The 58337-nt window shown below is 43.8% G+C and overlaps 3 protein-coding genes across 15 annotated transcripts; 1 reads left to right on the top strand and 2 right to left on the bottom strand.

The window, feature by feature from the left end:
• Positions 1-14764: 14764 nt before the first annotated feature.
• Lzic (leucine zipper and CTNNBIP1 domain containing) lies at positions 14765-30399 on the bottom strand. 5 transcript variants are annotated; one of them, XM_090335874.1, is made up of 8 exons: positions 30345-30399; positions 29691-29844; positions 25132-25240; positions 22424-22559; positions 21952-22050; positions 19976-20071; positions 19134-19215; positions 14765-17166 (listed from the first exon to the last, which is right to left on the bottom strand). In XM_090335874.1, exons 3-8 carry the CDS (start codon positions 25230-25232, stop codon positions 17108-17110), a joined length of 573 nt encoding a protein of 190 aa, XP_090192000.1. In that variant the 5' UTR covers positions 25233-25240; positions 29691-29844; positions 30345-30399; the 3' UTR covers positions 14765-17107. The 5 variants fall into 5 exon arrangements, with proteins under 5 accessions (XP_090192000.1, XP_090191998.1, XP_090192001.1 ...); XM_090335872.1 differs by lacking the exon at positions 30345-30399 and adding an exon at positions 29999-30310 and having other exon boundaries at positions 29691-29890; XM_090335875.1 differs by lacking the exon at positions 29691-29844 and having other exon boundaries at positions 30345-30393.
• Nmnat1 (nicotinamide nucleotide adenylyltransferase 1) lies at positions 30007-58052 on the top strand. Of its 9 annotated transcripts, none has more exons than XM_090335866.1 (7): positions 30525-30608; positions 47194-47412; positions 51585-51692; positions 52365-52535; positions 54464-54647; positions 56868-57010; positions 57495-58052. In XM_090335866.1, exons 4-7 carry the CDS (start codon positions 52421-52423, stop codon positions 57893-57895), a joined length of 843 nt encoding a protein of 280 aa, XP_090191992.1. In that variant the 5' UTR covers positions 30525-30608; positions 47194-47412; positions 51585-51692; positions 52365-52420; the 3' UTR covers positions 57896-58052. The 9 variants fall into 9 exon arrangements, with proteins under 9 accessions (XP_090191996.1, XP_090191995.1, XP_090191993.1 ...); XM_090335865.1 differs by having other exon boundaries at positions 51585-51696; XM_090335867.1 differs by lacking the exon at positions 51585-51692 and having other exon boundaries at positions 30521-30608; positions 47341-47412.
• Positions 38503-49896, bottom strand: LOC150062537 (uncharacterized). The gene is made up of 6 exons (XM_090335877.1): positions 49826-49896; positions 47336-47398; positions 45695-45774; positions 42010-42140; positions 38883-38949; positions 38503-38720 (listed from the first exon to the last, which is right to left on the bottom strand). Exons 1-6 carry the CDS (start codon positions 49894-49896, stop codon positions 38650-38652), a joined length of 483 nt encoding a protein of 160 aa, XP_090192003.1. The 3' UTR covers positions 38503-38649.
• Positions 58053-58337: the final 285 nt, after the last annotated feature.

The following is a 58337-nucleotide window of genomic DNA, read 5'->3' as shown; positions in this document are numbered from 1 at the left end:
CCTACAAAACAAGCAAAAATAGATATATTCAAGGATGAACATACTAAAGGAATGCAAAAATTAAGATATGCTAGAGTAAAATAATGGATGTTCTTTCAGATCTTTTTTTTTTTTTTTTTTTTTTTTTTTTTGGTGGGTCATGAGCTTGAACTCTGGGGCCTAGGCGCTGTCCCTGAGCGCTTCAGCTCAAGCTACTGCCCTACACCTTGAGTCACAGCCCCACTTCCTCTTTTCTAGAGAATAATTGAAGATAAGAGTCTCACTGTCTTTAGTGCCCAGGCTGGCTTTGAACCGAGATCCTCAGATCTCAGCCTCCTGAGTAGCTAGAATTATAGGGGGGAGCCACCTCACCTGGCTTTCTTTCAAATTTTTCTTGTAAATTATTTTATAGTTTAAGATTACAGCTTTAAGAGCTGGTGACTCTCATCTGTAATCCTACCTAATCAGGAGGCTGCAATCTGATGATCACAGTTGAAACCAGCCCAGGCAGGAAAGTTCATAAGACTCTTATCTCCAATTAACCATCAAAAAAAAATTTTAAGAGCTGGAAATGGAGGTGTAGTTCATATGGCAGAGTGCTATCTTGAGCACAAAAGCCTAGGCTCTTATGTCAAATCCCAGGAAAAGCACATGTACAAAAAAAAAAAAAAGGAAGGAAGGAGAAAATAAAAGGTGAGTAGGGAGCAAGGGACTGACTCCTGTAAATCTAGCTCTTCAGAGTCAACCTGAGCAGAAAAACCCTATGGCTCAAGTGGTTGAACACCAACCATGAGCAAGCAACCCAAGGCCTTGATTCAAGACCCAGCACAGTACAAAAGAAAGAGCACAGAAGGAAGAATGGAAGGGAGGCAGGAAGGGCTGAGAGTATAGCCAAATAGAATCACACTTGTCTAATGTGTACAAGACACTAACTGGGTTTGATTCCCCAGAACCACAAAAATAAAAAGAAAGAGGAACAAACAAAATTTAATTAAAAAAAAAAAATGAGGGCCGGGAGTTTGGCCTAGTGGTTAAAGTGCTTGCCTAGCATGCATGAAGACCCGGGTTCGATTCCTCGGAACCACATACATAGCTAAAAGCCGGAAATGGTGCTGAGGCTCAAGCGGTAGAGCTCTAGCCTTGAGAAAGTCCAAGGACAGTGCTCAGGCCCTAAAGCTCAAGCCCAGGACTGGCAAAAAAAAAAAAAAAAAAAATGAGGATAGGGTTGGAAGTTGAGCAGGGTATATTGCCCAGACTTGTCTTGAATCATGATCCTCCTGCTTCTACCTCCCAAGTGCTGGATTAAAGGTGAACATCAGGGCTGGGAGTTTGGCCTAGTGGTTAAAGTGCTTGCCTAGCATGCACGAAGACCCAGGTTCAATTCCTTGGTACCACATATATAGAAAAAGCCGGAAGTGGTGCTGAGGCTCAAGTGGTAGGGTTCTAGCTTTGAGAAAGTCCAAGGACAGTGCTCAGGCCCTAAGCTCAAGTCCAGGACTGGCAAAAAATAAAAATAAAAAATAAAGGTGAGCATCACCACAACCAACAAAAACACTAATTTTAACATTACTAATTTTCAATATTAGAAACAATGTAAAACAATGATCTCTTGTCTCAGTCTTTCTTTTTTTTTTGCCAGTACTGGGCCTTGAGCTCAGGGCCTGAGCACTGTCCTTGGGCTTTCTTACTTAAGGCTAGAGCTCTTCCATTTGAGCCACAACACCATTTCCAGCTTTTTTTCTATGTATGTGGTACCAAGGAATTGAACCAGGGTCTTCGTCCATGCTAGGCAAGCACTCTACCACTAGGCCAAACTCCCAGCCAGCCTCTGTCTTTTTGTCTCCAGTTCATATTTGGTATGGCTGTATCTTTCCTGTGGACAATAGTTTGGTGGTCAGAGACACAGCACACCATGCTGCAGGCATCCAACATTCTCAAATTGTGCCTTGGCAATATTCCTCATCTACTTTTCCTTTGGAGATAATAAGGAATTATTAAACACATTGATGAAAGCATTTTGTAGATCAGTGCATATACATACTTGGTGTCATGAATGGGGTCTGTGCAGCTGTGAACATCTGGCTGGCTACCAGCCTGCCCCCAGAGTGTTGGTCTCCACAGCATCTGATGGATAGATACTGCCCTACATCACACAACCCTACATATAAGGGCTTACAAACAGCATAAAGAAATAATCATTCCATGGCTGAGTTTTTTGATAGGCCCCCCAGGCTATGTAAAAGTATATTGGCAGTGTAGGCTCTGACATTCTAATTGTCCAAGCAACCTCAGACTTTGCATACAAATACTCAGTCTTACACCTAACCTTTAAACATAGGAGTCTTTTATACCTTTTATCCTACTGGTTATTGTCCAATTAAAGGCTAAAAAAAGTAACCATCCCTAAAAGTAAATAGCCTATATCCTTTGGGGGTTAAGAGAAAAAACAGCTATGATTCCCAGAATTTATCACTGCCTCTCAAACCTGCAAATGCTTCAATGCTTGCACACTGTTGGTACATTCAGGTGGAATGAGAAGCTCTTTCTTGACAGCAGTTCTTTTCTGACCTTAGCTTAGTGTACACTGACTGCTAAGCTCTGTCCATTGTTGTACAATGGCCACAAAGCCTGTTGCTAGTAATTATCAGTATCTTTGCTACAAGATGGCAGTCATTTTTAAGACTACAACCTCCATTTCACATTTCTGAGTTTTGTAAGGATTTTTCTGCCATCCTCTATTTGTAAGGCTGGCACCTAACAGATTTTCCCTTGCATCCAGCAGAGATTGCTCATTAGAAATGAACTTTGTGGTTTTGTTTCTCCACACTCCCTATCTCATTTCTTCATTATTATTCTTCCAGGAAATTACTTCCCAACAGCAGTTTTTGCCCCCAGCTGGTGAAGCAGAGGGGGCTCTTTTTCATAGTTAATAAACACTGAAGGCTGAGGTGGGCAAATCTACACCCTGGCGCTAGCTAATGAAGGCCTCACATGAAAGCTTATGCAAAGGGGGTGGGCACAGTGCAAATGTCCTGGGATCTGAGATTACTCACTCCTCTCCCATGATGTGGAAGAGATAGCAATTATTATTAATTATTTAAGCAATATAGGCAGTTAGAAAAAGGAAGCTGCACTCTAGGATCCTTTGTTGAAATTATTTTAATTAGCATAAGCAAGGGAGCCAAGAGAAACATACCAAGATACTTACTGGCAAAATAATTTTAACATTTTTTCTATTATTATTTTTTCCTCTAACCCCGCTCCCTGAAAAAACGACTTGAGAGTAGTAATGGAAGGGAGAAAGAGAAGAGAAGAGAAAGGATGGAAGGGGTGACAGTGATTGAGATGTACTGAATTCATAACCTGACTTTTTTTTTTTCCAGTCCTGGGCTTGATCTCAGGGCCTGAGCACTGTCCTTGGACTTTCTCAAGGCTAGAGCTCTACCACTTGAGCCTCAGCACCACTTCCGGCTTTTTTCTATGTATGTGGTACCAAGGAATTGAACCTGGGTCTTTGTGCATGCTAGGCAAGCACTCTACCACTAGGCCAAACTCCCGGCCCCATAACTTGACTTTTGAAATTGAATTCCCTTTGTACAACTACTTAATTCAAAAAATAAACAGCCAGGTGCTGGTGGCTCACCCTTGTAATCCTAGTTACTCAGGAGGCTGAGATCTGAGTAGTGTAGTTCAAAGCCAGCCTGGGCAGAAGTCTGTGAGACTCATCTCTAATGAACTATGCAGAAAAAGCCAGAAGTGGTGCTGTGGCTCAAGTAGTAGAGTTCTATCCTAGAGCACAAGAGACTCAGGGACAGTGCCCAGGCCCTAAGTTCACACCCAAGGACTGGCAAAAAAAAAAAAAAAAAAAAAAAAAAAAAAAAAAAAAAAAAAAAAAAAAAAAAAGGTGGGTACCAGTGGCTCACACCTGTAATCTCAACTACTCAGGAGGCTGATATCTGAGGATTGCTGTTCAATGCCAGCTCAGGCAGGAAAAGTCCAAGCAATAGAGCACCAGCCTTAAGCAAAATAAACCAAACTATAGCATGAGGTCCCGAGTTCAAGCCCCAATACGAGTACCAAAAAAAGAAGAACAGAATTTCAACAGGTGGAAAGAGTGGAACTTCCATGGATTTTGTTGTTTCACTGGTTTTGTTTTTTAGGGCAGGGGTTTTGCTATGTTGTCCAGCCTGGCCTTGAATGCCAAGGCTCAAGCAATCCTCCTGCATCAGCTTCCTGAGTAACTGGGATTCCAGGTGGGTGCCAGCCACAGCGTCCTGTATCAAGAGATTTTTCAACTCAGACTTCACATCTCATGCTAATCTTAGTAGGTCTTACTGCAGATAGATAGATAGATAGACAGACAGACAGACCTGTAAGAGTATCACAGACAATTTTTTTTTTTTTTTTTTTTTTGCCAGTCCTGGGCTTGAGCTCAGGGCCTGAGCACTGTCTTTGGACTTTCTTTCTTTTTTTTTTTTTGCCAGTCCTGGGCTTGAGCTCAGGGCCTGAGCACTGTCCTTGGGCTTTCTCAAGGCTAGAGCTCTACCACTTGAGCCTCAGCACCACTTCTGGCTTTTTTCTATATGTGGTACCGAGGAATCAAACCTGGGTCTTCATGCATGCTAGGCAAGCACTTTAACCACTAGGCCAAACTCCCGGCCCTGTCCTTGGACTTTCTCAAGGCTAGAGCTCTACCACTTGAGCCTCAGCACCATTTCTGGCTTTTTTCTATGTATGTGGTACCGAGGAATTGAACCCAGGTCTTCATGCATGCTAGGCAAGCACTCTACCACTAGGCCAAACTCCCGGCCCCTCACAGACAATTTTTAGAGCGCCCCCCAAAAGGGGCATATTTCCCAATTCTGTGACTGCTGTCATTTATCTGAACATCACTGGCTCTGTCACAGTCCTGTCATTCCATGTTACCAACCTCCCTGCAGCTAATGACATTTCCTTGTATTATCATGGTGTTCATTTCTGATTTGGTCACACTGAAATATACGACTTTACTATAACTACGCTGACACTGTGAGTAAATCACACTGCGTCCTGACCTTGTTCAAGCACTGATGCACTAGATGCCCCATTCTCATAAGACTTTTTTGTTGTTGTTTTATTTTTTTTTTTTTTTTTTTTTTTTTTATCAGTTGTAGGGCTGGAACTCGTGGGCCTGGATGCTGTCCTGAGCTCTTCAGCTCAAGGCTACCACCCTACCCTTGAGCCACAGCCCCACTTCTGGTTTTCTAGTTAATTGGAGATAAGAGTCTCATGGACTTTAGTGCCCAGGCTGGCTTTGAACCTGGATCCTCAGATCTCAGCCTCCTGAGTAGCTAGGATTACAGGCATGAGCCACTGCACCTGGAAAGACCTTTGCCATTATCGTATTTACCCAAACACATCCAATCTCTTTAGTCCCTCACTCACCCAAGCAACAGTCCTTAGTGTTTCTCACTATGGTAGGCAGGAGCTAAGGCAGCACTCATTATGTGTATGATGGGCGCTTATGAGTTGCACAGATAATTCTTTGTGACTATAGTCAAGCGCTAAAAGCAGAAACAGCAAGGATTAGGTGTCCTTATTTCTGGGTTCCCTAGTAAAGTAACATTCAAGCTTGCACTTGATGTATGAGCTGGAGTTAGCTAAGCAAGTAGACAATGAAAGCAGCACATACAAAGGTCCTGAGGGGCAGGCACAGGTGGCTCACTCTGTAATTCTCCTTGCTCAGGAGGCTGAGATCTTAGGATCACAGTTTTTGTTGTCATGGCTGGTTATTGTGGGGCTTGAACTCAAAGCCTGGTCATTGTCCCTGAGTGTCTCTGTGCTCAATGCTAGCACCATACCACTTGAGCCACAGTGCCATTTCCAGTTTGTTTGTTTGTTTTGGCCAGTCATGGGGCTTGAACTCAGGGCCTGGGCACAACCCTTGGGCTAGTGTTCTACCACTTGAGCCACAGTACCACTTCTGGCTTTTTCTGTGTATGTGGAGGAGTGCTTGCCTAGCATGCACAAAGCCCTGGTTTTGGTTCCTTCATACCACATACACAAGGCCCTGGGGTCAATCTTCAGTGTCACATACAACAACAACAATGGCTATAACATGGATAACAAGGATAGTATATTAATCAGTTAATACAGCAATAATACTAGATATTAAAATCAACAACTCAAAATCTGGCAGTTCTGCTTTTTGCTCAAGGGCTGAGAATTCCCTGGCTTTGGGCCACGTGTTCTCCTTTATTGCTGGACGGGCCTGAATTGGAAGAAGGGTGAACCTGTCTCTCTTACCTGGGACCAATGGGTGATCAGTCAATAAATGGCAAGAGCACCAAGCCCTACTACTGTGAAAGCACCTGAAGGACCCTCCTGAAGTCAGATCCACACACATTCCACTGGCCAAACCCCAAGCCATGAGGCAAGGGAACAGAGATCACCCCAAGGAGGGAAGAGTGAAGAAATGTTCTTTGAGTTACAGACCAACGTATCAAAGCAACTATGATCAAAGCATTTTCCATTCTGATGGAAATTATGTATATAGTAGAGTCTATTCATTTTTTCATAGTAAGACACTTCAGTTTAGTTCCCATGCCATCTACTTTTAACTTTCCCAAAGCTTAAAAAAAAAAAACACACATATGCTACCATATCCACGTTATTATCAGCTTAGAATTTAAAAGATAGCTTAGAATCCTTAAGTCTAGGTTGAATTTCGTTCCCTCCCTTCCTTTTAATTTATTTTTCAGATAGTTTTGCAGTGCAGCGCAGGCTACCCTCAAACACAAGCTCCTCCTGCCTCAGCTTACCCAAGTGCTAGAATTGCATCCATATGACCCCATGCTGGGAAGTCCTGAGTGTTTAATAAGAAGCTGGTGTTGGGCCCTGCTGGGAACATCAATATTTTGCTGGGTGTGAGGCTGAAGAGTTCTCGGAGCTTGGGAGCAGCCCTGGACAAGGAAAGTGAGCTATTTTTAGCTGATTTCCAGGGGAGGCAATTCACTTCAAGAATTCAAAGATTTGAGCAATATCTTAAATTACTTTAATGAGCAGTTAGACAGAAATAGCTACAGGCTCCAGGAGGTAGACGAAACCTATTGAGAGCCATTCCTGGGAGCTAAAAAGGGCTTAAGTAGCTTATGCCAGCAAAGTCATGTCAGCTTTTACATGCCCTGGGCTCCATGCTCAGTATGGGAGCAATTCTGCTCATCTGACTAATTGGTGGCAGAGTACAGATAGAACAGAAAGGGTCACTATTTTACTAATAAGCAGAAAAGCTTTCTTAGGAGAGAGACAGCAGGCTCACAGTGAGGAGACTGCAAGGAATCCTTAGGCAAACAAGTGTATGGATTATGCTATGCTCGCCTCCACTTTTTTTTTTTTTTTTTTTTGGTGTTACTAGGATTGAACTCAGGCCTATAGGGTCTCATGCTAACTCTGCTGTGGCTGGATTCAGTGATCTTCCTATCTCTACCTGCCTCTGCCTGTCAGCAGGAAGGACCACAGATGCAACTTACCACTCCTGGCTTTTGGTTGTTATTTATGGTTTTTGTTTTTGTTTTGAGATGGGCTCATTATGTAACCAAGACTAACCTGGAACTCCCTATCTTGCCTCTTGAGTGCTAAGATTACAGAATATGCTATCAGACTGAGCTGACATTTAGGGCTCTCTTTTTGTGCTAAGGCTGGTGCTCTACTACATGAGACATAGCACCACTTCTGGCTTTTTGGTAGTTAACTGGAAATAAGTCTCACAGACTTTTCTGCCCAGGCTGGCTTTGAACTGTGATCCCTGGAGCTCAGTCTCCTGAATAACTAGGATTACAGGCATGACCCACCGATGCCTGGCACATTTAGGACTCTTCAAAATGGAATTGGTCAATTCCCTTTCATTTTAGAGGAGACATATTGAAGTAGATAAAGGGGTTGTGAGGTCTGCAGAAGATAAACACCAGTTTTCATTTGCCTTTCAGTTCTGTTGTCAGTGATACCCTGTAGCGACAAGGTGAATATTAGCACACAAGTTCCCATAAACCCAATTGCATCCTTTCATCATGCAGTCATGGGCTATTGTAAGACTCTTAGGAAATACAACCAAGTAATTTATTTTCAGTAAAGGAAAAGGCAAGACTAACATTTTGTGGGCTTTTCCCCACATTAGGTACTCCCAGTTACGTTTATGCTCTGTCCTTCCAATTCTTTGAAGATCTAGACAATGAATACACAGGCTTCCCTTAGTCAAACCAAATGTAATTGCTGCCATTTTGTTGAGTGTATTTAATAATTTTAAAATTTTTAATAAAATAACTTTGCTTTTATATTTCAAAGCAATTTATAATCTAACAATCATTCTTTATAAATATCTTCATAATGTAGGCAAGTCCATATGACAAAGTGGGACATAAACTATGTATAAAAGAGTAGTTGAGGGGCTGGGAGTTTGGCCTAGTGGTAGAGTGCTTGCCTAGCATGCATAAAGGCCTGGGTTTGATTCCTTGGTACTACATACATAGAAAAAAGGTGGGAGTGGTGCTGTGGCTCAAGTGGTAGAACTCTAGCCTTGAGAAAAGTCCAAGGACAACACTCAGGCCCTGAGTTCAAGCCCCATCCCTGGCAAAAAAAAAAAAAAAAAAAAAAAAAAGAGTGGTAGAGCTGGGCAGGTGGCTCATACCTGTAATCCTAGCTACTCAGGAGGCTGAGATCTGAGGGTCACAGTTCAAAGCACTAAAGACCATGAGACCCTTATTTCCAATTAACCACAAGAAAACAGGAAGTGGCCCTATGGCTCAAGGGGTAGGCAGTAGGCTTGAGCTGAAGAGCTCAGGGACAGCACCCAGGCCCAGAGTTTAAGCCCCACAACCAAAAAAAAAAAAAAAAAGCTGTCAATGGAGGTGAGGTTCAAGTGATAAGGAGCCAGCCTTCAGCAAAATATCTAAGCAAGAGTGTAAGTATAAGTGTAAGTATAAGACTTATTGGTAGAATGCTTGCCTCACATGCATGAAGCCCAGGTTGCTCAGTATCACATATACAGAAAATGCTGGAAGTGGTGCTGTGGCTCAAGTGGTAGAGTGCTGAAGTAGTAGAGTGCCAGCCTTGAGCAAAGGTGCTCAGGAACAGTGCTCAGGCTCAGAGTTCAAGCCCCAGGACTGGCAAAAAAAAAAAAAGAGTTTAAGTAGTCCCTGATATCAAGTCCATACCAACTCACACACACACACACACAGTGGTGGAATTCGGACTAGAAATAAAATAAAATACTCTAAGGCTGGAGGTTCAGCTCAGAGGTAGAGTATTTTTTGGGGGGAGTCATGGGGATTGAACTTGGCCTGGGTGCTGTCCCTGAACTTTTCAGCTCAAGGTTACCACCATATCCCTGGGCGTGGGCACCTACAGGAGGATCAAGAGTTCAAAGCCTGTACTATATAGCAAGACTCTATCTTATAAAAACATCAGGGTATTGGTAGCTCATGTCTGAAATCTAAAGAGGCTGAGATCTGAGAAGCATGGCTTGAAGTTAGCGTAGCAAGAAAGTCTGCAAGACTCATCTCCAATGAACTTCCAAAACACAAGAAATGGATCTGTGGCTCGGTGGTAAAGCATGAGTCTTGAACACAAATGTTCAGGGCAGTGCCCAGCTGTGAGTTCAAGCCTCAGAAATGGCATATACACACACCAAAAAAAGCCAAGCACAAAAGACAACAAAGCCTAGGCTGGGAGTGTGGCCTAGTGGCAGACTTCTTGCCTAGCATGCACCACATGCATAGAAAAAGCTGGAAGTGGTGCTATGACTCAAGTGGTAGGCACTAGCCTTGAGAAAGCCCAAGGACAGTGCCTAGGCCCTGAGTTCAAGCCCCAGAACTGCTCCCTCCCCCCAAAAAAAGTGGCTCATACCTGCAATCCTAGCTGCTTGGGAATCCGAGATCAGGAGGATCATGGGCCGAGGCTAGCACAGACAGAAAACTCCTTAAGAGCCCATCTAGACCCACAGCGTGTATCTGGCATCTCAATGACAGATGAAAGACAGATTGGAGAGGACTACAGTTTCAGGTCAGCCAAGGCAAAAAAGTTAATCAGATTTCATTTCCATGGAAGGAAGCTAGATGTGATGATGCACACCTCCAACTACTCCTGCAGCTACTCCAAGCCTGAAGTCGGAGGACTGTATTCCAGACATATGCCCAGGAAGGAAGCCAGACATATCCTAAAAATAGCTAGCAAATATCAGGGATAGAAAGTTGGGTACCAGCGCCTCACGCTTGTACTCCTAGCTACTCAGGAGGCTGAGATCTGAGGATCAAGGTTCAAAGCCATGGGAAGCCCATAAGACTCTTATCTTCAATTAACCACCAGAAAAATGGAAGTGGTGCTGTAGCTCAAGTGATAGAGTGCGCTAGCCTTGAGCTGAAGAGCTCAGAGATATGCTGGCCCTGGGGTTTGATCTCTGTGTCTGGGCACTGTCCTAGAGCTTTTTTGCTCAAAACCAGTGCTCTACCAATTTAGCCACAGCTCTACTTCTGGCTTTTTGGTAGTTTATTAGAGTTTTATGGGCTTTCTTGTCTGGTCTACATTCAAACTGCAATCCTCAGATATCAGCCTCCTGAGTGACTAGGGTTACAAATGTGAGCCACTGGTACCTGGCATATATAACTGTTGATATGTTCCCAAAGTATGTTTTATTTTTCTTCAATACCTAATTCCTACCTAAGGGGCCTAGGGTACACAATGTGTCCAGTGCTTTGGTTTTAACAAAATTAACTTGAGACAATGTATCTCTGGCTCTGGCACAAGTAACATGATGGGAGGTCAGAAAGGTCATGAAGTAGCAGAGGCCACCACAGTCTGAGTTGGACTCCTTGAAGCATGGCCTGTCCCAGTGAGCACACGCCCACAAGGAAGACGAGCCCACATTTTCAGTCTGTCTGTCTGTCTGTCTATCTATCTATCTATCTATCTATCTATCTATCTATCTATCTATCTATCTATCTATCTATCTATATTCCTTTATATGCAATCTGCCCCAGGCACAAACTACTCCTATTCTTGGAAGACAATGTAAAGACAAATGCTGTAAGGCTGAAGTTGTGATCGAGGGAGCCTGCTGCAAGAACAAATGCTCTGAATAAATATGAAACAACACACAAATAAGTTCTACCTCAGTTTTTTCTTTTTTTTTTTCCCTTTTATCATGGAGCTTGAACTTGGGCACTGTCCCTGAGCTCGTCCTGCTCAAGGCTAAGGGGGAAAAATGCCTCCTGTAATCTGACAACTTCTTGCACATCTTAAATTGGGACTATAATCCAGCTTTTCAGATTTTTTTTTTTTTGGTAGGGCTTGAATTCGGGGCCTGGGTGCTGTCCCTGAGCTCTTCTGCTCAAAGCTAGCACCCAACCATTTTGAGACACAGTGCTACTTCTGGTGGTAAATTAGAGATGAGTCTTACAGACTTTCCTGCTGAGGCTGGCTTTGAACCACGATCCTCAGATCTCAACCTCCCGAGTAGCTAGGATTACAGGCATGCGCCACCTGTTACCCACCAGATTTGTGTGTGTGTGTGTGAACATATCACAAGTTCATGGTTCAAGCGGCTCATGCCTGTAATCCTAGCTACTTGGAAGGTAGATATAGAAGGATCACGAGCATGGTCTGAGGGTTGCCAGAGCAAAAGTGCAAGACCCTATCTGAAAAACTAACAAAAGTAATATGGAAGATACACTGGCTCTTCCCCCTACCCCAGCTCAGAATTCAATCTGACTGGGGTCAGAAACAGTAATCTCTTAGGCAAATCACAAATCATCAGGATGCCTCCAACAACAGGCTCAAACATTCCCTGAATCTGAAACAGCTGGACTTCCCACTGAAAACCGAGAACACTGCTGACCCCTTGTGTCATCAGGAGAGTCTGCACCACAGTCAGTGGGAGCAAAGAGGGAGACTTCAAAAGGAACCCCAATCAGAATGTCAAAAAGCAGGATATATGCCAAGAGGAATACTTTAGACGAGCCATATTTTAACCTGCATTTTTATAACTTGATGAAATACTAAATGTTTCTCCAGTTTCTAAAATCTTGTAGGGTGCAACTTTTTGTGGAAATGCTGACAATTTTAATTTACATATGAGGATTGAAAAGCATTTTTTTGGGGGGGGTGGGAGAAACCTTATTTGATTTCAGTAATGAACAGAATTTTAAAAAGAAATCTTGGAAAGGCTGTAACCAAAAGTCTGTTTACTCTATAGTGAATTTAATTACCCATCATTCACTGCAATATCAGGAGTCTTCTATTTTACTAAAGATGACCTTTCCTTGACTGTGTATCTTCAGTAAAAGTTCTAACACTCAAAGTTAACAAGTCCAACTCTCTCCTGGGAACAACTCATTCAGATCACCCAGTTTCTTGAAAAACCACCCACCTAGAATACCTACTTTCTCACATTCAGAATAAAGACAAAACACTAACCATTGCTATTGTTTTAAATGATTAGATTTCATTTAACAATCCATTTGGAAGCTTGTTTATTTGAGCCTATTGATGCTTCAATCCCAATACTTTGAAAATTTCAGGAATTTTCACCCAAATATTAGCCTGACCAAAGAATGTGGAAAGGTTACTTGTCTCAGTATTATTGCAACCTCGTTTCCAAAGAGATTTTAAAAAGTATCAAATCATGAACAGGAAACAGTTTAAAAGCTATTTAATAACTATAATTGCATACAATTTTCTTACTTTTCGAATGATTTTTCTGAATACCAAATTTATGAAACAAGAATATTTCAAATGGCCCCAGGAAGAGCAGTTAAATGACGGATTAGTGCCAATGCAAAATATTTTTCAGTACTAAGAAAGAGGAATGTTTTATTATCTCCATTAAACAGAAAGGAAAATAAGGCTCTAACTGATGATGATGTTATAACCCACTGAAGGTCACACAGCTACAGTTGTCAGTGTCTTGCTAGGAATAGCAAACCTGGATTCTTTTATCTCTATTTTTCTTTTTTTTTGCCAGTCCTGGGCTTGAGCTCAGGGTCTGAGCACTGTCCTTGGACTTTTTCAAGGCTAGAGCTCTACCACTTGAGCCTCAGTACCGCTTCCAGCTTTTTTCTATGTATGTGGTACCGAGGAATCGAACCCGGGTCTTCGTGCGTGCTAGGCAAGCACTCTACCACTAGGCCAAACTCCCGGCTCCATTTTATCTCTATTTTTCTTATCATATTCTTTCTTTTCTTTGCTGGTCCTGGGGCTTGAACTCAGGGCCTGGGCACTGTCCCTGAGCCTCTCTGCTCAAAGCTAGGGCTCCACCACTTTGCGCCACAGTACCACTTTTGGCTTTTTTTGAGTAGTTTATTAGAGATAAGAGTCTCACAGACATGTCTACTGGAGCTGGCTTTGAACCATAATCTTCAGATCTCAGCCTTCTTAGTCGCTAGGATTACAGGCCTGAGCAACCTGTGTTTGGCTAACCTGGACTTTTTTTTTTTTTAAAGGAAAGTCAACTGAATATGTTAGTATGACTGATGACAAAATATTTCACTGATGCTGGACTTCCGTTGTTGATATTGGGTGGTTTTTGTGCTGGTACACAACTCAGAGCCTGTGAGCTGTCCCTGAGCTTTTTTGTTCAAAGCTAGTGCTCTACCAAAGCTACCGCTCCAATTCTGGCCTTTTTTCTTTTCTGTGTGTATGTGGGGGGGTGTTTAGGTGGAGATAAGAGTCTCATGGACTTTCTTGCCCAGGTGGCGTATGATCCTCAGATCTCAGCATTTTGAGTAGCTATGATTACAGGTGTGAGCCACCAGTGCCTGACCTGATGTCATTAGGTAGCTCAAGGTCCTGAGCTGCTAGCCTCCCCCTCCCAAGTGCTTAGGATAACAGGCATGTACCATCCCACCTGGTCTACTGATGGTGGTCTTAGGAGATTTGAAGGATAACTACCATTAAGGATTCTAAATTCAGGTAAGTCCCTTGCAGATGCAAAACATTCCTAATTTTTCTTTTTCTTTTTTCCTTTTTTTTTGTGGGTCATAAGGCTTGAACTTGGTGGCCAGGGAGCTGTCCCTGAGCTTTTCTGCTCAAGGCTACCAACCTACCCAACTTCCCATTTTCTAGAGGTTGATTGGAGATAAGAGTCTCAGGTCCTTCTGTGCCCAGGCGGGCTTTGAATCTTGATCCTTAGACCTCGGCCTCCTGAGTAGTTAGGATTACAGGCATGAGCCACCTTGCCCAGCACATTCCTAATTTTTCTGAGGAAATTTACTTCATGAGCAGAGAGGCAGGGAAAAATCTTACTATGGCTTAGAACACAAACATAGCAATTCTCCACAAGAACTGAAAAGTGGCAGTCAAACAAATTTATGTACAGAAATGTTCAAAGAAGCCCAAAGTAGAATCAACCCAAATGCTAATCAAATAAATGAATAAACAAAATGTACTATCTATACAATGGGATATTATCCATCCATAAAAAGGAATCGAAGTAGGGTGTTGGTGGTTGAAATTATGGTGGGACAGTAGGAGGCTGAAATAAGCAGAGTGGGATTCAAAGCTATTCTGGACAGAAATGTCTGCAAGATGTCATCTCCCATTAATCAGTAAAATGTTGGAATGGAGGTATAGCTTAAGTGGAAGAGCGCTAGCTGAGCAAGTATAAGGCCATGAGTTCAACATCCCCAGTACCAGTGCAATAAAAATGAAAAACACACAAACTCCCAAAGTAGCAAGAATCAGGTATTGAAACATGCTACAATGTGGATTAACTTTGAAAATATTGTGCTAAGTGGAAGAAGTTAGACACACCAGAAAGGTCCTTTATATGATGTATTATTCCATTTATACCACATAGCTCAAATAGGTAAACCTATAGAAACAGTATATTTATGGTTTCTGGAGGGCTGGGAGAAGGGATGAGGGAATAACTGTTTAATTGAAGGTAAAAGAAATGTTTTGAAACTATAGCAGTGGTGGTACAATGTACCAACTGCCACGGGACTATATACTTAATGTTGAATTTTATATTCATATAATCCCATCTCCAGTTAAAGACCCAGAAAATGAAAGTAGAGTAAATGCCTGCAAAGCCCTAGGGGATGGTAGGCAATCTGCTTTTTCTTTGTTTGTCCCAAATTCCATTTGTTTTTGATTATCACAAGCCAATGCACATAAATAAGCCATCAGCTAGGCACAGTGATGTGCCTGTACTTACAGGCTCTTGGAAAGCTAAAGCAGGAGGATTGTTTGAGCGCAGGAGTTTGAGTCCAGCCTGGGCCACAGAGTGAGACCCTGTCTCAACAAAAATCAAGAACCACTAACTGTTCCAAATAAGGCATCAATATGACTCAGGTTTCCTAATTTGTTCAGTTGGCAAAGCACCTAGTAGAATTTAAGTATATTAGAAGCACTAAAATGTTCTTAATTTGTATAAAGTATAAAGAAAGAGAATACTGAGAAACACATTTTGGAAGATAGAATGACAAAACCCTAGGAAAAATCTAACGTACACGCACAGGAACAGGTCTGACTATAGATTCATGTACAGAGATGTAAACACTTCAGAGAAAAGCTAGTGTTTCCTCAAAAGTTATGTTCCTCTGCAAACTGAAGAATCGATGTAGCTCACAGTTGCTGCCCTCTGAGTTTGGCAGGAGGTTATCCTGGGAGGGCCTGAGCTGCCACTTCCTATTGCTTCCGCAGTGAAACAGCGAAAGGAGTTAAGTTACTTCAGGAGACTCTGGACAGGGTTCCCATTGTTCCAAGTTAGAACTTCAGAGACACAAGGGCCTCATTCATGGCAGGGCTCACAGGCTAGGGAATAGTCTTTAGTGTCCAGTCAATGCAGAGATTTCATAGACACTAACTTGCACAAATACAAGTTCATTATTTTTCAAAAACCATACCGAGAGGAAAGGGGGGGAAAGGAGGAGGGGGAGAGGGGGAGAGAGAGAAAACATTCAGTAGGTATAAAACTGGGAGTAGCGGTCCTAGCTACTCAGGAGGCTGAGCTGAGGATCCTGGTTCAAAGCCAGCCTGGGCAATACAAAGCCCTGAGACGCTTATCTCCAATTAATCACTAGAAAAGGAGAAGTGGGGCTATGGCTCAAGGATAGGGGGTAGCCTTGAGCTGAAGAGCTCAGGGACAGTACCCAGGCCCAGGGGTAGGGTGGTAGCCTTGAGTTGATGAGCTGAGGGACAGTGCCAAAGCCAGAGTTCAAGCCCCATAACAGCCCCTTACCAAACAAAACAAAACAAAACAAAACAAAACAAAAAACTGGGAGTAAGGGCCTATGAGTCTGGTCCTTATCCCCAGTTCTGTTTGATGTGTGTTTAGCAAATCACTTGCTCTTTCTGAATATTTCCTTGTTTGTAGTAAATATTATTTGTAACTTTACTGAGGCTCTAAAACTCTATGAGCACACAGGAGGGCAGGTGAAGTTGTCACACCAGCCCAGTGATGGAAATCTGTTGTGAATGGAAAAGAATTAAAAAGCACCGCCCCCGCCCCCTCCCCCCCAGTCCTGGGGCTTGAACTCAGGGCCTGGGCACTCTCCTTGGACACATTTTGCTCAAGGCTAGCACTCTGCCAGTTCTAGCTTTTTCTGTGTATGTGGTTCCAGGGAATCAAACCCAGTATTTTGTGCATGCTAGGCAAGCACTCCACCACTAGGCCATGCTCCCGGCCCCCAGGCATCTTTTTATTCCCTATCAGCACTTAAAACCAAAGAGACTGGGCATGAGGCCAGTGCTTGGAAGGTTGAGGTTTCACTGCCATAGGTTTAGGCCAGCATGGGCTACACAGTGAGTTGAAGCCAGTTTGGGCTACATAGTGAAACACCTCCCTGTTCCAACCACAAATATCCCCCAAATAAATGAGAAAAAAAACCCTCCAAAACCAAACCTCTATCCCTCTCCCCAAAGCCAAGGAGCTTTACTAGAAACAGAAGAAGTTTCTTTTCTGTTCTCTCTTGAACAAACAAATCATAATGAATCAAGTCCAGTGAGCCCAGGGTCACTCAGCAAGGAACCCTGCACAGAGAGAGGCGAGGAAAAACATAAACAGCGTTGTACATCTCTGTGTTACCAAGTCCTGGATGCAAATGCACTTTTAGAGTGTCTGTTTCTTTGCAGGGGAATGTGTTCAGCTCCCACACTGTCACTTTTGGGTTTTTTCAACCTCAAAACTTGCCAGAGCAAGGACTTTGTCTCCAGAGCCTAAGGAGAAAAAAAATAAGGTTATTACAAATTCATGACAATTCTAGGTAAAGGTAGTAAATTCTAGTTGAAAATAATGAAACAAGTCTTGAGTCTTGAACTCAGGGCCTGAGCACTGTCCTCGAACTTTCTTAAGTGGTAAGTTCTAGCCTTGGGAAAGTCTAAGGACAGTGCTCAGGCCCTGAGCACAAGCCAAAGACTGGTAAAAAACAAAAACAAAGAAAAGAAAACAGAGTCTGTTCAAATATAAAAGGACATAGGTGATGTTCCTGAGCTCTTCAGCTCAAGGCTAGCGTTCTACCACTTTGGGCCACAGCATCATCTCCCTTTCTGGCAAGTTAATTGGATGTAAGTCTCATGGATGATCTTCAGATCTATGCCTCCTTTGTAACTAGGATTACAGACTGGACACTGCCAGGCGCCTACTGCTTGACCTCGGTTTAAATGAGAGACTTCAAGACTAGACAGCATGGCTCTTTTCAGTTTATTGCATGAAGGAGTTACACTAGTCCAAGTTAAAAGCGGACCCCAAATGGTTACATTATTAAAAAAAAAATAATGAAACAGAAAACAGAAATGGTCTCCATCACCAAGGCTTTAAACTACGCCTACTCACTCCTATCTCAATGTCCTTCTCTCTGCACAAACAATTCAGTTACTAGGATGGCTTATAGGTTACAAACCCTAGCTCTACTATGTGTAAAAAAGAGTGTATACAATTTCTATTTATGTGGTACTAAGGAATGGAACCTAGGGCTTCATGCATGCCAGGCAAGCACTCTACCATTAAGCCACCTTCCCAGCCCTCATTACTTTGTTTATTCACCAGACATGTTTTTGAAACCAATTCTATAACAGACACAGGGCAGATACGCTTAAGCCCAGCATTCTCAACTTAGAGCTTGGTAAAAGCAGACATAGAATTCACACACCATGAGAACAGAGGAGGAACACAAAGGAGCAATGCCTCTGTGCCTCTGATTATATAAAATGATATGTATCTGAATGAAAACCAGAAAATGGAAACAAGAGGATTTTGTTTTCCTTTTCTTTTCTATCTTGTTTGTTCCTTTTTTCCACCTTTGGGGGGCACAAAAATGGAGCACATAGGTTAAAAAATGCAGCAGTGGCACTCACTAAGAACTATGTTGAAAATGAACTATACAACTAGTGGGTAGAGATGGGAGGAAGAAACCAGGAGAGAACAGAGTAAGGGGTACCATTGTTCAAGAACTGTACTCATGGGGCCAGGAGTTTGGCCTAGTGGTAGAGTTCTTGCCTAGCATGCATAAAAACCTACGTTCGATTCCTCAGTACCATATATATAAGAAAAAGCTGGAAGTGGTGCTGAGGCTCAAGTGGTAGAGCTCTAGCCTTGAGAAAATCCAAGGACAGTGCTCAGGCCCTGAGTTTAAGCCCCAGGACTGGCAAAAAAACAAAAACAAAAAAAAACTGTACTCATTACCTGACTTATGACTTATGAGATGATAACCTCTCTGTACATCACCTTCATAATGTTAAAAAAAAAAAAGGCATAGAAGTAGGTCATTTCTTTCAGAGCTGTTTTTACTTTTTAAATGTCATGAACATAGATCACTGTCAGGTGTAAGGTATATAACCAAACTGTAGAGTACTGCACAAAGGAATACTATACAGTAATGAAAAGAAATGGGCTGGGAATTTGGCCTAATGGTAGAGTGCTTGCCTAACATGCACAAAGACCCGAGTTCGATTCCTTGGTACCACATACATAGAAAAAAGCCAGAAGTGGTACTGAAGCACAAGTGGTAGAGCTCTAGCCTTGAGAAAGTCCAAGGACAGTGCTCAGGCCCTGAGCTTAAGCCCAGGACTGGCAAAAAAAAAAAAAAAAAAAGAAATGAACTACTGCTTCATGAGTATATTATAGACATATTACATTGAGTGAAATTTACAAAAGAAAGAGAAGAATGAATCATGAAGGCACTCACCAAGGTCGGTTGAGACTTTCTCAAACTGGCTCAGGATAGCACTAGCATTTGTTGACAAGAAGGTCTCATCATCTGCAGTCAGCTAGAAAAGGGTTCAAATGTCACAAGTGGCTTTTTGTATCACACTTAAGAAGGCCACAAGTGTGGCCTAGTGGTGGAATGCTCGCTTAAGATGCACAAAGCCCTGGGTTCGATTTCTCGGTACCACATACAGGAAGAAGCAAGAAGTGGTTTTGTAGCTCAAGTGGCAGAGTGCTAGTGTCCAAGGACAGTGCCCAGGCCCTGAGTTCAAGCCCCAGGAGTGGCAAAAAATAAAAAATAAAGATAGAGGATGAGCCAGGCAAATGCAGTCTCCAGCCTCTTTTCTCAAGGGACAGAATGACCCTTACATGATTTCCATATTCCCTAGCACAGAATATTGGGAAAAGATTAAGACTAGACTCTTTAATGCAATGAAATACATAGGTTTTGGGAATAGATGTTGCTTTTAGCCAGGCACGCGCCTGTAATCTTATCTACTCAGGAGGCTGAGATCTGAGAATTGCGGTTCAAAGCCAGCCTGAGCACTAATGTCCATGAGACTCTTATCTCCAATTAACTACTAGAAAACTGGAAGTGGCGCTGTGGCTCTAGCGGTATTAGCCTTGATCTGAAGAGCTCAGGGACAGTACCCAGGCCCAGAGTTCAAACCCTGCCACCAAAGGGGGAAAAAAAAGGTCACAAGTGGCTTTTTGTGTCATACTTAAGAAGGTTTGAGGATTACAAACTATATCACAGGTCAAGAAGTTCTCTAACAAATATCAGCTGTTTCCTATGCCTAATAATTTAATTAAATATGGTACCTTCTCTCCAAGTTTCCTGAGAGCTGTTAGTATCTCCACTTTCTGTTGAGTGTATAGGTCTCTTTGCAGTTTTCCGACCATCAGATCTCTATCCATCTATAATAGATAAATGAATGCAAGGATATGTAAGGGGAAAATGCTGCATGAAATCCAGTTTTCCACACCTACTTCTTTACAGAATTCACATGTAAGGTAGGCATGGTGGGTCACATCTGTAATCCTAGCCACTCAGGAGGCTGAGATCTTAGGATTGCAGTTCAAAGCCAGCCCCAGTACTAAAGTCTGTGAGATTTTTTTGTCTCCAATTAACCATTAGAAAAGTGAAAGTGGCACTGTGGCTCAAGGGGTATGATGATAGCTTTGAGCTGAAGAGCTCAGAGACAGTGCCCAGGCCCAAAATTCAAGCTCTATGTCCAACACCAACACCAACAAAAAGAGCTGGAGTACCTGTAAATTCTAGCTATTCAGGAGGCTGAGATAGGAGGATCATGGTTCAAAGACAACCCAGGCAGGAGAAAGAGATTCTTATTTCCCATTAATTACCAAAAAAATCAAGAAGTGGAGTTGTGGGTCAAGTGGTAGAATGCTAACCTTGTGCAAAAAAGCTCGGGGACAACACCCAGGCCCAGAGTTCAAGCCCCAGGACTGGCACAAATAAACGCTGGACCTTGTACATACTGGGCAAATGCTCCACTACTGAACTATATGCCCAGCTTATTTTCAAATTACTTATTTAATTAAATATTGAGACAGGATTTTTGATGTTATCTGGTCTCAAATTTCAGGGCTTAAGAGATCTTTCTTCCTCTGCCTCCCAAGTAGTTGTTAGTATAGGCATGCTATTACCTGGCTTCTAAGTGCTTTTACATATATCATTTCACTGAATCCTTGCAAAAACCATAAGAGGTAGGGACTAACGTGATTACCTTTCTACAGACAAACTGAGGAAGAAAGAGGTTGAATATAATAACTTGCAAAGGTCACATATCCCAGTATGCAGAGCAGGGATTCAAACCCATTCAAACCTTTGTTTCTTGTATTGTAGTAATGGGGTTTCAATTCAGGACCTCACACAGGTTGGGCATGTCCCCTACTGCCTGCAACTATACTGTTCAAAAAGGGTCTTGAAAGCTTTCTTTCCCAGGCTGGTCTTAATCTGTGATCCTCCTAATGTCAGCTTCCAAGTAGCTAGTATTACAAACACAACCAACCAGTGTTTGGCTATGCTCTTACTCACTACACTACTGAATTATCCACAGCTGCAAATAACTTGCTATTTACATTCAAGTCTATAAACTGTAGATGCTCATAAAGGTGCTTGAAATTCTCAGAGAAAATAGGAAACATGCATAAGAGAATGTTGCTCATGCATTCTCAGTGGGATTACAGATTAAGGCTCTAGACAAGGATGCTACAGCATTAAGCCAGAGTCCAGCCGGGCACGGTGGCTCACGCCTGTCATCCTAGCTACTCAGGAGGCTGAGATCTGAGGTTCAAGGTTCAAAGTCAGCCTGGGCACAAAAGGATCTCTTATCTCCAATTAACCTCTGGAAAATGGGAAGTGGAGCTTGGCTCAAGGGTAGGGAGGTAGCCTTGAGCTGAAGAGTTCAGGGACATCGTCCAGGCTGAGTTCAAGCCCAAAGAAAGAAAGAAAGGAAGAGGGGGGGAGAGAGAGAGAGAGAGAGAGAGAGAGAGAGAGAGAGAAAAGAAGAAAAGAAGAAAAGAAGAAAAAAAAGAAAGCCAGATTCCAAGCACAAGTCACAAGTGCTCTGGGTCCCAGTGAAACTGCTGTGCACTTTAAACATTCACATTCATTATGAACTATAATTGCTCAAGGTATGAATTTTGCCCCCAAATTGCAGGCTGTAGCTCTAAAATCAACTGGACAATTTTAATACTGTAGACCATCACAATAGGCAAATTCTTGAGCTACAGAAGAAAAACACAACAATTAGAACAATTTAAATAAGTTTTACCTCTGCTAACCTGGTCCGAAGCTGGCCAGGTTGTTTCTTTGCAAACAATCTGATGACCTCTGGAGTTTTAAAGGCCTGGCTGATAGCTGCCTGAATAGCCTAGAAACACAGGAATGCAAAAACAAAAACATTCCAAAGAATCAGATTTGTAAAAAATGATTGATGAAGCTTTATCAAGAAGTCTTTGGGTATCAAGAGAACTGCAAAATCAGTTTTCATTTGTTCCTTCTGTGTATGTCACTGGAGTCAAATAGATAACTAAATGCAGATCTGAAAGATACACATATCCTATTTCATGTACACAAGGCAGACAATAATCAAGAAATTACATTTTTTTAAAAAATACTTTCATTTGCAGTGCTGGAATGGAACACCAGAAGGCAAGCACTCTACCACTAAGCTACATCTTCCAAGCTACATTGTCTCTCACAGAAGAAAAAAAAAAAAAAAGCAATAAGCAAATTGTGCTTACCAGCTGCATTCCACTTAGTTCATCTACCAGAGTCATATTTCCAGACATAATTTTCTTCAGCGACTCATTAAATTCACTTAGCTGCTCCAGAGTTTCCTTTTTGGTTTCTTCATATTCATCTGCATCAAGCTCTTCTCTGAAGTACAGTAAATATGATAATGTAGAAAAGTAAAGATTTCCCAGTGAAAAAAAGCTTAGTACTTACACATGAGAGACTATATCAAAATGAAGAAAACATCCAAATGCTAAGGACAGATGTGCCCACACAGTTGTTAACACTTGAATGTGGTTCCTTTAGTATTTAGGTTTAGTATTTAGTATTAGGGTTTGTTTTTTTTCTCTCTCTTTCTCTTTCTTTTATTCCAGTACTAGAGCTTGAACTCAGAGCCTGGTGCTGTCCCTAAGCTTTGTTTTGCTTAAGGTTAGTACTCTACCACTCAAGGCACAGCTCCACTTCCAACTTTTTGGTGGTTAATTGAAGGTTAAGAGTCTCATGAATTTTTACTGCCCAGACTGGCTTCAAACTATGATTCTCAGATCTCAGCCTCTGAAGTGTTAAGATTATAGACTGTTGGAGATTGAGCCAAGACCAGGAACAACAATAGCACAAGTTCTACCACTGAGTGACACCCTAGCCATTTTTTTTTTTGCCAGTCCTGGGCTTGGGCTCAGGGCCTGAGCACTGTCCTTGGACTTTCTCAAGGCTAGAGCTCTACCACTTGAGCCTCAGCACCACTTCTGGCTTTTTTCTATGTATGTGGTACCGAGGAATCGAACCCGGGTCTTCATGCATGCTAGGCAAGCACTTTAACCACTAGGCCAAACTCCCGGCCCCTAGCCATTTTTCTTTTACTGAAATAAGGCATACTTAAACCACACAATAGTTTCTGTCAGTTTAAACTGGCAGTGCAATCACCTTGGGCAAGATACTGAACACAGCTAAGCCTCAGTTTATCTATAAAGCTTTGGATAATTATGGTACCTATTTAGTAGGGTTGCTATGAGCGCTAAATAAGATAAAAGAAAGTGCTTGGCACATATAGTAACAGGTAAATAACTGTGGTTATTATCATCATTAATGGCAGGGAAGATTTTGTGTGTCCTCCAAAACAGCAATGCAGTACATGCCATCTGAGTGAGAGGTTATTTTTATTCACCAAGCAGGCCACTTATTAAATATTTATGAAGTTACAACAGCTGCCATTTAGTGATCGACCACTTGCTGAGCACCTATGCTGGGCCAAGCACCGTGCATCAACTTCATTTGCAATTTTACATCCCAGCAAAGCTCTTAAATATGCAAGGAACCATCTTGCTCCTTTTTTTTTTTTCTTAGGGCTTGAACTTAGGGCCTGGATGCTCTCCCTGAGTTTTTAATGCTCAATGCTAGTCCTTTACTACTTGAGCTACAGCTCCACTTTTAGATTTTTTTTTTTTTTTTTTTTTTTTTTTTTGCCAGTCCTAGGCTTGAGCTCAGGGCTTGAGCACTGTCCTTGGACTTTCTCAAGGCTAGAGCTCTACCACTTGAGCCTCAGCACCACTTCTGGCTTTTTGCTATGTATGTGGGGTACCAAGGAATCGAACCCGGGTCTTCGTGCATGCTAGGCAAGCACTCTACCACTAGGCCAAACTACCGGCCCCCACTTTTGGATTTTCTGATGCTTAACTGAAGATAAAAGTCTCATGGACTCTCCTTCCCTGGCTCTGAATCATGATCCTCAGATCTGAGACTCCTGAGTAGCTAGGGTTACAGGAATGAGCTACTGTCATGGGCAAAATTTTTTTTTTTAAGTGCTGGGGATTGAACCCAGACTTCAGCATGCTAAGCACCCATTCTTCTACTGAGCTACACTCCCAGCCCAGTCTCAGTCTTTTTTTTTTTTTTTTTAAATGTGGGTCATGAGGCTTGAACTCAGCCTGGGTGCTGGCCCTGAGCTCTTCAGCTCAAGGCTACGACCCAACCCTTGAGCCAAGCCCCACTTCTCCTTTTCTACAGGTTAATTGGAGATAAGAGTCTCAGGCCCTTTTGTGCCTGGGCTGGCTTTGAACCTTGATCCTCAGATCTCAGCCTCCTGAGGAGCTAGGATTACAGGCGTGAGCCACCAGGCCTGCCGCAGTTTGTCTTTTGAGCACATACCAAAAGTCCATACCAGGCATGACAGTTTAAATATTAAAGACCAAGTATGTAGTCAGGCACCATGGCTCATATCTGTAACCCTAATCAGGAGGATGAGATCTGAGGATTGCAGTTCAAATCCAGCCCAGGCAGGAAAGTCATGAGACTCTTATCTCTGATTAAGTAGTAAAAAAAAAAAAAAAAAAGCAATGAAAAAGCTCAGGGACAGAGCCCTCGTGCTCAGTTCAAGTTCCAGGACTAGCACGCACATGTGCACACACACACACACACACACACACACACACACACACACACACACACACACATAGAGTAGTGTTATTATTTCCACCTCAAGGAGGTTAAGCATTTTTGCCAAGTTCCCATGCACTTAGTAATTACTTGAAAGACTTCCACATTCCAGGACTTATGACTCCAAAGCCTACATTGACTTTATAACTCTTAACAGACAAAACACTATGAGAAATACTACAGACGAAAACAAAATTACACATGGGCCTACATTCACAGAACTTGTAATCTAGCTTTAGAAAAAAGGCATTTATGTCATAATAACACACAATTATACTATTACCTGCATTCCTCAAGATCTTGTAATTGCTGCATTAGTCTATCCAACTGTTCTTCTAAATTCTGCTTTAATTTGCTTGTTTCTGTCTTACCTCTGGAAGCCATTTTAATCTCTGTAAAACAATAAGCTACATATAGCACATTGATTTAATTTGAAAAGATTCAATGAATTAGTGTAATTTAAAATTGAGTTTAGCCAGGTGCTGGTGGCTCATACTTGTAATCCTATTCAGGAAGCTGAAATCTGAGGATCATGGTTTATTTAAAGCCAGCCAGAGCAGGAAAGTCCTTAAGACTATCTCCAAGTGGAGGTGTGGCTCAAAGTGGTAGAGTGCTAGCCTCGAGCAAAAGAGCTCAGGGATAGTGCCCAGGCCATGAGTTCAAGACCTACGACTCGATAAATAAATAATTTAGTTTAAATTTAAGTTCTTTCTAAGTTCCAGATATGGAAATGAGAGCTATTCAAATAAAATCTCAGTTTGGATATAAAAGTTTAAACTCAGCATAACAACATTCCATAGAAATACCTGGTAAAGCAGGACATGGTGATTCACTCCTGTAATCCTAGCTACTTAGAAGGCTGAGATCTGAGGATCATGGTTCAAAACCAGCCTGGGCATTAAAGAATTTAAGACTTGGGGCCGGGAGTTTGGCCTAGTGGTAGAGTGCTTGCCTAGCATGCATGAAGACCAAGATTTGATTCTTGGTAGCACATACATAGAAAAACAAAACAAAACCCGGAACTGGTGCTGAGGCTCAAGTGGTAGAGCTCTAGCCTTGAGAAAGTCCAAGGACAGTGCTCAGACCCTGAGCCCAAGCCCAGGACTGGCCAAAAAAAAAAAAAAAGTGAGACTCTTATCTCCAATCAATCACTAGAAAATGGGTAGTGGGGCTGTGCCTCAAGGGGTAGGGTGGTAGCCTTGAGCTGAAGAGTTCAGGGACAATGCCCAGGCCCAGAGTTCAAGCCCCTTGACCCACCAAAAAATAAAAAAAAGAAGAAAGAAATGCTTGAGAATTTAATTTCAAGTCTTCTCTCTTGATCTATATTACTTTAAACAAATTTGAAATATGAACATACTAATTTTTCTTTTTTGTCCAAGACTGGGACTTGAACCTAGTATCTGATATTTTTGCTCATTGGCTGGTGCTCAACCACTTGAGCCACATCTCCATCCGGAACATACTGATTTATACAGAAATGGTCAGGGTGCTGGTAGAGTGGCTCTGATGTAAGTGTGAGACACTACGTTCAATTTCTAGTAATGTCAACAAAAGAAAAATACATAAGGAATTATTAAAATTTCCTGGTTGAGGGCTGGGAGTACAGTTCAAGAGTAGAATGACACCTGTGTGAAGTAAGCCCTAGGCTAGACTCAAATATCAGCACTAAAAACAAAATACCTTTAGTCTAACCACACTGAAAGTTCAAAGCATACTGCACACGGTTTCCTCTTTTGTTGTTGGGGACTGAATCCAGGGCCTCCCTGCTTACTCAGCCCAGTACACCTTCTACCTTCTCACATTACTCCCAGCACTTCACATTTCTCCCCCCCCCCCCATAAAACAGGGTCTCATTTTGCAGCCCAGGCTAGCCACAAACCAAAATTTCCCTTTATGGGATTACACACATGTATAATATCCTTCTCTTTTGAGCCTCCATTTCCTACAATTAGTAGAAATTCTAATCTACCCAAGGTCTAGATTCAAGTGTCACCTTTCTCCATTTAAGCCTTTCTTAATTTTCTGTCAATCACAAGGTGGTGAATTCTTTGAGAACAAGGATTTTACCAGTCTTGGGTAGACAAACTGTATTTGATAAATGATTAATAAAAATTGTTTCTGGGGATGGGAGTTTAGCCTAGTGGTAGAATGCTTGCCTAGCATGTACGAAGACCTGGGTTCAATTCCTCCATATTACATACATAGCAAAAAGCCAGAAATGGTATTGTGGCTCAAGTGGTAGAGCTCTAGCCTTGAGAAAGCCCAAAGACAGAGCTCAGGCCCTGAGTTCAAGGCCCAGGACTGGCAAAAAAAAAAAATTATAGAAAATTGTTTCTTGGAGGAGGCGGGAGGGAAATGGGGACCAAAACATGAAAAAGGGTATCAATGTTTGTGAAGTAATGCACCTTCTATATGGTGAATATAATGTAACCCTTCTATTAATTACAATAAAAATATATGAAAAAATTGTTTCTGTGTTGCATATTTTTTTCTCTATTGGCATTTTTTTTTTTTTGGTGGGTCATGGGGCTTATACTCAGCCTGGGCGGTGTCCCTGAGCTCTTCAGCTCAAGGCTACCACCCTACCCTTGAGCCAAGCCCCACTTCCCATTTTCTAGAGGTTATTTAGAGATAAGAGTCTCAGGTCCTTTTGTGCCAAGGCAGGCTTTGAACCTTGATCCTCAGATCTCAGCTCCTGAGTAGCTAGGATTACAGGTGTGAGCCACCCTACCCAGCACATTCCTAGCCCGGCTAGCATCTATTTTTCTTTTCTTTCTTTTTTTTTTTTAGCATGAGTTATGCAATTGTAAAAATTGACTGTAGCTCTGGGGATAGAACCTAGGGCCTGCTGGGTACGGTGTAATCCTAGCTACTCAGGAGGCTGAGATCTGAGGATCGAGGTTCAAAGCCAGCCCAGGCACTAAAGACCTTAAGATTCTTTTTCTTTTTTTTGCCAGTCCTGGGCCATGAACTCAGGGCCTGAGCACTTTCCTTGGACTTTCTCAAGGCTAGAGCTCTACTACTTGAGCCTCAGCAGCACTTCTGGCTTTTTGCTATGTATGTGGTACCAAGGAATTGAACCCAGGTCCTCGTGCATGCTAGGCAAGTGCTCTACCACTAGGCTAAACTACAGGCCCTCTTTTTTTTTTTGCCAGTCCTGGCCTTGAACTCAGAGTCTGAGCACTGTCCTTAGGCTTTCTCAAAGGCTAGAGCTCTACCACTTCAGCTTCAGCACCACTTCCAGCTTTCTTCTATGTATGTGGTAAGGAGGAATGGAATCCGGTTCTCCTGCATGTAGGCAAGCACTCTACCCACTGGGCCAAACTCCCCACCCAAGACCTTAAGTCTTACCTCCAATTGAACACTAGAAAATGAGAAAAGGGGCTGTAGCTCCAGAGGTAGGGCGGTAGCCTGGAGCTGAAGAGCTCAGGGGCAGTGCCCAGACCCAGAGTTCAAGCCCCATGACCCGCCCCCAACCCCCTATACACAAAAGAACCTAGGGCCTTACACATCTTACTGAACACCATATGCCAGGCTTGTCCACGATTTTATCACAGCTCAGTGTTTATCTATGTTTCACTCCTGCCTAAATTCTTTCTGTTGTTGTCAGTCATGGGTGCTGTCCCTGAGCTTTTCAGCTCAAGGATAGCAATGTACCACTTAGGCCACAGCACTGTTTCCGTTTTTCTGATGGTTAATTGGAGATAAAAATCTTGTGTAATTTTCATACTTGGGCTGCCTTTGAACCATGCTTCTCGGCCGCCTGGGTAGCTAGTATTACAGGTGTGAGCCACTGGCACCTGGCTCCTCACTAATTTCTTTCTTTTTTTTTTTTTTTGCCAGTCCTTATGCACTCTACTACTTGAGCCACAGCACCACTTCTGGTTTTTTTGTATGTGTGTGCTACGGAGGAATCAAATCCAGGACTTCATGCATGCTAAGGCAAGCATTCTACCACTATGCCAAACTCCTGACCCTGACTAAATTCTTTTTTTTTTTTTTTTTTTTTTGTTGTGGGTCATGGGGTACTGAGGCTCTGTCCCAGAGCTCTTCAGCTCAAGGTTACCACCCTACCCTTGAGCCAAGCCTCACTTCCCATTTTCTAGATGTTAATTGCAGATAAGAGTCTCAGGTCCTTTTGTGCCTGTGCAGGCTTTGAATCTCGATCCTCAGATCTCAGCCTCCTGAGTAGCTAGGATTACAGGCGTGAGCCATCGTGGCAGCCCTAACTAAATTCTTGAGAGCCGAAATTAAATTCTCCTGTTGGCTTTCTCAACACTTAATACAAATATGTGATTGCTGGACCAAGTACAAAGAGGCCCCACATATTTAAAATCTATTAAAAACAAAACAAAAACCCTGAGGTTGCAGGCATGGCTCAAAAGGCCCTGAGTCAATGTTCAGTACAGCTCCCACCGCCAAAAAAAAAAAAGATTTTTTTTTTTTAAGTGTTGAGGATTGAACAAGGGGCCTCATACATGCTAATAAGAGCACTCTCACCGACTACACCACCAGTCCTCGAAGTATTTATTTATTTACCGTGAAGCTTGGGCTGGCTTTGAACCGTGATAGCCGTGATCCTCAGATCTCAGCCTCCTGAGTAGCGAGGTTTACAGGTGTGAGCCACCGCGCCCGGCTTCAGAAGAGGCAAAGCTCTTCTGAATAAATTTCAGAGAAGATAGGAGCACTGGAAAAGCCTTCGCCTGAAATCTTCTCAGGAAGATTTAACTCGCTGGCACCCCCTGGTACTGAACAAAGGCAGTGCACTTTTTCTTGTTTTAAACCAAACTATAGAAATGGCTGTCACACGCTGTTATCTGGCAAGTCCTCATTCATGCTCACCTGTCTCCTAGCACATAGAATTCTGCAAAGCCGACCTCTCTCAACTGAATAAAACTCCAACCCTGGTTGTTCCGAGTGGGGTCAGCTTGAGGACAGTGCAGTTGTCCACGAAGACTACAAGAGGCTCGAAATTCAGATCACCTGGATGTGAACACTATTAACCGGACAGTTCCGTTAGCAGCCTGTAACTGATGCCCAGCCTGTAATTCGTTAGAAGGACGAGGGTGCTGAGCCCCTGGACTGCACCTCAGGCAGCCTTTTTGAGGCTTTTTCCCCCCTCTCCCAGCAAGGTCCTGGACACGCCTTACACCGTCAAGTCCAGAAGCTTCCCAACGGTGAGTCGGAAGGCACAGCTCTCCCGGCCTGGCGGTGAGCAGGGTTGGCCCGGGCGTTCCAGCTCAGGCTGCGGGTCAGGGCGTCTCCAGGCACCGCCCCACAGCCCATGCCCCGCCGGGGAGCTGGCAGCTCGCGTAGTCAGGTCGGGCTCAGCGAGGCCTCAGTTCCACTGGCGGTGGCCGTGAGCCAGCCTCCCTCCAAACTCCTTTCGGTCCTCCCCCCTCAAAACCGGGACACCCCCCTCGAGACCCCAGGGCTCCCGCTCTGCCTCCCACCCGCCTGGGGAGCCCAGAGATTGGAACCCGGGACCCCGCCTACCTGAGGTCTCCGGCCGGGCGGACCGAGCTGGAGGCGCACTTCCGCCGGACCCAGGTCCTTCCGGTTTCCTTAACCAATGGGAATGTGCGCTCGGTGCGCCCCGGCTGGCGTCCGGGCTGCGGCTGCCTCCCGGGGGCGGGGCCGGCTGGCTGGGAGAGCGTGGCCAGCTCCCGGACCCGCCGCGTCTCCCAGGACCTGGTCTCCTGTGTGTCCCAGGCAACGGCTGGGACCTTCGGAGGCCAACACCACTGTCCCCGAGGCAAGGTGATCCTGTTTAGGTCTTGACCCTTAAGTCTCTGTGGAATCCCAGACCTCGGTCAATTACCCCCGTGACCTTTGGTACAGTTGAATTCACTGGGGGGCGGGGGGAGGGGGGAGGGATGGGGAGGAGGGAAAAGTGCTCCATTGTGCAGGATTGATCCCTTCTTACCCTACATATGCTTCTAAATCCGTGAAAGACTTGGCGCACCCTCCAAAGCCTTGATGGGACGTGGCTCATGGCCCATCCACAAGTAGAGCACTTGAGGCCTTGGGTTTGACCTTCAGCGCCACACCTGCCCGGGGTGTACTCACTTAACACTCTCCAAGAGAGAGGCAACTGAGCGTTCGGCTCAGAAATGGAGTGCGGATCAGCCCATCTAACTGAAAGGGCAATACAAGGTAGTTCACAGGTCATCTTGGTTGTCTACAGCAAAATTCGCTCAGAGATTTGGTTGTTCAAGTTTGTATTTCAGCTACTCAGGACAAATGATCAACTCTGATTATCATAGGACTCTGCAGAATGAATTGTCCCTGTCAAGTTTTGCCTTCTCATCAGTTGTTTTGCAGAGGTACAGTTTGATTAGGAAACCACTTTCCAAGCCCATGGTAGCTTACCTTGGTAAGCGTTTCAGATTCAGAGGAAGTACCTCTTATGCTAATGTAGTTATTTTTCAATTTTCATATGTGAATATGTGTGCCAATGTTTTGGGTAAAATGCAATTCAATGGTACTTCATGTGAGAAAACATCCATCTCAGTGATAATAGAAATAAAACTGATGGGGCCATGGGGCCTAGTGGTAGAGTGCTTGCCTAGCATGCAAGAAGACGGGGGTTCGATTCTTCAGTACTACATACATAGCAAAAAGCCAGAAGTGGTGCTGAGGCTCAAGTGGTAGAGCTCTAGCCTTGAGAAAGTCCAAGGACAGTGCTCAGGCCCTGAGCTCAAGCCCAGGACCGGCAAAAAAACCAAAACAACAACAACAAAAAAAAACTGATGGGACTAGGGTTTGGCTTAGTGTAGAGTGCTGGCCTAGCATGCCAGTTCGATTCCTTGGTACCACATGCATAGAAAAGGCCAGAAGTGGTGCTGTGGCTCAAGTGGTAGGGCTCTAGCTTTGATAAAGCTCAAAGACAGTGCTCAGGCCCTGAGCTCAAGCCCAGGACTAGCAAACAAATAAATAAATAAACGAGGGAGAAAGAGTAAACTTTTCCCATAAAAGTTTAAATTGAAGGGCCAGGAGTTTGGCCTAGTGGTAGAGTTCTTGCCTAGCATGCACGGGAAGAGCTGGGTTCAATTCCTCGGCACCACATACATAGAAAAAAGCCAAAAGTGGTGCTGTGGCTCAACTGGTAGAGCTCTACCTTTGAGAAAGCCCAAAGACAGTGCTCAGGCCCAGAGTTCAAGGTCTAGGACTGGGGGAAAAAAAAAAAGATTTTTTTTCTCATATAAGAAATAGCTTAGGGGCCAGAAGTTTGGCCTAGTGGTAGAGTGTTTGCCTAGCATGCACAAAGACCTGATTCAATTCTTCAATATTACATACAGAGCTCTAGCCTTGAGAAAGCCCACAGACAGTGGTCAGGCCCTGAGTTCAAGCCCCAGGACTTGGAAAAACAAAAAAAGATATGGATCAGTGTCCAGTTTGTCTTTGGGGATGAACCTGTGGTGCCACCCTATACCTAAACAGTTTTGTCCCTGCAGTTTTGTGAGTGGTAGGATATGCCAGATGCCTGTAAGCCTTCTACTCAGCAAACTGAGATCTGAGGATCACAGTTCGAAGCCATCCAGGGCAGGAAAGTCTGTGACACTTGTCTAAAATTAACCAGCAAAAAGCCAGAAGTGGAGCTGTGGTTCAGGTGATAGAGCCACCAGTCTTGAGTGGAAAAGTTCAGGAACCTAACTTCAAGCCAGGACCTGAGTTCAAGCCCACATACTAGGGCAGAAACAAAATAGCTAGACAGGTTCTGGAGTCCTAATTTATAACCTCTTAACCTATACTAAGTAAAACATGTCTTTTCACTTTCTGTCAACACTATGTGGAATGTGCCCTCTCCCTTATCCTTCTAATCCATGAGTGTGTGTGTGTGTGTGTGTGTGTGTGTGTGTGTGTGTGTATACGTATGTGTATATGTGTACACACATTCACTCATTAAGGCTTGAACTCATAGTCTTGGCACTGTTTCTTAGCTTTTTCACTCAAGACTGGTGCTCTGCTACTTCAGCCACAGCTCTACTTCTGGCTTTTTGGTAATTAATTGGACATAAGAGTCTTAAAGACTTTTCTTCTGGGATTCTCAGAGTAGCCAGCATGACAGGCTGTGAGCCACCAGTGCCGGGCCTGTCCATTTTTTCTTCCCATGAGAATCCTTGTTCTACCTCAACAGTGACTAATATAATTAGTACAAACAACTACAAGCCCTGAAATGAGAAACTACACGTGCTTTTTAACCATTTAGGGAATTTTGCTAAATAAGTACTTGCTCAAAATGTACTTCCTTAGTTTTGATGATAATAGAGTACTATTCTTTTCAGACATTTATTCTGGTTTAATGTGTATAATCTTAGACATTATAAAAGAAAGGTCAGACCATTTGTGCATCGTATGTTCCTGCACTTTTTTTTAGTAACAACCTGATTCTACAGTTCTGTGCTAAGGATATTCTTCTATACCTTTGGGTTCTTGTTTTGAGTTAATGGATGATGATAACATATTTGTAGGACATAAGTAGAAGAAGGTAGTGTGGGTTCCTTTTATGGAACAAAAATAGAACCCAAGCCTTCAGATGGAAGTAAAAAAAAACCTGGAGAATGAAGAATGTTATGTTAAGTTGGTAATTATTAGGGACAAGACTAAGGAAAGTAACTTCAGAACTGAGAATCGTAACTGGGAAACCAGATAAATGTTATTTGACAGCTGAAGGAGTTTAGGACATTTCATCTTGGACTTGGCATGGGAGCTAAGATATGGAAAGTGCTGAGGCAGAGGTAACTTGAGTGACTAATATGCTGAACACTTGGACCTTTATTTATCCAGTGCTAGGGATTGAACCCAGGGCCTTTTGCATGGGAGGCTAATGTTCTACCACTGACCTATGTCCTCAGTTGAACTTCTTTTAAATGGTATACCAGCAGATTGCTTGTATCATTTTTGCACCAATCTTGTATAATAAAGGAAAGCATACGTTTCTATGATGAAGAATGTTATTCTAGCATCCATGAAATTCTGAGCAAGTTAATCTCTCTAAGCTTCTGTTTCTTTGTTTGTACAAAGGGATGTGTGTGTAATAATCATTAGATATATTGTAAGAATTCCATGAATACTTAGAGATTGCTCTGTATGTGTGTGTGTGTACACTCAATTGGAGATATGGACCTCATGGATTTTTCTGCCTGGGCTGGCATTGAACCACAATCTTCACATCTGTCTCCTAAGTAGGTAGGATTATAGGTATGATGGCGCCCAGTTTAGAGATTGCTTCTTTTGTCAGAAGAATTCAATGAATATTGCTAGTGCTGCTATGACTATCATGATTAGTAAAATAATTGTACATTTATATGTGCATATGGATCAGGCTTACCTAAAAAGAATGAGTAGATATATTACCATCTAACAGGGAACAAAGAAAATGAGGATGCCATAAGCAAGAATCCTGAAACTTTCTTCTCTTACCAATTTACCATTTACCATCCCCATCTCATTATAGGCAACTATTGATCTGCCTCTGTCTTACATTACTAAAATTTCATATAACTGTAATTGTATGGTATATACAATAAGCCCATCTTATTCATGGATGTATTACTAGTGGTTGACCAAACATGATAAAAATAAATTTTTAAAAATCAAATTTCAGAAAGAGTACTTATGTTTTCTTGTGCTCATTGTGCAGCTCAGTTGATGGAAAGAAGCTTTATGTTAATTTGCATGGAATGATCTGCTGAGTGTTCCCTGCCCTTAATTTTGTGCAGATATCCTCCAAAGCCAACAAAGGGCAAGTGGTAATATTCTGAAGCATATTGTCATTTGTAAGGAAATGGAAAGACTTGGAAAAAAATCATATTAAGTAAAGTAAGCCAGACCCAAAGAAACATAGGCTCCATGGTTTCCCTTATTTGTAACAACTAGTATATGCCTAGCAGAGTCCTAGCAGGGGATCACAAAAGCTCAATAGCTATGTACATTTGACCATATAAAATGATGCTAATCAAAATGAACTCCAAGATATGGAAATAAGCATTCCGTTTGTTTAGTGTACTGTTTGCAGTTATTTTTTTCTTTATTATTATTATTTTGCTAGTCCTGGGGCTTGAACTCAGGTCCTGAGCACTGTCCTTGGCCTGTCTCAAGGCTAGTGCTCTATCACTTGAGCCACAGCACCACTTCCAGCTTTTTCTATGTATGTCGTACTGAGGAATTGAACCCAGGTCTTCATAGATGCTAGGTAAGCACTCTACCACTAGGCCAAACTCCTGGCCCTTTCTTTCATTTTATTTCCTTTGATTTGTTCTTGTAGTCTCTGTCTTCGATTTTGGTACATTTTGTCTGGTATTTAAGTTTATCTGATTTGGAGAAGGGAAGGGGAAACCATAGAAAAACCTGAGGAAGGGTGAACCAATGCAACAGTGATACTCACTAGACACTATGTTGAATGAACTTTACAACTTGGGGGAGGCAGGGAGGGAAAGGAGAAGAAAAGGAGGAAGGGGGTAACACTGTAAAGAAATGTATTCATAGCTGGCGAGGGACTCACCCCTGTAATCCTAGCTACTCAGGAGGCTGAGATCTGAGGGGGATCAAGGTTCAAAGCCAGCCTGGTCACCAAAGTACCTGAGACTCTTGTCTACAATTAACCTCTAGAAAAGGGGAAGTGGGCTTGGCTCAAGGGCAGGGCCGTAGCCTTGAGCAGAAGAGCTCAGGGACAGTGCCTAGGCCGAGTTCAAGTCCCGGGACCCACAAAAAGAATGTACTCGTCACCTTACTAACCTAACTGTAACCTCTCTGTACATCACCTTTACGATTGAAAAAAAAAAAAAAAGATGGCGTGAGTGCAGCAGAAGTTGGGTGGCGTCAGGGGAGAGGGCGTGATCCAAGCATACTGTAGTGACCGAGGGCAGTACCTCCTGCTCATGTGCGGGCTTCCTCGTTGGTATACCCCATGGGTACCTCCTGCGCATGTGCGGGCTTCCTCGTTGGTATACCCATGGGTACCTCCTGCGCATGTGCGGGCTTCCTCGTTGGTATACCCATGGGTACCTCCCGCGCATGTGTGGGCTTCCTGGTTGGTATACCCATGGGTACCCCCTGCGCATGTGCGGGCTTCCTCGTTGGTATACCCATGGGTACCTAGGCGTGGCCCTGCAGTTTTGGTTTCACTCAAAATGTCTGTGAGATTTGTCAGTAGTTTGTATTTATTGCTCAATATTGTATAAAGGAATACCAAATTTGTTTCTTCATTAATTCCTCATCTCTTCCATTGTTTGTTTTCTTTTTGAGCCTGGTAGCCCAGGCTGACCTTGAATTTACAATCCTTATGCTGCAGCTTCTCAAAGTGCTCCGATTACAGACGTGTGTCATCATGCCCTGCTTAACCTATTGTTTTGTGTTTGTGTTGGGCTTGGGCTTGAACTCGGGGCCTGGGTGCTGTCAAGGCTAGTGCTCTACTGCTTGAGTCACAGCCCCACTTCTGGTGTTTTGGTAGTTAATTGGTGATAAGAGTCTCAAGGACTTTACTCTCTGTGCTGGCTTTGAACCAGATGTGATTCTCAGATCTGTTTCCTGAGTAGCTAGGGTTACAGGCATGAGACATTGATGCCCAGCCTTACGTAACTGTTTTAATGAATACCTAAAACCCTTTCTCCATGGGCTCTTTGAGAATCTTCCTCCATAGATTACTTGCTTTCTTTCTTTTTCTTTTCTTTTCTTTTTTTTTTTTTCTTTTTGTGGGTCCTAGGACTTGAACTAGGCCTGGGCGCTGTCCCTGAGCTCTTCAGCTCAGGGCTACCACCCTACCCTGGAGCAAGCCTCACTTCCTTTGAGTCTCCTTTGGTGCCCAAGGCTGGCTTTGAACCTTGATCCTCAGATTTCAACCTCCTGAGTAGCTAGAATTACAACCATGAGAATTACAACCCGCTTCACCTGCTTTCTTTTTTTTTTTTTGCCAGTCCTGGGCTTGAGCTCAGGGCCTGAGCACTGTCCTTGGACTTTCTCAAGGTTAGAGCTCTACCACTTGAGCCTCAGCACCACTTCCAGCTTTTTTCTATGTATGTGGTACCGAGGAATCGAACCCGGGTCTTCATGCATGCTAGGCAAGCACTTTAACCACTAGGCCAAACTCCCAGTCCCTTCACCTGCTTTCTTGAACTCTGGCTTCCTAATGGTACTTGCCCATGAGCTACCAACATTCCAGTCCTCTGTTACAAACACATTAAGTAAATATTCTTCCTTAACTGTAATATCTCACTAATCCCATTAAAGATATCATTCTGAAGCATGTACTTTGTTTTTCTTTTCTTTTTCTGTTTCTTGAGACAAGTTCTCACTTGTTTCCCAGCTGGCCTCAGAGTCATGATTCTCTTCCTTCAGCCTTGTATAGCTAGGATTATAGGCATGCAGCTTTGGTCTTGGATTTCTAGTCTTGAGAACTGCAATAAAATGAGTTTTGTGTTTTTGTTGTTGTTGTTGTTGTTGTTGTGCTGCAGTGTTTTAGAGGGTGGCATTTGGGAGATGCTTGGATGATGAGAGTTGTAAGCTCATCCATGAATTAACCATTGACAGATTAGTAACCATTAATAGGCTTTGAGGAGAGACTTTTGGAGGTGGGGCCTAACTGGAGGAAGTAGGTTACTGTGGTCAGATGAGCAGTTTTCTTTACCACATGCTTCTCCTATAACATTCTATCCCAGTATAGTCCAGAAACAAAAGAGAAAGTGACTAGAGTCTGAAACCTTTGACACCACAAACCAAAATAAACCTTTGCTTCCTTAAGTTGATTTATCTCAGGAATTAAATCAGTTTCAGAAAGCTGACTAAAGTCCCAGATTGTGTGTGTGTGTGTGTGTGTGTGTGTGTGTGTGTGTGTACACATGTGTGCGCACACATGCATGTACATCTGTCTAGTCTTAGGGCTTGAACTCAGGGACAAGCACTGTTCCTGAGCCTTTTTGCTCAAGGCTAACACTCTTGCACTGTCCTTGGATTTTTCTCTACCACTTGAGCCTCAGCAGCACTTTCGGTTTTTTCTAAGTATGTGGTATCGAGGAATCGAACCCGGGTCTTCATGCATGCTAGGCAAGCACTCTACCACTAGGCTAAACTCCCGGCCCAAGGCTAACACTCTTGAGCACCACTTGAGCCATAGCTCTCCTTCCAGTTTTTTTGGTGATTACTTGGAGATAAGCCAGTGGTTCAGGCCTTAATCCTAGGCTGAGATCTGAGGATCCTGGTTCAAAGCCAGCTTGGCAGGAAAGTCTATGACATTTTTCAGGTTAACCACCAGAAAACCAGAAGTGGTGCTATGGCTCAAGTGGTAGAGCACTAGCCTTGAGCTGAAGAGCTCAGGAATAGAGTCCAGGCCCAGAGTTCAAGTCCCATGACTGACACACACACACACAAAAAAAAGCCTTACAGACTTTTCTGCCCACCCAGGCTGGCTTTGAACCACATTCCTCAGATCTTAGCCTCCTGATATCTAGGATTACAGGCAGGAGTCACGAATGCCAGGCTCTAGCACTTACTTTTATGGCACTCAACCAACTAATACTACTAATTTCATTGGGTTAGGAATAAGATTTAGAAACATTATAGTTTTGAAAGCATTTGCCAGCAATTCCAGCATTATACACAGAAATGAATTTAGTTGGAGGGGCAATCCTTGATTTTGGTTGTTTGCTCTCTTTTTCTCCAGGGCTTTCTTCCAAATGGCTGCTGTTGTGACATATTTCTGTGATGTTTAGGTGATAGACCGGGAGCTGGTTACTCTCGAACAGTCTCTGCCTGCCATTGTGTTTACCTGAGGCAATAGACTATCAGGAACCAAGGGCAAGCTTCAGATAGTTGGTTTAGCATCTCTCCTTCTCACCCCAGACAACCAGATGAGCCCCATGCCTGCGTAAAGCACTGCAGGGGAGAGAATGACACCTCATTAAATAGATGGGAGTCACGGAGCTGCTGAGGGAAAAACTAGGGCTTCCACTGCAATATCATGACTTACATAGTCCAGTGGCCACTTCCCTTGACGAGGTGGCAAGATCTGACAAGGACGGGTTAGGTTTTGCTTACCTGTGGACACTAGGCTGCCCACCGACAGCAGCACAGACAAGTAGTAAAGTTCAGGGGTGGATTTTTCCTATAATCAAGAAGAAAAAAATACCATGAGGCCAGGAGGGATCACTACTACACTGTTGGTGGGAGTGCAACCACTGTGGAAAGCAGTGTGGCAGTGCCTCAAAAGACTAAACATAGAACTCCCCTATGACCCAGCAATTCCACTCCTTGGCATTTACCCCAATATTCAGAAACAAGGACATACTAAAGCCACTAGCACAATGATGTTCATTGCAGCACTGTTTACCATAGCAAAGATATGGAACCAACCCAGATGCCCCTCAGTTGATGAGTGGATCAACAAGATGTGGTATTTATACACAGTGGAATTCTATGCCGCTGTCAGGAAGAATGACTTTGCCCCATTTGTAAGGAAATGGAAAGACTTGGGAAAAATCATATTAAGTGAAGTAAACCAAATCCAAAAGAACTTAATGGTTTCCCTCATTTGTCAAAATCAGTAGAAACCTTGGGCTCTCCTAGCAGAGATTTACAATAGATACTTAAGGCCATGTAGAATAATGCTAAATGAAAGGACCTCCAGGATATAGAAACAAAAGCCATATAATGAGTGATTGTTGTCCTTAATGTACTATGTTATCTCTCATCTCTTTTGCTGTCCCTTGGCTATCTCATATTGTTACAGTATTTCACCTTGTTATCTGATATATTGTATATATATGCGTATTTGGTTATTTGAAATAGGATAGGGAAGGGGGGAAAACAAGATGAGGGGTGGGGGGGAGGGAAATGGGGACCAAGACATGAGAAAGTGTATCAATGTATGTGAAGTAATGCACCTTCTATCTGGTGAATATAATGTAACCCTTCTATTAATTACAATAAAAAAATATATGGAAAAAAATACCATGAGGGACAATTTGCCTGGTACTGATAGCCCATGCCCATAACCCTAGCTACTCAGGATGCTGAGATCTAAGAATTGCAGTTTAAAGCCAACCTGGGCAGGAAAGGCCTTGAGACTGTTATCTCCACTTGAGTGTTGTTAGCCTTTAGGGACAGTGCCCAGGTCCTGAGTTCAAACCCTATGACCAACAAAAATAAAAAGTTTCGGAAGCCCCAAGCCGTGGCTCATGCTGGTAACCCTAGCTGAGATCTGAGGATCAAGGTTCAGAGCCAGGCCAGGCACAAAAGGACTTGAGATTCTTATCTCCAGTTAACCTCTAGAAACCTGGAAGTGGGGATATGGCTCAGGTGTGGGGTGGTAGCCTTGAGCTCTTCTGAACAGCTCAGGGACAATACCCAGGCCCAGGGGTAGGGCCATAGCCTTGAGCTGAAGAGCTCAGAGACAACACCCAGGCTGAGTTCAAGCCTCATGGACCCAACAAGAGAGAGAGGGAGAGGGAGAGGGAGAGGGAGAGGGAGAGGGAGAGGGAGAGGGAGAGAGAGAGAGAGAGAGAGAGAGAGAGAGAGAGAGAGAGAGAGAGAGAGAGAGAGGGGGGGGGGGGGGGGGTTCAGGCGCTAAGACACTAAGAATATAGCTTAGTGATAGAACACTTGCCTGACTCTCATGTAAGACTTAGGTTGATCCTCAACACTGGGGGAGGGGGACTGTTTTGCCACAGAGATTTAAGTGAAAGTACCAATATAACAAGAAATAGAGGGGCCAGGAGTTTGGCCTAGTGGTAGAGTGCTTGCCTAGCATGCACGAAGACCCAGGTTCAATTCTTCGGTACCACATACATAGCAAAAAGCCAGAAATGGTGCTGAGGCTCAAGTGGTAGAGCTCTAGCCTTGAGAAAGTCCAAGGACAGTGCTCAGGCCCTGAGCTCAAGCCCAGGACTGGCAAAAAAAAAAAAAGAGAAGGCATACTGCTTAATGTCTCAAACCCAACTAATAGCACCACAACTGATTAATAATTGTTCCTAGGCACATTGGCTTATGCCTGTAATTCTAGCTACTAAGAAACTAAGGTCTGAGGATTATACAGTTCAAAGACAGCCAGGTTAGGGAAGTCTGTGAGACTCTGATCTCCTCTCAACTACCAAAAATCTGGAGTAGAGCTGTGGCTCAAGTGGTAGAGTGCTACCCTTGAGTGAAAAAAGAATGCTAAGGTATAGTACCTGCCCCTGAGTTCAAACCCTAGTGCTGGCACAAACAAAATAAAATAAAATAGTAGGCCTAGTAATACGTATAATGATAGAACACTTGCCTAGTATATTCAAAACTATGCATTTGGTACTTAGTACCCCACACATAAAATTCTAAAAAGTGGAATTCACTCACAGAAAGAAAAATCTCTTGTGCAATTAATTTGTGGGATCAAACCCTGAGCATGCTAAGCATATACTCTACCACTGAGCTAACCCTCAGCTTTTTTTTTTTTTTTGATGGGCTGGTTGGTCATAGGACTTGAACTCAGGGCCTGGGCACTGTCCCTGAGCATTTTTGCTCAAGGCTAGTACTCTACCACTTTGAGCTACAATACCACTTCCAATTTTTGAGTGGTTAATTGGAGATAGGAGTCTCACTCACTTTTCTGCCTGGGCTGGCTACAAACTGATCCTCAGATCTCAGCTTCCTGAGTAGCTAGGATTACAGGTGTGAGCCACCAGCTCCTAGCAGCCCACAGCTTTTTGTAGACTGTTTTAACTTTCCTAGAGAAGTATTTAATTGTGGTATGCATGGAATTAAGAATTCTATTTCTGCTAATTTCTATATTTAGGGTAAGTAAATAGTAAATCTTGGAGAATAATTGTGTATAGCCAAGCTTTCAGATTAAGCTGAGCCTATAAATTTTGAGTAGTTAGAAACATACGCAGTCTGTACTATGTTGTCTCTCATCTCCTTTGCTGTCCCTTGGTTATCTCATTGTTATAGTATCTCACTTTGTTATCTGATATATTGAATTTATTTGTATTTGGTTATTTGAAATTTGATAGGGAAGGGGGGAAAACCAAGACGGGTGGGGGGTGTGGGGGGGGAGGGAAATTGGTACCAAGACATGTGAAAGGGTATCAATGTACGTGAATTAATGCACCTTCTATCTGGCAAATATCATGTAACCCTTTTACTAATTAAAAAAAAATAAATAGCAAAAAAAAAAAAAAAAGAAACATACGCAGTCTGATGCCAAAACTGTAAAGCCTACAGTGCACACTCCTTCCCCGCAGGACCCCACACCTAGCACACCAAGCATCCCCTTCAGTGCCCTCGGGACAGGCTCCATCTGAGTCAGCAGCACCGCCAGTCCTAAGTGGAAAAGGAACAACATTGGCTTAGTAACTTTTAACAGTTCAGATATGCAGACTTGGCGTTGTTTGTTTGCTTTGAGACAAGCCTCATTATGTAGACTAGACTGGCCTCAAACTCTCAACTCTCCTTACCTCAGCCTCCCAAATGCTGGGACTGCAGGCATGATCTCACATGCCCCCACTCAGAAGCAGGTTCTTCAGTATTCTGTTTCTTTGCTTTCTAATTTTATTTATTTATTTTTGCCAGTCCTGGGGATTAAACTTAGGGCCTGGGCACTGTCCTTGGGCTTTTTCCTCAAGGCTAATGCTCTACCACTTGAGCCACAACACCACTTGTGGCTTTTCTATGTATGTGGTATGGAGGAATCGAACCTAGGTCTTCGTGCATGCTAGGCAAGCACTCTACCACTAAGCCAAACTTCTAGCACCTTTGCTTTTTATTGTGGAACATCAAGTCCTCAAAACCTAGCCCGACTGTTTTTCTTAGATGCAGGTTGTGTGTTTATTCACAATGCTGATATTCATAAATATAACAAGCATTTCTTTTTTTTTTTTTTTTTTTTTTGCCAGTCCTGGGCTTGAGCTCAGGGCCTGAGCACTGTCCTTGGACTTTCTCAAGGCTAGAGCTCTACCACGTGAGCCTCAGCACCATTTTCGGCTTTTTTCTATGTATGTGGTACCGAGAAATCGAACCCAGGTCTTCGTGCACGCTAGGCAAGCACTTTAACCACTAGGCCAAACTCCCAGCCCTATAACAAGCATTTCTATCTATCCCCATTTTATAAATGATGAAAGAAGTTCAGGGAAGTTTGTTTGCACCTTCTTCCTCATTACACGGTTACCTCTACTGGAGCTGCAGAGCTCTCTTTGGCCTATAAGAGTATCTAAGGCACTTAATAACTACTTATTTATAAAATTGTTTTTACATAGCTTGGTGCTGGATATCAAACCCAGGACATCATTTTTGTTGAAACCAGGTGTTGCTTGTTTCTCTCTTTCTCTCTGGTGATAGAAGAGGTTGAACTCAGGGTGTCATGTTTGATAGGCAGGTACTCTACTACTTGAGCCTTGCATTCAGCTCTTTTTGCTTTCATTATTTTTCAGATAGGGTCTGACGTTTTGCACAAGTAGCCTTGAACTGATCCTCCTACTTCCAGCCTCCCTCGTAGCTGGGAACGACAGACATAAAGCACTATTCCCAGCTTATTTGCTGAGTCTTGTTAACTTTTTACCCAGCTTGACCTGATACTTTTTTTTTGTCAGTTGTGGGACTTGAACTCTGGGCCTGGACAATGTCCCTTGAGCTTTTCAGCTCAAGGCTACCACCCTATGCCTTGAGCCACAGCACCACTTCCCCTTTTCTAGAGATTAATTGGAGATAAGAGTCTCACGGACTTTAGTGCCCAGGCTGGCTTTGAACCATGATCCTCAGATCTCAGCCTCCTGACTACCTAGGATTACAGGTATGAGCTGTCCCAGGCTCTGAACTGGGACTTTAATCCACCCTATCTCTGCCTTCTTTTTCTGTTGTCTGTCATGGGACTTGAACTTAGGGCCCAGGTGCTGCCCCTGAACTCTTTTGCTCAAGGCTACCACATTACCACATTGAGATACCACACTACTCCTAGTTAGGCAGTTAATTGGAGTTTTTTGAGTGGTTTATTGGAGATAACAGTCTCATGGACTTTCCTGTCCAGGCTGCTACAAGCTGTACTCCTCAGATTTCAGCCTCCCTAGTAACTAAGATCACAGATGTTAGCCACTGGCTCCTGGCTCTTACCTCTGCCTTCTGAGTAGCTGGAATACATCTGGCCTGGCTAGCCTAAGTTGTGAACATCCCAGTTTTTGTACGTAGTATCATCTCCTAACCAATAACAACTTATTGAATGAAATAACTCAATCTGGTACTTTAATAATATAAATAATTTGATGATATAAAGCATTTGTATTTAACTTAAGCAGGTTTCATATTCATAAGAGTCTCATAGTCTTCAATGCCTGGACTGGCTTTGAACTGTGATCCTCAGATCTCAGCCTCCTGAGTAGCTAGGGTGACAGGCATTAGCCACTGAGCCCAGCCAAAAAAAAAACATTTTTTTTTGCCAGTCCTGGGCCTTGAACTCAGGGCCTAGGCACTGTCCTTGGGCTTTCTCAAGGCTAGAGCTCTACCACTTGAGCCACAGCACCATTTCTGCCTTTTTTTCTGTGTATGTGGTACCAAGGAATCGAACCCCGATCTTTGTGCAAGCTAGGCAAGCACTCTACCACTAAGCTAAGCTAAACTCCTGGCCCCCAAAGAAACATTTTTAAAACACTCTTAATCTGTACTTTCTGTGTGTGTTTACCTGTCCTGGCTCTGTCAGGGCTCTGAGCTCCTGCTTAACATTTTCACTCAAGGATGGTGCTCTACTACTTGAGCACAACTCTACTTGTGGCTGTTTGGTGGTTAATTGGAGATAAGAGTCTCATGGACTTTTCTGCTCATTTTGGCTTCGAATGGGATCCTTCGATCTTAGCCTCCTGGCTACGATTGTAGACATAGCCACCGATGCCATCTTCATCTGTAGTTTATTTTATTTTATTTTACTTTACTGGCTGTGGGGCTTGAACTCAGCTTTTTTTTTTTAATCATTTTTCTTTTTTTTTGCTAGCACTGGAGCTTGAACTCAAGGCCTGGACACTGTCCTTGGACTTTTACAAGGCTAGTGCTCTTCCACTTGAGACTGAGCACCACCTCTGGCTTTTCTATGTATGTGGTACCTAGGAATTGAGCCCAGGGCATTATGCATGCTAGGCAAGCACTCTATCACTATGCTATGCTCTCGGTCCACATTATACTACTTTGAACCACAGCTCTACTTCTGGTTTTCTGGTAGTAATTGGAGATTAAAGTCTCATGAGAAGTGGCACTATGGTCAAGTGGTAGAGCACTAGCCTTAAGCTAAACAGCTCACCGACAAGGTAACAAATCTCTAAGGCCAGGAGTTTTGCCTAGTGATAGAATGCTTGCCTGGCATGCATGAAGCCCTGGGTTTGATTCCTTGGTACCACTTATGTAGAAAAGCTGGAAGTGGTGTTGTGGCTCAAGTGGTAGAGTACTAGCCTTGAGGAAAGCCTAAAGACAGTGCTCAGGTTCTGAGTTCAGTCTCCAGGACCCACACACAAAAAAAAAGGCTCATGGATTCTCCTACATCTGTATTTTATTTTTTTGCCAGTTCTGGGGCTTGAACTCAGGGCCTGAGCACTGTCCTTGGGCTTTCTCAAGGCTGGAGCTCTACCTCTTGAGCCATAGCACCACTTTTAGCTTTTTCTGTGTATGTGGTACTGAGGAATCAACCTTAGTCTTGGTGCATGCTGAGGAGGCACTCTACCACCAGGGTAAACTCTCGGTCTTCATCTGTATTTTAAAAGTGAGTTACTGTCCCCCTCTTGGGGTTCAGTCTGACAGAAGAGCAGAAAACTGGCCCTTAACAATTCTAAGCGGTGTTCTAGCAGTGTGTAGCAAGTTATAATACTTACTGGGTGCTTGACAGATGACAACGACACACTTACTGAATGTGAAAAAGGACAACACGATATTGCCAACCAGGTTGATCAGGAGAGGCTGACTGCAGTAGAGAGCTGACCTTGGCCTATAAATCAATATTCTTAATATTGTAGTTCATGACTTATTAGAACAAATCTACTGAATAAGTACTGCACCAGAAGCCACCATCTTTAAATTCTAATCCTAATTTTGATGCTAAGTTCTTGGCTCTTTGCAATTTCTACATAGAACAGTTGTAATAACAGAGAGATGGGGCTTGAACTCTGAGCTTGGGCCCTGTCCCTGGGCTCTTCAGCTCAAGGCTACCACCCTTCCCCTGAGACACAGCCTCAATTGGAGATAAAAATCTCACTTCTTTAGTGCCCCCAGTGGCTTTGAACTGGTGACCCTCAGATCTCAGCCTCCTGAGTAGCTAGGATTACTGGGCCTGGCTTTTAAGTGGATTCCTTCTTTCTTCCCCTCTCTCTCTCTCTCTCTCTCTCTCTCTCTCTCTCTCTCTCTCTCTTTCTTTTGTGGGTATGGGGCTTGAACTTGGCCTGGGCGGTTCCCTGCGCTCTTCAGCTCAAGGCTACCACCCTACCATGGGCCTGAGCATTGTCCCTAAGCTCTTTCAGTTCAAGGCTACTATCCAACCCTCACTTCCCATTTTCTAGTAGTTAATTGGAGATAAGAATCTCTGGTTCTTTTATGCTTGGGCTGGCTTTGAATCTTGATCCTCAGATCTCAGTCTCTCGAGTAGCTAGGATTATAGGTGTGAGCCATCAGGTCCAGCAAAATAGATTCTTTTTTTTTTTGCCAGTCCTGGGCCTTGAGCTCAGGGCCTGAGCACTGTCTTTGGGATTTCTCAAGGCTAGAAAACTTTACTACTTGAGTCACAACACTACTTCTGGCTATTTTTCTATGTATGTGGTACCAAGGAATCGAACCCAGGTCTTTGTGCATGCTAGGTAAGCACTCTACCACTAGGCCAAACTCCAGGCCCTCAGCTAAGTAGATTCTTAATCCATATATATGTGTGTGTGTGTGTGTGTGTGTGTGTGTGTGTGTGTGTGTGTGTGTGTGTGTGTGTGTGTGTGTTTTAAGATTTTTAAGGGTTTAGGACTATAGTGTTTTCTTTAAATGATCAGGTTGTATTTGCTTCCTTTGCTTTCAGTGTCATTAACTACCTAGCTGTTTCTGGAATCAAATCATAATTCAAGTGAGTGTGCCTGTGTTGCCCTGCAGACTTTAGCTGATGCTAGACCCTTGGGACTGATCCCTGAGGAACCCTTAAATTAAGACATTGGCGCTCTTATTGTCTGTCTCCACTGTTGGCTTCTTCACTGAATGTGTTGATCAAAACAAATTCTATCTGTTCATATCCTTACCATCCTCAAGGTACTGAGATTGTTGTTCAAAAAAGTGAATTGGTGACTGCTATTGAAAATAAGGGCAAAGACAATGGGGCAGGCTGTTGTTAAAGGTGTACTAGAGGTCACAGAGAGTTTCCAATCTGCTTCTACAGGTAAGAACTGCATGCTGGCTGCTGCCTGTAAGACCTTACTTCAAGGCTGGAGGCACAGCTCCTATGATTGAGCCCTGCCTAGCAAGCCTGAGGACCTGAGTTCAGTCCCCAGTACTGCCCCCATCCAAAGAAAACAACTTACCTTAGCAGAACATAGAACTGGAGAAGCAAGGTCATGACCCCAAGGAAGAGCACTGTCGCCTGGCTGCACGGGACACAGTGAGTTACACTCGGACACGCCTGTCTACTGATATTCCAGTTCTGCTCCATCATTATTAAATCAGAGATAAAACTCTAAAAGTAGGCCGGGAGTTTGGCCTAGTGGTTAAAGTGCTTGCCTAGCATGCATGAAGCCCCGGGTTCAATTCCTCGGTACCACATACATAGAAAAAGGCCAGAAGTAGTGCTGAGGCTCAAGTGGTAGAGCTCTAGCCTTGAGAAAATCCAAGGACAGTGCTCAGGCCCTGAGCTCAAGCCCAGGACTGGCAAAAAATAAATAAATAAATAAAAGTGTGTGTGTGTGTGTGTGTGTGTGTGTGTTAAAAAAAAAAAAAACAAAAAAACTCTAAAAGTAGCCAAGATGAATTCAAGTTCATGAGAATAAAATTATTATCTAGTAATGCTTCAATAAGAAGATTAATGGTATAATTTATTAGACCATTTAAAAATTTCTTATTTTTTGGCAGTCCTGGGGCTTGAACTCAGGGCCTAAGCATGGTCCTTGGGCTTTCTCAAGGCTAGAGCTCTACCACTTGAGCTACAGTACCACTTCTGGCTTTTCCATGTATGTGGTACCAAAGAATTGAAACCAGGTCTTCGTGCATACTAGGCAAACACTCTACCACTAGACCGAACTCCCAATCCCATTTTTAACTTTTTATTTATTTATTTTAGCTGTAGAGCTTGAACTCAGGGCCTGAAAGCTGTCCCTGAGCTTCTTTGTGCTCAAGCCTAGTGCTGTACCATTTGGATTACAGCATCACTTTCAGTTTTTGAGGAGTTATTGGAGATGAGAGTCTCACAGCTACACTGCTTATTAAACTCCTATTGTGGAGCAGACATTGCCAATAGTGGTCTCTAAGAAATCTTTAGAACTTTGGGTCTTTTGCCATGTCTAAGTTAATGCTATAAAAGAACTGACAAATACATTAGAAGTTCTTATCCGGCCTGGTGTTGGTGACTAATGCCTGTGATCCTAGCTACTCAAGAGTCTGAGATCTGAGGATTGTGCTTCAAAGCCAGGCTGGATACAAAAGTCTGTGAGATTCTTATCTCCAATTAACCACCAGAAAAAAAAAAAACAAACAGAAAAAGCCCCATGAGCAACAACAAAAAAGTTGCTAGCTGGATGCTGGTTACTGATGCCTGTAATCACTCTGGAAACTGAAATCTGAGGATAATGGTTCAAAGCCAGCCCAGACAGGAAAAATCTGTGTGATTTTCTCTAATTAACCAACTCAAAACTGGAGGTGGAGCTATGGCTCAAAGTGATAGGGTTCTAGCCTTGAGGAAAAGGAGCTCAGGGACGGTACCCCAGGCCATGAGTTCAAACCCCTCAACCAACCAAAAAAAAAAATTTTTTTAATTAAAGTTTTAATAGGGAAAGTAAAAGTAAGTAGAAAAGAGGAAAGACAAAATGCAATCCCGAGTTATAAACATTCATATTCAAATATGCGTGTCACATATTTTATATGCAGTATATACTTAGTATTCACAGGATTCTGTGAGTAAAGGATTAATCTACCCTCCAAATGAGATGAAGGTACTCAAAAGAAAATTCCATTTTAGAGTACACTTCCAAGAATAGTTAAAGCAATCTAGCATTGTTGGAACAAGAAATAGGTACATTCAAAGTAACTATTTTGAAGAAATAGCAACTTTTTTTTTTTTTTTCTTTTTCTGCCAGTCCTGGGCTTGAGCTCAGGGCCTGAGCACTGTCCTTGGACTTTTCTCAAGGCTAGAGCTCTACCACTTGAGCCTCAGCACCATTTCTGGCTTTTTTCTATGTATGTGGTACCGAGGAATCGAATCCGGGTCTTCGTGCATGCTAGGCAAGCACTTTAACCACTAGGCCAAACTCCCAGCCCAATAGCAACTTTTTAGAGGTCTAAATTCTCAGTGGTCAGCTCAGTCACATTATTTGTGTGTGTACAGATAAACTGGGGCTTGAACTTGGGGCTTGGGCACTGTCCCTGAGCCTTTTCACTCAACCACTTGAGCCACATGGCTTTTTGGCAGTTAATTGAAGATAGGAATCTCACAGACTCTCCTGCCTGGGCTGGCTTTGAATTGCCATCCTCAGATCCTCAAATCTCAGCCTCCTGAGTATCTGGTAGGAAGCCACCAGTGCCAGCATGAGTATTTAACATGGGGTCAGAATAGGTTTACACCTCTGTGACAAAGAGAGCCAAATAACTGATTCTCTTTGAAAGAGTTCAGCAATTGTAAACTCATCTTTTACACAATGTTACATGTTTACATCCCTGTGGATTTTAAAACCTGCAATGCTCAGGGATTTAGGAACTGGAAGTAAATTTTAGTTACACTTGAAGAGTGCATCAGGAGGAACAGACTCTCTTTTGGTCAGCATTGGGCTGGGGTGGTGGGGGGGGATGGGGGAGACACTTACAGCCTGAGACGTTGTGACCTTGGCAGCTGGCAGTGCAAGCGATAGCCTGTGTGAGCCAGGCAGAAGTGAATCATGGTGACCCTTGACCTGGATCACCTGCAGTGGGACAAGGATGGTACAGAACAGGTCTGTTAGAGATTCCAGCTACTTCTGCATCCATTTGTCCTGTGCTGTGGCAGGACAGGCCACTATGGCAAGAGCCCACTGTAACCTAATTCATCTCAGTGAATTAATAAAACTGGATATTTGAGACAGGTCACAAAGGTGACGCGGGACAAAGACAGCATCCTTTACACTGGGAGATCGGCACTGCCCTCCTCTCCCCTCCTCTAGGGAGGATGGGAAACCTGAGCTCAGGGAAGGGCTGGAGCTCTTTGTTCCAGGACCACAGGTAGCTCCCAGGAGGCCACCTGGAATCAGCTGACTCCAGCTCCTCCACAGCCATCCTGCAGAGCAGAGCACTTGCTCCATGGTGGGAGCATGGACTATGAGCCAGAGCTCTTAGGTTCACTTCCACCCTGTAAAGCCACAGGTGGTTTCTGTGGGAATGAGAGGGGGTAGGGCTCAGAGGTTAGATACAAGTCCCAAGTGAACCCTTAGACATCCTGAGGGTGCTAACTGAAGTGGATTATTTCAATCCTGACCTGTCTTTTCAATCTTCTTTTTTTTTTTTCCTCTGATACTAGGGTTTGAACATAGCTCCTAGACAGGTACTCTTACTGCTAGCCATGGATCCAGCCCTTTAACTCATCCTTAATGTCTTTTTTGGGGGGGCTTGAACTCTGGGCCTGGGCGCTGTCCCTGAGTTCTTCAGCTCAAGGCTACCGCCTTACCCCTTGAGTTTCAGCCCCACTTCCTATAATTTCTGGTGGTTAATTGGCGTTAAGAGTCCCACGTTCTTTAGTGCCCAGGCTGGCACTAAAGACCTCAGCCTCGTGAGTAACTAGGATTGTAGATGTGAGCCACCATGCCTGGCTCTCATCCTTAATGTCTGTGTCCTTGTGATCCCTCCCACTGGGCACTTCATTGCTGTGTTTAGGTGTGTGCATACACATGTGTGGTTTAGTTTAAGATGGACTCTTACTATGTTGCCCAAGCTGGTCTCAAATTCCTGTACTGTCGAATAATTGGGATGACAGGTATACTGTGTTTTGTTTGGAGATGGTTTCAAGTACGGTTTGTTCCTATTCCTTCTGACTTTAATTCTAGCCTATTTTTTTTTTTTTATTGCCAGTCCTGGGCTTGAGCTCAGGGCCTGAGCACTGTCCTTGGCTATTCTTGATTCATTTCTATATTTCCCCTCCCAGCTAATCCACAGTAACTACTCCATATCCTAAAATCATGCTAAGTAAACAATCTGCCACATGTTATCCTCAGAATTAATCTTTGGGGACTGGTTGTAGCTGAGTGGTAGCATACATTTTTTTATTTTATTTATTTATTTTTTTGGTGTCAGTCCTGGGCTTTAGCTCAGGGCCTGAGCACTGTCCTTGGACTTTCTCAAGGCTAGAGCTCTACCACTTGAGCCTCAGCACCACTTCCAGCTTTTTTTCTATTTATGTGGTACCGAGGAATCGAACCTGGGTCTTTGTGCATGCTAGGCAAGCACTCTACCACTAGGCCAAACTCTCAGCCCCAGTAGCATACATTTTTAGCGTGTATAAGACTTCTGTGTTTAGTCCCCAGCACCAGTTACAGGAGAAAAAAAAAAACAAAACTCAGAATAACTGAGATTGGGTCTCTCCTTGTTCCCATTCCACAGATAAGAAGCTAGTCGTAATGCTGGGCGCAGTGGCTCACACCTGTAATCCTAGCTACTCGGGAGGCTGAGATCTGAGGATTGCAATTCAACACCAGCCTAGGCAGGAAAGTCTGTGAGATTCTTTTTGTTTGTTTGGGTCTTGAACTCAGATCTGGGCACTGTTCTTGAGCTTTCTCAAGGCTGGCACTCTACCATTTGAGCCACAGTTCCACTTCCAGCTTTTCCTATGTTTGTGGTACCAAGGAATCAAACCCAAGGCTTTGTGCATGCTAGGCAAGCACTCTACCTCTAGACCATACTCCTGACCCAGTCAGTTACCTTCAGTTAACTACAAAAAAAGCCCTAAATGGAGATATGGCTCAAAGTAATAGAGTGCTAGCCTTGAGCAAAAAAGAGATTAGGGATAGTGCCAGACCCTGAGTTCAATCCTCATGTCTGGTGGGGGAAAAAGTGAAGCCATATTTTTTGCCAGTCCTGGGGCTTGAACTCAGGGCCTGAGCACTGTCATTGGGCTTTCTCGAGGCGCAAGCTCTACCACTTGGGCCACAGCATCATTTCCGGCCTTTTCTATGTGTGTGGTGCCGAGGAATTGAATCTGGGTCTTTGTGCACACTAGGCAAGCACTCTACTACTAGGCCAAACTCCCGGCCCCAAGTGAAGCCATTTTTGCAATTCATCTAGCATCAGCATCAAAGCTAGACAGATTATTTTTCTAGCTGTTTAGAAGGAGACCAAGAAGGACATCAAAATATCTGTAACTGAACGTCTTTTCCTTTGCAGAGAGCAAGGGAGGTGTCAGAGCTTTCCATTTAGATCAGCGACTTCAAATTCTCGCCATGGACAAATGTGATAAGATAGATGTGGTTCTCCTCGCTTGCGGTTCCTTTAATCCAATCACCAATATGCACCTCAGGTTGTTTGAGCTGGCCAGGGACTTCTTGAACGGAACAGGTAGGAACAGTAACCAAATGCTACTCGCAACTACAGGACTAGCCAGTGCCCGTGGCTCATGCCTGTAATCTTACTGAGGAGGCTGAGAGCTGAGGATCAAGGTTCAAATCCAGCCCAGGCAGGAAATCCTTGAGACGCTTAACTCCAATTAACCACCAAAAAGCCAGAAGTAGAGCTGTGGTTCAAATGGTAGAGTACTAGCCTTAAGCACAGAAGTTTAGGGCCAGTACCCAGGCTCTGAGTTGCAAGCTCCAGGTCTGGCACAAAGCTACAACAAAAACAAAAACAAAAAACTACAGGACTAGGAAGATAAGGGAGAACAATGTATATAACCTGTGAACTAATTTGTTGAATTGAAATCCCTTTCTTTAAGTACTTGAATTTTTTTTTTTTTTTTTTTTTTTTGTGCTTGAGCTCAGGGCCTGAGCACTGTCCTTGGGCTTTCTCAAGGCTAGAGGGCTAGAGATCTACCACTTGAGCCATAGCATGACTTCCAGCTTTTTTTGTTTTCTTTTTTTTTTTTTTTTTTTTTGGCCCCTTTCTCTTTCTGGCCCCGCTCGCTCCGGCCCTGCTCGCTCCGGCCCGGCTAGGCCCTCTTTCTAGCTCAGGCCCCGCTCGCTCCGGCCCCTCTCGCTCCGGCCCGCTCGCTCTGGCCCCACTTGCTTCCGCCCGGCTCGCTCCGGCCCGGCCCTGCTCCTGGCTTGCTCCTGGCTCTGCTCGCTCCGGCCCCTTCTCGCTCTGGCCCCGCTCGCTCCGGCCTCGCTGGCTCTGGCTCGGCTCGCTCCCGCACGCTCCGGTCCTGCTCGCTCCGGCCCCGCTCGCTCCGGCCACCACTCGGTTGGGCTCTGTTCACTTCAGCTCAGCTCGCTTCTTTCGCTCTCTGTCGCCGTCGCAGTCTTGTCTCTGCCACTTCCGGCTTGGTTGTGTATGTTGGATACCGAGGAATCGAACCCGGGTCTTTGTGCATGCTAGGCAAGCACTTTAACCGCTAGGCCAAACTCCCGGGCCCCAGCTTTTTTTTGTTTTCTATATGTGTGGTATTAAGGAAACGAACCTGGGTCTTTGTGCATGCTAGGCAAGCACTCTACCACTAGGCCAAACTCCCGGCCTTGAAGATTTTTTTTTTGTAAGTATTAGAAGGGTATGGTCAAAGTAGTTTATTTGCAAATGTGGAAATGAAACAATGAAACCTATTGAAATTATCTTTAAGAAGATGGGACAAGGTTACTCACCCTGTAATCCTGGCTAGTCAGGAGGCTGAGATCTGAGGATCACAATTTGAAGCCACGCAGTCAGGAAAGTCCAGGAAGTGACACTGTGGGTCAAAATGGTAAAGCATTAACCTTGAGCAAAAGAAGTCAGGGACAGCACCCAGCCTCAGAGTTCATGCCCCACAAACAAAAACAGGCTGATGGGGCCAGGAGTTTGACCTAGTGTTAGAGTGCTTGCCTAGCATGCACAAAGACCCAGGTTCGATTCCTCAGTACCACATAAATAGGAAAAGCCAGAAGTGATGCTGTGGCTCAAGTGGCAGAGTGCTAGCTTTGAGGAAAAAGCCCAAGGACAGTGCTCACGCCCTGAGTTTAAGCCCCAGGACTGGCAAAAAACAAAAACAGGCTGATGACTCACACCTCTAATCCTGGCTGCTCTGGAGGCTGCAATCTGAGGATCAAGGTTTGATCCTCAGGAAAATATGCAAGATGCCTGTCTCCAGTTAACAACCAGAGAACCTGTAGATCTGAAAGTCAGTTGGTAGAGCCCTAAACTGAGCAGTGAAGATAAAGGAGAGGGCCTTGGTCCTGAGTTCCAGCCCCAGTACTGGCACAAAGCAACAATAACAGCAAAACAGTATTCAGTATTGATCCTAATCTTTTCTGTGCATAAAATCTAATATGAAATGACTAATAGTAACCCTTAACTCTGTCCAGGAAAATACAGAGTTATCAAAGGAATAGTTTCTCCTGTTGGCGATGCGTATAAGAAGAAAGGCCTCATCCCTGCCCACCACCGCGTCATCATGGCCGAACTTGCCACCAAGAATTCAAACTGGGTGGAAGTGGACACGTGGGAAAGTCTTCAGAAGGAATGGGTAGAGACCGTGAAAGTGCTGAGGTAGGTGTGCACAATCCAGCTTGTCATTTCTGGGGAAGCCACCAGCTTCCTCCGAAGGAGTCCACGGCCTGCAGAACTCAGCAGCTGAGCACAGATGTTCTGAGCTTTCTCCTCTTTCAGTGTGGCATGAATGTTCATATTTGCAGTTTTTCCAAAGCTCTGTTAGAAGGCACAGGAAACAGCGAGGTACAATAGCTCATGCCTTTAATCCTCCCTACTTGAGAGGCTAAGATCTGGAGCCCAGGCCAAAAAAAAGGCCATTGAGACTCATTGCTGGGCAAGCCTGGTTCACACTTGTGATTCCAACTTTTTGGGAAGTATCAATGAGGATCACCACTCTGGACGAAAAGCAAAACTGCATTCAAAAATTAATGAGAGAGCAGGAGTTTGGCCTAGTGGTAGAGTTCTTGCCTAGCATGCACGAAGACCCGGGTTCGCTTCCTTGGTGCCACATACATAGAAAAAAGCTGGAAGTGGTGCTATGGTTCAAGTGGTAGAGCTCTGGCCTTGAGAAAAATTCCAAGGACAGTGCTTAGGCCCTGAGTTCAAGGCCCACAACTGGCTAAAACAAACAAACAACAACAAAAAAAAAAAAACAGAAAAAAACCAGAAGTGGTGCTGTAGCTCAAGTGGCAGAGCTCTAGCCTTGAGAAACCCCATGAACAGTTCTCAGGTCCTGATTTCAAGCCCCAGGACAGGCAAAAAAAAGAGAGAGAGAGAGAGAGAGAGAGAGAGCATAATGGGATAGAGAATGATAGAGAATGCCTAGTTAGCAAGCATAAGACCCCAAATTCAAATACTAGTAACTCAAAAAAAAAAAAAAAAACCAATAATAATAAAGGAAGCCTGTTCTGTAGGGGTCGCAGAAAGGGGCAGGTGGTTAAGAAAGAGATCAGGCCCTGCTGTGTAGGGACAGGCTTAAATTTGATGTGCTGCTTTGGGATGGCATCCCAAAACTTTTGAGATCTTCTCGCCAGACCTTTGAAACGGGTCTGGTTAAGGAAGCAACATAGAATTATTTATATGATCTCCAGGGTGTTCCAAAAACACTGTGCAGTGTCAGTTCTTGGCAGTTTCAGCTGTCAAGGAAGAAACGGAGCACTCTGGGTACTTTGCAGGATCTGGGTGCTCAGGGATAAGTGTTAGAGCAGCTGGGGAGGGCGTGGGGGCTGTGTGCACTCCTGCTCCTCAAAGGCGGTGGAGCTCAGGAATCTGCTTCTGCCCCTGCTGTATCTCTGTGATGGTAAGTGGCTGTGCACAGGACCACACGGTGGGGTGGTGGGCCTGGCTTTACATGTGCTCTGTGAGATTCCCTGTCAGGCTCCAAAGCCACAGCATGACAACGGCCTCTGTCCGTAGTTGTCTCAGGAGACAATCTCATCTCTTAAGTTGTGAGTTCAAATCCCAGTACCAGCACTTGCTTGTGTGTGCACACACACACACACACACACACACACACACACACACACAGCATGAGCTCTGGACCGGACTCCTGGTGTTCAAACCTGGCTCTGCTATAAACAGAGCTGAGCACAGGTGGCTCATGCCTGTAATCCTCGACACTCAGGAGGCTGAGATTTGAGGATTGAGGTTCAAAGCCAGCCTGGTACAAAAGTTCATAAGACACTTCAATTAGCTACCAGAAAACTGGAAGTGGCACTGTGGCTCAAGTGGTAGACCAGTAGCCTTGAACTGAAAAGCCCAGGGACAATACCCAGGCCCAGAGTTCAAGCCCCATGACCAACCAAAAATAAATAAATTGAGTGCTATTAAGTTATTGAATGTCTCCTGTATGACAGAGACTCTATTGGAGCTATAGCTGCAACTTTAAGCCATCTTCGCCCACTTTCTGGGGAAAATACTAGAAATGATACAGGTGATTGAGAAGACTCCATCAGACAATACCTGTAAAGGATTTCCTATGAGACATGCTGTGGCTCAAGTGGTAGAGCACAGGCCTTGAGAAAGCCCAAGGACAGTACTAGGCCTGAGTTCAAGACCCAGGACTGTTATTTTGAGACCTCCCTACCATAGAATAATGACAGCCATCAGCTGTTGGGATGTCAGATTTTCATTCTGCCCATCCTGGCTGGTGGTGGGACATTTTCAGTATCGTTAGTTTTTTTATTTTGGGGTCAGGCCTCGTTGGCCATATCCAGGGAAACAATACAGCGGAGCAAGTGAGAAAGAGGAACCGGCTGTTGTTTTGTGGTTTTGTAGGCACCATCAGGAGAAGCTGGAGGCTGGCAATTGCAATCACCAACAGAACTCACCTGTGCTAGAAAGGTCTGGGAGGAAGAGGAAGTGGACTGAACAAAGACAAAATTCTAGTCAAAAGAAATCCCTAGAGCCAACCCCAAAAGGTTTGTATGTTCCACCAAGATTCATGGGCTAGAAATGGCTTGGATTCAAAAAGCTGAGCTTCCTGCTTAGTTATTTTGATTTCACAATGCATACCTGGAATGGGGCCTGGAAGACACTGCTTGCTGGTTTTATTCAAGGAAGAAGAGAGAATGAAGCATAAAATATAGCCACTTCTCTCCTGCAGTGGCTTTTAGTTTTGCAGTGTCCCAGAAAATTAAAACGTCTTCCCCAACCCACACAGACACACACACATACACAGGCATACACTATGCACGTACACAAATCCACACACTCATGTGCTCATATGAACACAGATGGTTAGGAAGTGGTACTATGGCTCAAGTGGTAGAGGCTAGTCTTGAGCTGAAGAGTTCAGGGACAGGGCTCAGGCCCAGAGTTCAAGCCCTGTGACTGACAGAAAAAGAACAGGAACAAAGATGTTGATTAGAGAAGCAAACCCTGAAGCTTGTTTGATTCTCCCAGGTGTACCAAAGGTGAAGTTGCTGTGTGGGGCAGATCTACTGGAATCCTTTGGTGTACCCAATTTGTGGAAGAGTGAAGACATCACGCAAATCGTGGCAGACTATGGCCTCATATGTATCACTCGGGCTGGGAGTGATGCTCAGAAATTTATCTATGAGTCAGATGTGCTGTGGAAACACCAAAACAACATCCACCTGGTAAACGAGTGGATCACTAATGACATCTCATCCACCAAGATCCGGAGAGCCCTCCGAAGAGGCCAGAGCATTCGCTACTTGGTCCCAGATCTTGTCCAAGAATACATTGAAAAGCACAACTTGTATAGCTCTGAGAGTGAGGACAGAAATGTGGGGGTTGTCTTGGCCCCTTTGCAGAGAAATACGGCAGAAGCTAAGCCATAGCCATCCTGGGCCTGGGGGTTTGGACTGCTTTTTCTGGGGTTTGAAGCTATCTGGTGGAGTAACTCTAGGAAGGCATGTGATCCTGTTTCATTATCCAAAGCTTGGAAGAGTGATAAACATCAGTAGACAATTAAAATGAGGTTTGGCCTTTTTCTAACTGAAGTTGTTAAAATAATTGGTTGTATTAAGACTTTTTCCCCCTTTCAGAATGTACAAATCAGGGGCTGGAAGTTTGGCTTAGTGGTAGAGTGCTAGCTGAGCATGCACAAAGCCCTGGGTTTGATTCCTTGGTACCACATACGTGGAAAAAGCTGGAAGTGGCACTGTGGCTCAAGTGGCAGGGCGCTAGCCTTGAGCAAAACATGTCTAAGGAAGGACAGGGCCCAGGCCCTGAGTTCAACCCCCAGGACTAGCCAAAAAAAAAAAAGTACAAATTAGCCAG

Source organism: Megascapheus bottae, chromosome 6 (assembly GCF_031878675.1).
Source record: "Megascapheus bottae isolate mThoBot1 chromosome 6, mThoBot2.hap1, whole genome shotgun sequence".
Classification (NCBI taxonomy): Eukaryota; Metazoa; Chordata; class Mammalia; order Rodentia; family Geomyidae; genus Megascapheus; species Megascapheus bottae.
This window is presented reverse-complemented; position numbering and strand designations above follow the sequence as displayed.

Bases quoted from the DNA above. Each gene is read 5' to 3' on its own strand.
- LOC150062537 (XM_090335877.1), bottom strand. From the start codon at position 49,896: ATGATTCACTTCTGCCTGGCTCACACAGGCTATCGCTTGCACTGCCAG. The intron at 45,775-47,335 runs GTAAGTTGTTTT...ATTGATTTATAG, and splicing joins CAGTTCTATGTTCTGCTAAG to GCCAAGGTCAGCTCTCTACT. The intron at 42,141-45,694 runs GTAAGTGTGTCG...TTTTCCACTTAG, and splicing joins GTTGTCCTTTTTCACATTCA to GACTGGCGGTGCTGCTGACT.
- Nmnat1 (XM_090335870.1), top strand. From the start codon at position 52,421: ATGGACAAATGTGATAAGATAGATGTGGTTCTCCTCGCTTGCGGTTCC. The intron at 54,648-56,867 runs GTAGGTGTGCAC...GTGGTTTTGTAG, and splicing joins GAGACCGTGAAAGTGCTGAG to GCACCATCAGGAGAAGCTGG. The intron at 57,011-57,494 runs GTTTGTATGTTC...TGATTCTCCCAG, and splicing joins CCTAGAGCCAACCCCAAAAG to GTGTACCAAAGGTGAAGTTG.
- Lzic (XM_090335874.1), bottom strand. From the start codon at position 25,232: ATGGCTTCCAGAGGTAAGACAGAAACAAGCAAATTAAAGCAGAATTTA. The intron at 22,051-22,423 runs GTAAGCACAATT...CTGTGTTTCTAG, and splicing joins AACTAAGTGGAATGCAGCTG to GCTATTCAGGCAGCTATCAG. The intron at 20,072-21,951 runs GTAAAACTTATT...TATCTATTATAG, and splicing joins TTCGGACCAGGTTAGCAGAG to ATGGATAGAGATCTGATGGT.